The sequence below is a fragment of the Nicotiana tomentosiformis genome, chromosome 12, assembly GCF_000390325.3.
Source record: "Nicotiana tomentosiformis chromosome 12, ASM39032v3, whole genome shotgun sequence".
NCBI lineage: Eukaryota > Viridiplantae > Streptophyta > Magnoliopsida > Solanales > Solanaceae > Nicotiana > Nicotiana tomentosiformis.
The window spans coordinates 20,198,259-20,270,347 of NC_090823.1; the positions used below are offsets into that span (position 1 = coordinate 20,198,259).

Consider the following 72,089-nt stretch of genomic DNA (forward strand, 5'->3'; position numbering starts at 1 on the left):
TGATAAATTCATTTTCTAATAGTTAGACCTCACGGGACGGTGATCGGAAGCCGTGAGTTCGAGTTATTTGACTTGTAGTGGACTGTTTTGTGGGCTGTTTCGTGTTGCTTTTGGGCTGTCTATTGTGCTGCTGATTTATGAAGTTTGGAAGGATAAAAAGGGCATGGATAAATGCCACATGTGGTAAGGTAGTAGGTTGGTCGCTCATCGTTGTAGTTGCAGGCTAATTGATAACTTGTTGATTGTGTGTATTATGGTATATTTGGGGGTTTTGTTGTATTGAAGGTCCCGAATTGTAATTAGGTTGGTTTTGAGTTGCTGATTGTATTATGTTTGTATCTCACCTCTAGTAGGCTTGAGGGAGCAGTAAAATCAGGGGAAATGCTGTCCTTTTTATTTTAGAATTTAGTTATCGTTTGAGATACGTAATATACTACCGCCATCTAAATTGTACACTATTTCTTTGTTATAGGGTTGGCCCGCTCGTTGTCATAAGCTTGTTGTTAAGTTGCATTGACGACTTGAGGTATGTTAAGGTTATCTCTTCTTTCTTTTTGGCATGATCCAAATGATACAAATGAAACGAGCAAAATACGCAACTTTCATAAATCACTCTATTCATAGAAATACTAGGGGTGTCTATATTCTTGATTCCCCATGTGAATTATTATTATATCCTTTGTTCATGGGTCTCAGAAAAATACGTATTTGATAAAGTGTGTCCGAAAGGCATATTAATTTTATGATATTCGAGAAACCTTATTAACGTATTTCTTATGCATTTCATGCATTTATACATGTACATTGACCCATGATTAGAAGGTGTTATATAAGCATATATTATATGTATATGGGACATGGGAAAAGGTTACAGCGTTATATACGCACCACCACCTGATCAGCTGGTATACGTTGATGATTTGCCCACAGCGGCCGAGATGATATAATGGGATGTCCTCAGAGGCTTGATGATGTTATGTACACCTATACCTATGCGTGATATGACATATACATGCAAGTGCATGACATTATAAATGTTTCAGGACTCACAAAGTTATTTAGACTCACAGGTGGAACTCTTTACTCCATGTTTCATCTATGTCTTTTATGTACTGATTTTCATGCCTTACATACTCAGTACATTATTCGTACTGACATCACTTTTTGCCTGGGGACGCTGTGTTTCATGCCCGCAGGTGCAGGTAAACAGGCTGACAGTCCCCCTTCTTAGGATCATTGATCAGCGAGAGTTGGTGTGCTCCATTTGATCTGGAGCTATTTTGAGTTTTGGTACGATGTGTTTGCATACATATATGGGTACGACGGGGCCTAGTCCTATCCTTTATACAGTTTTATACTCTATTAGAGGTCTGTAGACAGTCATGTATAGTGGCCCAGTCCCATCCTTTATATAGTTTTATACTCTATTAGAGGTCTGTAGACAGTCATGTATCGTTGTATAGTATGTGGCCTTGTCGACTCGCCCTACCGTATTCCGTATATATATATATATATATATATATATATATATATATATATGTCTTTTGGGCATGTTTTCTCACGTAGGTTGTTCATTTGAATTAGTAGTTTATTTCTAGATGTTATGCATGACCTAAACTTATTTCATGTTTATATCTTAGATGAATGCTTAGGGGTGTTCGATAGGTAGAACTCGGGCACTCGTCACGGCCCATCGGTTTGGGTCGTGACAAAAGTGGTATCAGAGCAGTTCGGTCATAGGGTTGTCTACAGACCGTGTCTAGTAGAGTCTTTTTTATGGGTGTGTTGTGCACCACACTTATAGATAGGAGGCTACAAGATATTTAGGATGGTTACTTTGCTTTCTTATCTTATATCGTGCGATATAAGAATTCATTTTCCTAACAACATGTTATGTTTTTAGCGATGCCCAAGAAGGCTATAGCCGCCTAGAAGGGCAAGTCCATGGATGATGAGACTACAAGTAGAGCGCCACAAGTTACCAGGTCTCAGGGAGAGTCACATAATGAGACTCCATCTCAGACTTCACATACCCTACCCTCTCCAGAAGAGATCCTAGGGGCACCAGCTCCAGCACCCACTCCAGTACCCCCAACTCCTCATCTAGATGCACCGGGTCAGGAGATGAGAGATGCTATTTAGCTATTGACTCTATTAGTGGCCGCATAGGCTCGACTCCAGGAGGTAGGTATCGGTCATGCAGATAGGGCCATCAGTGCGATGGTTCACGATTTCATTAATTTGGACCCTCCTGTATTCACTAGAGCAGATCCAAATGAGGACCCTCATGTATTTATCGATAGGATGCATAGGACATTGAGGGTAATGAAGGCCACTACGACTGAGTTAGTTGAGCTAGCTTCCTGTAGACTTCGGGATGTTGCAATTAATTGGTACTAGTCTTGGGAGTTGTCCAGAGGTGATGATGCTCTTCAAGCAGTATGGCAGGAGTTTACAGAGGTTTTTCTTCGTAATTATTTGCCACCAGAGCTTAGACGGGCCAGAGTTGATAGGTTCTTGACCCTTCGACAGGGTAATATGAGTGTTCGGGAGTACATCCTTCAGTTTGATTCTTTGGCTAGGTATGCTCCCACTATTGTAGCTAAGATGGAGGATCGGGTTCACTGGTTCATGATGGGGTTGGAGCCACACCTGCTCAATGACTGTATGCTGGTCTCAGTTCATCCAGGCACTGATATTTCTCATATTCAAGCATACGCTCAGGGTGTAGAGGAGCGTAAGCAGAAGCAGAGGGCCGATCGTGAGAATGATAGGGGCTAGAGTAAGAGAGCGAGATCTCCAGGTCCTTCTGGTGAGTTTCAAGGTGGTCAGAGACAGCAGTACCCGAGGTATTCAGCTCAGCCATCAGCTAGTGCACCCCCGCAGTTTGCCGGTAGGAGATTTGATCGTTCCCCATATTCAGGGCCCAGTCAGAGTTTCGGGGCCTTTAGTTCTCAATATAGGGGTGAGTCAAGTCAGATGAGGCCACCCTTGCCACGATGTGCTCAGTGTGGTAAGCAGCATGTCGGGCAGTGCCTTGTAGGGTTGGGTATTTGTTATACTTATGGTTATCCAAGCCATGTTATGAGAGATTGTCCGACGAGAGGTGGTGCATGTATAGTTCAGCCAGCGAGATCTATAACCAGTTCGTCATCATCAGTACACCCCCCTAGGCAAGGTTCACAGGCACTAGCTGGTCGTGGTAGAGGCAGAAGTGGAGCATCTAGCTCGAGCGGTCCTCAGAACCGTATCTATGCCTTAGCGGGTCGACATGATCATGAGTCATCACTTGATGTTGTTACAGGTATCTTATCAGTCTCCTCATATGATGTATATGCATTGATTGATCCAGGTTCCACCTTATCGTACGTCACTCCGTTTGGGATAGAACTTGAGTTGATTGAACCTTTTGAGTTATCTACGCCTATTGGGGATCCAGTAATAGCTATACGGGTATATAAAAACCATATAGTAGTAGTTCATAGTCGTTCTATAGTAGCAGACCTGATTGAGTTAGATATGGTGGAATTTGATGTTAAAATGGGTATGGATTGGTTGGCTTCTTGTTATGCTAACGTTGATTGTAGATCAAAGATGGTTCGGTTCCAGTATCCAGGGGAACCAATTCTAGAGTGGAAAGGTAATACTGCATCGCCGAGAGGTAGGTTTATTTCCTATCTCAAGGCAAGGAAGATGATCAGAAAAGGCTATATTTATCACTTAGTTCGGGTACAGGATGTGAAAGCAGAGTCACCGACCCCTCAATCTATGCCAGTGGTTAATAAGTTTCCCGATATTTTTCCCGATGAGCTTCCAGGCCTTCCGCCAGAGCGAGAGATTGAGTTTGCTATTGACACATTACCAGATACTCAACCGATATCTATTCCTCCTTATAGAATGACACCTGCAGAGCTGAGAGAGTTGAAAGAAAAACTGGGGGATTTGCTTGAAAAAGGCTTTATCAGACCCAGTACATCACCGTGGGGAGCACCTGTGTTATTTGTGAGAAAGAAAGATGGTTCCTTATGGATATGTATTGATTACAAACAATTGAATAAGGCGACGATCAAGAATGAGTACCCGCTCTCGAGGATTGATGATTTATTTAATCAGTTGTAGGGTGCCAGGTGTTTCTCGAAGATAGACTTGAGGTCGGGGTGCCATCAGGTAAGGGTTAGAGAGAAAGATATTCCGAAGACAGCATTCAAGATCAGATACGGGCACTTTGAGTTTCGTGTTATGTCGTTCGGCTTGACCAATGCCCCAGCGGTATTCATGAACTTGATGAACCGTGTGTTCAGGCCCTTTCTAGATCTGTTCGTGATTGTATTTATAGATGATATTTTGGTTTATTCTCGTTCAAAGGTTGAGCATGCAGATCATTTGCGTACTGTGCTTAGAGATCTACAAGAAAGGACGTTATATGCAAGATTCTCTAAATGTGAATTCTGGTTGAATTCTATAGCCTTCCTTGGTCATATTATTTTGAGTGAGAGTATACGGGTCGATACACAGAAGATTGAGGCAGTGAAGACTTGGCCTAGACACACAACACCGACAGAGGTTCGTAGCTTCCTAGGTTTGGCAGGTTATTATAGGAGGTTTGTAGAGGGGTTTTCTTCCCTTCAGCACCATTGACAAAGTTGACTCAGAAGGAAACCAAGTTTCCGTAGACTGATGCTTGTGAGCGGAGTTTCCAGGCATTGAAGGATAGATTCACTTCAACACTGGTTCTGACACTTCCAAAAGGGACCGATGGTTATGCTATCTATTATGACGCTTCGGGCATTGGATTGGGTTGTGTATTGGTGCATCATTGTAAGGTTATCACTTATGCTTCTAGACAACTAAGAAACCACGAGAAGAATTGCCCGACCCACGATTTAGAGTTAGCCGCGGTGATTCGTGCACTAAAGATGTGGAGGAACTATTTGTATAGCATTCATGTTGATATCTATATGGACCATAAGAGCCTTCAGTATATATTCAAGATAAAGGAATTGAATTTACGTCAGAGGCGATGGTTGGAGCTACTAAAAGACTATGATGTTGATATTTTATACCATCCAGGAAAGGCGAATGTAGTAGCCGACGCCCTCAGCCGTAGATCTATGGGTAGATTATCATATTTACAACCAGAGAAGACTGAGATAGTTTGTGAGATTCATCAGCTAGCTAATCTTGGAGTTCGATTATTAGATTCAGGTGGTACCAGAGTTACTATTCAGGACACGACAACATCCTCTCTAGTAACTGAAGTGAAGGAACGCCAGTATGAAGATTCTGTGCTAGCTCACTATAGATATACAACCCCTCAAAAGGATAAGACATCATTGGAGATTACAGGAGATGGAGTCCTCAAATATCGAGGTTGATTATGTGTTCCTAATGTAGTAGGGTTGCGCTAGCAGGTTATGGGAGAAGCTCACTATTCTCATTATTCTATTCATCCAGGAGCGACGAAGATGTATCATGATATCAGGGGAATATACTGGTGGGACGAAATAAAGAAGGATATAGCAGAGTTTATTGTTAAGTGCCCTAATTGTCAGCAGGTTAAGATTGAGCATCAGAAACCCGGTGGATTATTGCAGGCTATAGAGATTCCGACTTAGAAATGGGAAGTGATTAACATGGATTTCATCATAGGCTTACCTCGTACCCAGCATAAGTTCGATTCTATATGGGTAATTATTGATAGACTTACAAAACCAGCCCATTTTCTGCCTGTCAGGACTACGTATTCAGCAAAGGATTATGTAAGGATTTACATTAAGGAGATAGTACGACTTCATGGTGTCCCTATATTTATTATCTCAGATAGAGGTGCTCAGTTTACAGCTAATTTTTGGAGGTCCTTCCAAAAAGTATTGGGGACTCAGGTGAGTCTTAGTACAACATTTCATCCCCAAACAGACGGTCAGGCTGAGCGTACTATTCATACACTATAAGATATGTTACGGGCTTGTGTGATGGACTTCAGGGGTAGCTGGGATGATCATCTTCCACTTATTGAGTTCGCATATAATAATAGTTATCATTCCAGCATTCAGATGGCTTCATACAAAGCTCTTTACGGATGAAAGTGTAGGTCACCTATCAGATGGTTCGAGGTTGGAGAAACTAAGTTAGTAGGACCAGAGTTGGTACAACAGGCAATTGAGAAGATTAATCTTATACGGGAAAGGCTATTAGCAGCTCATAGTCGTCAGAAGTCATATGCAAATAATCGACGATAAGACTTGGAGTTTCAGGTAGATGACTGGGTATTCCTAAAGGTATCACCGATGAAAGGCGTTATGAGATTCGGTAAGAAAGGAAAGCTTAGCCCTCGGTACATTGGACCTTATAAGATCATACGCCGAGTAGGCCAAGTAGCATATGAGTTAGACTTGCCTTCCAACTTAGAGTCAGTACATCTAGTTTTTCACGTGTCTATGCTCCGCAAGTGTATTGGAGATCCTTATAGAGTCATTCCAGTTGACGATGTTCAGGTCACATAGAAGCTACCATATGAGGAAGCTCCCATTGCTATACTAGATAGACAAGTTCGGAGATTGAGAACTAAGGACATAACTTCAGTTAAAGTACTTTGGAGGAACAATAATGTGGAGGAGATGACTTGGAAAGCTGAAGAAGACATGAAGTCTAGGTATCCTCACTTTTTTCCGCTTCCAGAGGAGGATCGTACTGAGACATCACAGCCTTAGGTACATATATGGTACTTGATTCTTATGTTAGTCATTGTCATTGATCGTGTGAGACCATTGGTGTTATTGTTGATTGTAGCCCCGTGTGGATTTGTATTATTGGGTTTTCTATCTGACGGTTGATAGTGGCACCATTACATAGGAGACTCTGCCAAAATTTCTATAAATATCTGGGAGTTTAACATTCGAGGACAAATGTTTCTAAGGGGGAAAGACTGTTACATCTTGTGCGTCCCAAGCTGATGTATAATGAATATGAGACTTGTTAATTATGATTTAAATGAGTTTAAATTCATAATATGACTATATATGATGTTTGGATAAAACATATAAAGTTTGGGAAAAATCGGATTAAAGTTGCGGAAAAACCAACTAAGGATTTGCCCTGTAACGGAGCTTTTTGAGAAATAAATTTTGTGTGCTATATGAGGTCTTTTTGGGACATATTATATACCATATTGAAGGTGTTGGAATGTAGTTTCCAACACTCTTAATCATTTTTTTATACAATATCCGAATAAAAAGATATAAGCATCGGAAGATGGGCGAATGAGAGGGTGCCAAGCTAGCACCTTTTGACTTTTCAAAAGTTGATAAATATGTCTTAACTCGTCTCTCTATTCATTTCTACATAGAAACTGACCAGAGAACACCATACAAATAGTCCTTGAGCTCTCTAATAGTGCTTCAAATAATACTAACATCCCGGGTACGAAATCGAGAAGTGATAACATCAGAACGATCCCTACGACGTAAGTATCGCTATATCGCCTTTCTTTCTCTTTGTAGTTTAAGTTTTGGAATATATTTAATAGTTAATAAAAATTCCTAATTTCTGTATTTAAGCTTTAAAATATCAAGAAAAGTTGATAAATTCGTTTCCTAATAGTTAGACCTCACGGGACGGTGATCGAAAGCCGTGAGTTCGGGTTATTTGACTTGTAGTGGACTATTTTGTGGGATTTTTCGTGTTGCTTTTGGGCTGTCTATTGTGTTGCTGATTTATGGAGTTTGGAAGGATAAAAAGGGCGTGGAGAAACTCCACATGTGGTAGGGTAGTAGGTTGGTCGCTCGTCATTGTAGTTGCAGACTAATTGATAACTTGTTGATTGGGTGTATTATGATATATTTGGGGTTTTGTTGTATTGAAGGTCCCGAATTGTAATTAGGTTGGTTTTGAGTTTCTGATTGTATTATATTTGTATCTCGCCTATAGTAGGCTTGAAGGAGCAGTAAAATCAGGGAAAATGCTATCCGTTTTATTTTAGAATCGAGTTATCGTTTGAGATACGTAATATACTACCGACATCTAAATTGTACACGTATTTCTTTGTTATAGGGTTGGCGCGCTAATTTTCATAAGCTTGTTGTTGAGTTGCATTGACGACTTGAGGTATGTTAAGGTTATTTCTTCTTTCTTTTTGGCATTATCCAAATGATATAAACGAAACGAGCAAAGTACGCAACTTTCATAAATGACTTTATTCATAGAAATACTAGGGGTGTCTATATTTTTGATTCCCTATGTGAATTATTATTATATCCTTTGTTCATGGGTCTTAGAAAAATACGTATTTGATAAAGTGTGTCCGAAAGGCATATTGATTTTATGATATTCGAGAAATCTTATTAACGTATTTCTTATGCATTTCATGCATTTATACATCTACATTGACCCGTGATCAGAAGGCATTATATACATGTATATTATATGTGTATGGGATATGGGAAAAGGTTACGGTGTTATATACGCACCACCACCTGATCAGCTGGTATACATTGATGATTTTCCCACAGTGGCCGAGATGATATGATGGGATGCCCTCAGAGGCTTGATTATGTTATGTACACCTATACCTATGCATGATATGACATTTACACACACGTGCATGACATTATAAATGTTTCAGGATTCACAAAGTTATTTAGACTCACAGGTGGAATTCTTTACTCCATGTTTCATCTATGTCTTTTATGTACTGATTTTCATGCCTTACATAGTACATTATTCGTACTGATGTCCCTTTTTGCTTGGGGACGCTGCGTTACATGCCAGTAGCTGCAGGTAGACAGGGTGGCGGTCCCCCTTCTTAGGATCCTTGATCAGTGAGGGTTGGTGTGCTCCATTTGATCCGGAGCTATTTTGAGTTTTTGTACGATGTGTTTGCATACATATATGGGTATGAAGGGGCCCAGTCCCATCTTTTATACAGTTTTATACTCTATTAGAGGTCTGTAGACAGTCATGTATAGTTGTATAGTATGTGGCCTTGTCGACTCACCTTATAGTATGGGTATGTCTTTTTGGGCGTATTTTCTCACGTAGGTTGTTCATATGAATTAGTAGTTTATTTCCAGATGTTATGCAAGACCTACACTTATTTCATGTTTATATCTTAGACAAATGCTTAGGGGTGTTCGATAGGTAGAACTCGGGCACTCGTCACGGCCCATCGGTTTGGGTCGTGACACCCGAGGTCCGAACTCCTTGGAACGGAGGCGCAATGGGGATTGGAAAGTACGTATCGTCATTGTCCACCAAGTCCATACCGCTTCATCACTGGCTTCCCCATCCTCTACAACGGCTACTATGTCCGGCTCGGTCATTGCTTTCTTTAGTTTCTGATTCTGAGCCCCAACCGAGGAAGAATGTCGCCTTTTGGTTGCTTGTTCTTTGGTTGGGGACTCCGAGATGAAGCACCTTCACTAGAAGCAGGTCTGCGTACACTGCTTCGAGCAAGGGAACTTTGTAGCACCCACCGGGCTACCTCGGGGTTGATTAAAATGTAGACCTCGGGCCAAGTGACAGAGCTCTGTGGAAGTCCTGAATCAAGAAAAAACAGGGTTAGCAACTTTTCTGTAAAAGTTACCTATGTTCTTGCAAAGATAAAAGGGAGAAGGACTCGGTTTACCATGATTTTGGCCTTCCATCCATATTTAAGAGCCATTTCCTTCCACCCGCGGGATTCTGGTGTTGTAATTTCTAGAATATTCTGGACCCACTGGTCCAAACCATGAACCTGTGGTGGTTTCCACTGGGTAGCTGAAATAAAAGAAACGAAGAGGTCAACAATAACGGAAAATAATCTTTTCACGAAGGAAGGAAATGAATCAAAAACTTACAAAAACAGTTCCACGACTCAGGAAAAGGTGGAGTTGTTTCCCGGATGATGTCCCTAGTAGCGATGATGATGAATTTCTCCATCCACCTGCGGTCAGTATCCTCATCCACACTGGTGATAATAGTATGATGGCCGCATTTGCTGAAGTTTATTACTCCCCCATGGAAATTTTAGGGGAGTAGAGATTCATCATGTATGTAAGGTTTAGGGTTTCCCCAGTCTCCGCGCACAGCTGGTGTAGGCAAGCCACTGTTCGCCATATGGATGGGTCTCCTTGTGCCAAGAAGACCTGGTGCCAGTGGAAAAACTCCAAAATTACGGGGTCGAGCCCTTTGTTCGGTCCCAAGAAAAATGGACCCAAGGTAAAGGGATACGTATAGATGATCCACTCCCAATCCACACTCAACAATGAGTGAAACAGGTCATTGGAAGAATAGTACCCAACTATAAGTCGACGTCGATTTCTACAGGGAGCTAAGAATGGGTGTTAGAGTGTACACTTGATGCGTGTAGAAGAAATAGCTTAAATGCACTTCCAAACAAGTTTGTGTTGCAAATTACTTCTATGAACTACACTATTAATGATTAACTAAAGAGTTGAAATTAGAAATTGACTAATTGTTTTTGGTTGTTTTCAAATAGGTAAAAAACCTAGGGATGTAACATTCGCCTAGGTGTTATCCTAATGGGTTAAATATGTTAACACTTGTTTTAGTGATTGGGGTGTATTATAGCTCTCAACTCTAAACTACCCACTCAATACCTCTCGTTCATAGAGTGATTTTGCCCAATTTGGCTTTCTCAAGTCAAAATGTGTATCAAACCAAATAGTTGATATGAGTTTAAGTCGGGTTTTCTCTATCTCTAGTTCAAACCTTTTAATTAGGCTAATCTAAAGCTTAACTAGCCCAACTTCTTGTTAGCTAAGTTTTCCTAGACCAAGTCTCTATTTCTCAAGCAAAGACCTGGTCAAAAAGACATGAATCAATATTTGTAACCATTAATTCTACAATTAAAGCATGAACAAGGCTAAATAACAAACACCCAATCATAAACAAGCACTAGATTAATTACCCATAAGGTTTACACATTAGGGTTGGGTCACAACCCTAATAAAGAAGAAACACTAATTAAAGTTATAATATAAAATTAAAATGATAAACTATGGTATTTTTATCCCAAAATGACCACAAATTACCCAAAATGGTAAACTATAACGGATACAGCTAAAAAGACTTCAAAACTTAACCTAAAAATGTGATTCCCGACTATTTATAGCGGCCAAAATTCGCTGACAAAAATGCTATTCGGGAGATTCTGCGGCCGTACAATTCCATGTGCGGTCTGCACTTTCCTTGAGCTTGCAAGTTGAGGGATTCTGTAGCTGCACAATTTGATCTGCGGTTGCACTTCAGCTTCTGCAGCCGCACAATTCATGTGTGGTCTGCACTTCAGGAAAGGCTTCAGTCTTTGTTATTTTGCACTCTCTAAACTTTTTGAACTCTTGTCAGTGCGACCAGGTTCTGTGGCCGCACAAATTGGGTGCGGTCTGCACTTCTTTTTGTTCCACCCCTGAGCTTCAACAATAGATCTGCAGCCACAAGGAGAATTCTACGGTCCGTGCTTTCTTTTGCGGACCACACTTTTGGTCGGATGCACCCCTTCTTGCCTTGTAAGCCGGAACATTCCTTTTTGAGTCAGATTTCTTTATTTGAGTCCAAATCTCCAATATTCCTGCAATTTGCACACTTTCATTAGTATTGGGAACATAAATCAATACTTTCGGACTAAAATAAAAGTAAAAAAGTACTAATAAGTGGTCAAAATCCACACTTATCAACTCTCTCAAACTTAATTCTTTGCTTGTCCTCAAGAAAATAGATTAGTTCTCACCTCCACAGAGTGAAAGGTTATTACAGTGAGTCAATGGTGAGCCATTCACACTCAGTTAGCACCAACAATTACCTACACTACTCATGCATTATCAACAAGGTGACAAATCACATATCATGCATATATAGTTCTAATGTGACATTTGAGCTTCAAGATTTGACTTTACTCATCAAGGACTCTTGCTCTATCATGTATATCATAGTGGACTTCAAACTCTTCCTCCTCTACCCTCCATTTTTCAAGCTCACTTCATAAGTTAGCACTCAATCTTAAGATTCATGAAAGGCTCACTCTTCTCTCACAAGAGAATGTCACAAGTACCATAGGCTTTCCCCTCATATAGATCACCACTCATGTAAGCTCACTCGGTTCGAAATCAAGTAGGACTTCTTTCGGATTGTAATGAAGGCTTCTGAATTGGAGTAGGATACCATATGGGTAAGTGGTTACACCTTTCCTTAAGCACTCCACATTTTAATTTCTTGGCTCACATTTACCAATTCTTAGAGGCATTCTCTTTTTTTTTCTTTTTCTTTTGGGGTTAGGGAGACTTGACATCACTCTTTCTTGTTCATTTAATTCTTTTTCTCCATTGATGCTCATGTTAGGGATAATTACCTCTTTTTGATTCCATCAACCCTTCCTTTTATTCTCCTTTTGCATTTTTCTTTTTGTTCTTTTGCTTTTCTTGCCTTCTCTTTTCATAGAGATAATTTCTTTTCTCTTTTTGGTGCCTTAATACCTCTTTCAAATTCCTCAACTCTCCCTCAAAAATTATGCCTTATTTCACAAGAGTGTTAAGGAAGGTCCGGGTGCCAAGAGAGGATCACGACAAAACGGTTAAAGGCTTATATCATGATTATCAAATGAGAAAGGCCAGAGGCTCAAAGGGGGTTGACTAGGGATAATGACATTGGTTGGAAATAGAAAGCTCAAATAGACCAAGGAAATCCTACAATCATTTCCCAAACCAAGAAAAACTTAGGATTTCGCCTTGAAGCACATTCGGGGCAAGTTCTAGACCATTCGCACGGGTACTTGGACTAGCAACAAATTGACCCAAAAACCACTCGATGATTACCAAAGTAAACTCAAGAGTCTTAAAGTCACTAACTAGAGCTATTTTTCTTTCAAAAACCTTATTTCAAACCATAAGCACGTAATTAAGTATGTTGGTACCAAATGAAGCATGAATAACTCTTTTTCAAGATTGACTTGATTAGGCCTTTTATTCATTACTACTACTATTATTATTATCTATACAAAACAACAGTCACATTCCCTTAAGAAGGTTGTCACGCCATCCATCGTTGAGACGAGTCACCCAGTTCACACAAAACTAACTTTGGAAAGAACAGTGGCATTAAGAAAATCGAAGTCTTATTATCCAACTACTACAAAAAACATAAAAAGAAAATACTAACAAAACAAAACTAAAGTGGAAAAATAAAGAAGCTAATGAATAATAACTACTAAAGATAGATAAACTACAAATAAGAAAAAGAACAGAATCATCCAATTATTACATTCCAAATGTATCCAAAATGTCAAATAAACTCCAACCCCCCTCCCCCCCCAGAATAAAAGTAAGCATTGTCCCTAATACTTAACAAAATAAGGGTAAAAAGAGAGAAGGTGAAGAAAACTCTCTAAGGATCCTTGGTCATCTCAGTGTCCCCAGCAACATCATCTCCCGTTGGGTGAGCCAGCTGTATCTCATCATCATCATATCTGGGAGTGGCGGGAATGGAAAACATCGCACGCACTACCTCAACAATGTCGGCAACAACGCATGGCTCATAAAACTGGCCAGCTGGCACAACTAGTGCAGATGATGCAGATGGATCTAGGGCGGACTGGTCTGGGTCAAGAACATATCAAAAGGTAGATCCCCAGCCGTCGCGAGTATGGTCACCTCCTTCCTCAGCTTATCCACTGATCTATTGCTTGCCTGAGACTTCCTCATCTTCTTCACTTCCTTGGCCAACTCCTCAATAAGTGACCTGTGTTGTACAAGAGTGTCCATGATCATCTTCTGGTTGTCCAGAATCTTTTTCTACTTCTCACCTGGATCAGAGGGGACCTTTGGTGCCTGTGTAGATGACTGCACTACAACAATACTAGATATGTAAAACAACTTTAAAGTAGCTATCTGCATCCGGTTGTTGAGACTCGCCAATGTCTGGGAGACTCGCGGAGCAGATAATAAAGTTGTAGGCATGGGCACTGGCCTCGGAACTGGAGCAGGGGCTGCCCTAGGGGCTGTGGTAGGACCTGAAAATGGTGGCGGAGGCATAGCAGCAGCACTAGAAGAGGGATCAGTAGAGGTAGATGGAATTATATTTGTCTTAGTAACTACCGTTGCCGGCTCATCAGATTGTCCTGTGGTAGTAGAAGGCCGAGCTATCTTCTATGGGTTAGTTGCATCCATCAATGAATACTAGTCAAATGCCTTCTTCGGCTTCAACTTGGTGTCATATGATCTTGGCTCTACCTTTGCATCAGTGAGGTACTCTGTGATAGTGTTGGGATAAGGGTAGGCCGTGTTGGTCTGTTGTGCTACCAATGAAATATTGGCCGACATCACGGCACCCACATTAATTGGGTAACCGGCCATGATAGAAGCCACAAGGACAGCATGTGGAAGAGGCAAGATAGTCTCATTTTGGAAAGGATCAAGTCGGTACACACAAACATCTGCCATCCCTTAGTATCAAAGCTCAATATGTTCCGTTGAATGGGAACCCCAATAGTGATCCATGGTGGTGGTGGCCCTGGTGGTGCTAAGATCCCAGCTAGCCATGGTCGAACTTCTTCTTTCATGGCATGTTTCTCTAGATACTCTTTCGGCTTCAAGTCCTCAAACCCCAAGTACGAGTTTAGTATGTGCTGATCAAACCTTACCTTGAGATTGCATACTTTAGTCACCTTCGTCCCTTTCTTGATGTAAGAAACAATAGTGAAGAACTCTCGGACAAGATACTCCGTGATATCTTCAACTCTCTCGGTAAACCACATTCAACTCCTTTTTGCTCTGAACTACCTCAACACTGCTGGGTTGTATATATCCAAATCCTTCAAGAGAAATTGTCGCTCAAGTGTCAAGGATCTTACCGGCCACCACATACGGAAGTTAGTGAAGGCAGCCAAGCTAACTAACCTATCCTCCCATATCTCTCTTTTCTTAGATCTCTCCACACCCATGGATGTACCATCTCCCAATCTACTATCATCAGGGATATCCTGTACAGTCTATGCATCTGCGTCTGGGGCAACTGCTGGCTCAGAGGTCAGGCTAGAACTTTCCAACCCCTCGTAACTGTTATGAGATGTAGAGGCCCCATCCATGGGCTGAAATCGCCCATGTGGTGTCGCTGCCTGCTCCTCCTGAATAGAGGTTGAGTTGCCCTTGGAAGCTTCCCTAGACCGGACATAGAACTGTACTCGGAGAGGTCTGTGCCCCTCCCTCTGCCTGTTGTGGTCTTCTTCCTGATAGTTTTGGGCTGGCCAAGAGGTATGGTACCTCTACCTCAACCGCTAGAAGATTCACCTTGTCCTTTTGTAGTTTCGCCATGGCCGCACGATCGAACCACTGTCTATATCAAAGCAAAGAGGATTGTTAGTTCCAAGTCATTATTCAACACATTCAAGACTTATGTAGGCAATGTAGAACAATGTGCACACAGTGAGGTTACGAAAAAAACAACAGGCTGCTAGAACTGTGATCTGCGATCTGCATATTTTTTATGTGTGGCCGCAGAGAGAAAGTGCGGCTGCACTTCTGTCACAAAACATCAGAGGCTCAAAATCTGCTCTCTGAAGACAATGCGGAGGCTATTTTGCGACCGTAGATTACATCAGAAGCTTCATCCATGAGCTAAAATTGCCCTGTGGCCTAGACTGTGTGGCTGCCTGCTCCTTCTGAATAGAGGCTGAGTTGCCTTTGGAAGCTTCCCAGACCAAATATAGGAACTATACTCGGAGAGGTCTGAACCCTTCCCTATGCCTGTTGGGGTCTTCTTCCTGATAGGTTTGGGCTAGCCAAGGGGTAAGGTACCTCTACCTCTACCCCTAGAAGATTCACCTCGTCCTTTTGTAGTTTTACCATAGCCGCGCGATCAAACCATTATCTATATCAAAGCAAAGAGTATTGTTAGTTGCAAGTCATCATTCAATACATTCAAGACTCATGTAGGCAATGTAGAACATTGTGGACACAGTGAGCTTACGGCAAAAACAACAGGCTTCTGGAACTAGGATCTGCGGTCTGGACATTTTTTATATGTGGCCGTAGAGAGGAAGTGCGGACCGCACAATGGCAAGTGTGGCTGCACTTCTGTCACAAAACATCACAGGCTCAGAATCCCCTCTATGAAGACAGTGCAGAGGCTATTTTGTGGCTGCAGATTACATCTGCGGTCCGCATATTTTTTAGTGCGGCCTCTCTCAGATTTCTGTAATCCACACAGTTAGAGCGCGGCCGCAATAGCACTTGCTTCACCGGGTTTCCCAAAACACCAAACTATAGACTGCACAAATTCAAGCGCGGCAGCAGATTTCAAAAATTACGAACATTCATACTATTTGCACCCGGGTCCACACTCTTGCACCCGGGCCTTCCCACTCTGAACCTTATATGCGGTCCACACTTCAGGCAAGGCTTCAGTCTTGGTCATTTTGCACACTCTCTGAACTTTTTGAATTCTTGTCAGTGCTACCATGTTCTGTGGCCACACAAATTGTATGCGGTCCGCACTTTACTTCATTCCACCTAAGAGCTTCAACAACAGATATGCAGCCACAAAGAGAATTCTGCGGTCTGTGCTTTCTTTTGCGGACCGCACTTTTGGTCTGTTGCGCCCTTTCTTGCCTTGTGAGCCAGAACACTCCTTTTTGAGTTGGATTTCTTCATTTGAGTCCAAATCTCCAACATTCATACTATTTGCACACTTTCATTAGTTTTAAGAATATAAATAAATACTTTCAGACTAAAACAAAAGTAAAAAGGTACTAATAAGTGGTCAAAATCCACACTTACCAATAGACATACGTAAAACCCTCCTTGGTAAAGGTAACTCATTATATCATATCCGGAGCGAGGATATTGAGGTTAGGGGAGTTGTTATCCTCCTTCACTGCAGAGATACAAGAAGAGAGAATGGAGGAGGGGCACCTAGTAACGGCCCAAGTCCGTGAAGACGCGGATGGAGCCTTCTCTTGAAAGTCATTAACGGTACTCAGGTTTTGGGTATGATGGTGCTTACAGTGGAAGGCTCAAAATCAACGTCAGTTTCTTTGTCTTTATTTCTCTTAGGGCATCCACAGAAGAGAAGACCAGGGTTTCCAAAACAGGGAATGAAAGAAGCCATGGTAATAGTGTATCGATAAGATGTTTTACTAAAGAAGATGGAAAACTTTATAAGCAAATGCAGAGTGAAAGCAGGGAAGAAGAAGAGTTTGTGAGAACTAAAACTTTGGAAGTAAAAAGGTAAGTGATGAGTACAAGTAATGATATAAATGGAAAAAATCGTGGTCATGATTACCTAGAAAAACATATTTGTTGAATTATGGGACAACACGTGTTCGGGGTATTAAATGTGAGAAGACATGCGTCCTTTTAAGCGTCAGAAACTGTTCAGGGACTTTCCCGCCAAGAAAGGGATCTTCACCAACCTTCCAGTGACACAAAGATGTGTCGCCGAAAAGCAGGGGGCTATCTGTATGGGGTAAAATTAGTTTATAATAAATGGTCGAATGATAACGTGACACGTGGAACCGAAGATAGACAAAAGGCAAGTCAAAAAACGATCAGTAACGGCCACGATTGTCACGGCCCAAAACCCACTATATGCCGTGATGGTGCCCAACGTCGTTGTTAGGCAGGCCAACGGTGAACCATCTAAATAATTATTTATTTTATTACTTTTGAAATCATAAGTTTTATTAAATAAGTAATTTAATGCATTTAAAATCATGGATACATACAATATTAGTAAGATATAAAATAAAAAGGTGGCATTATTAGAGCAAAACCATTAACATCAACTAGAATAACCCAAAACCTGGTGTCACAAGTGCATGTGCATTTATTAAGGAGTACAATAATAGTACAACATCTATATGGAATATAAATTAGACAAGATAAAGTAAATAATACGGTGGAGACTCTGTAGGTTGCGATACGTAGCCTGGAATGTAGCTCAACATAAAGTCACCTCAGCAGTTGCGCCTACGCGCCAAGATGACCACCAAATAAACTTGTTAGATCCTACACATTTTGTGCAGAAGTGTAGCATGAGTACGTAAGTCAACGTGTACCCAGTAAGTATCTAGCCTAACCCCAGAGAAGTAGTGACGAGGGGTCGATATCGACACTTACTAGTGGTCCAATAAATCAGTATGATAAATCATAAACAGAAATGAAGCACAAAAGTAATAATGAAGTAAAACGGTAACTAACATAATCCTCCAACATTTCTTTTGACGATATAAATCTCTCAAATCTCCTATGCTATCTCAACAGATTAGAAATATCAAACGCAATCTCAAACGAATAAGGAATACCAAATAAATGCCAGGCCTCAATAAAAGGGAATCTCATTAATATTCGGACTGCTAGCAGTATCACGCACGATTATGCCGAGGTCGTACGACCCGATCCAGAGTGGTGTGTACACTGCCGAGGGTCGACCAGCGCAAACCAGAGATGCATCTCAATATACCGTCGAGGCGTTCGGCCCGATCCACAGAAAAGGAAGAAACTTATCAAATTGCGAGCTACGTGCTTACAACACACACGAGCACAAAGTAAACACGACTTTTAGCGTTTATGAAATATCTCGCCAAACAACTCAAGGTGATAAGGCTCGGTCTAATATATTAACAAATCAATTTCAATTATAAATTTACTTAATTAAGCTAACAAAATGAGTTCAAATAATTTAAATATTACATGATAAATTCTAAAGTCTACCACGATATAAACATGCTTTTAGCTACGTATAGAGGGCAGATTCCCCCACACAAAGTTAGACAGGAGACTTACCTTGCTCCAAAGTTTCATAACCGGCTTCAACGCCTCTCTAACACCTCAAACCAATGCCCATCGATCTGAAACTAGTCAAACAACGTGCAAACAAATAAAAATATACTCTCATACTCATAATTAATCAATTTATAATGATTTTCAACTCTGCTCAAAAAGTAAACAAAGTCAACACTCGAACCCACGTGCCCGGATTCCGAAAATTTTCAAAGATAAATATTACCCATAATACCACGAACTCAAATATATAATTTATTCCTAATTCCATGTCCAATTTTGTGGTCAAAATCCAAAAATACCATTTCTAGGTTTTCTCCAAAAATTCCATAAACTTCTATCAAATTTCCATATTAAAATCCATATACAACCCATATATTTAACTCCAAACAAGTAGAAATAACTTACCTCATGATATATGGCAAAAATGATCTTCAAGAATCACCCCAAATCGCCCCACGTGAGCTCCAAGAACTTAGAAGTGATGAAACGGGCCCAAAATCCCGAAATTAGATATTTAATACACCTCCAGACCTCCTTCTTCGCTATCGCGGTCATTATACATGCGATCGCGATTAACAAAAGTTCAAGCATCATTTCCTTCATCGCGATCGCGACCAAAACCTCGCGATCGCGATGTACAAATTTTGTTTCCCCTTTACAGACGCCCTTCGGTATAATGTCAATAACATTTTGTACAAAATTCCAAATGACAAATGGTTTGATTTTCTAAAAACTAGATTCAAAAACTATAACTTTCATTTTTGGATCATCCCTAAATTCCTTATAGATTGCAAGATATAAGCTCCCGAAGTCACACCACTGTCAGAAGAAATTCCCTCTACACGATCGTGACCTTTCTTCCATGATCGCGATTCACAAGGTCTGGAACAACACTTTGCTCTTCACGATTGCAACCCTTTCTTCGCAATCGCGAAAAATGACGCACCCGATCTCAGAACCAGCAGTCCAGTCATATCAACCATTCCTAAAACATGATGCAAACTTGCTCGAGGTCTCAAATCACACCAAACAACATCCAAACTACGAATCGACTATCAAAACCCTTCTTTTAACTTTTAAACTTTCAAACGTCGCCGAACACGTCCGAATTACACTTAAACATTCTGGAATGACTCCAAACTTTACGTGCAAGTCACAAATCACGATACGAACCTATTCCACGACTCGGAATCCCAAACGGACATCAATAACATCAAAGTTCACTTCAAATAAATCTTAGAAAATCCTAAAACCTTAAAAACGTCAACTTTCCACAATAAGCGCCTAAACACTTTCGAACCATCCGATACTCAACCCGAACATATACCCAAGTACAAAAATATCATACAAACCTATTGGAACCTTCAAATCCCGTTTCTGAGGTCGTTTACTCCAAAGTCAAACTTGGTCAATTCTTCCAATTTAAAGCTTTCGAATTGAGAATTTTCCATCCGAATCAACTCCGAACTTCTCGAAATTGCGATTCCGACTACGTGTACAAGTCATAAAATATTAAGTGAAGCTACTCAAGGCCTCAAACTGCCGAGCGACGCACTAGAGCTCAAAAATGACCGGTCAGGTAGTTACAACGGCAACTGTGATTGACGTCGAAGAAATCCCGAAGGAAGCATAGTAAATGGAAGCAGATCGAGTATTTGCCATCGGATGACATTCGGTGAGGGAATATTCTCTCGTATTAAATGAGCTACTGTTATAGGAAATATTTGCATTCATGGTATGCCGTTACATATTTATCAATGTATCCTTTATTATCATTTAAGTGGGGCTTAATCATAGGATTTTGTTTCCCTAGATATAGCTATGAATAGCAGGTTCAGCAGCCATTTTAAGGCACGTAATTCTTGGCGAAACATATGTTTTATTACATTTTCGCTCTCAATTTAACAACTTTATTTGTTCTTTTTTATTGCTTTCATTTCTGTCCTCGGAGATATTGCGTTCTGATCCGGGCTTGTCATCTTCTTCTATTTCAATTGCTAAGTCTTATTTTTAATATTATTTCTCTATCACTTTTGGATCAAATCAGTGTGCTTGCCTATAAACTACGTAACAAATTTAACTGTATCGTTTTACGGGTAAACAGACTTTCTGCCAATATTTAACATCCTTGCTTTTTAAAAATGTGATCGCTCATTTTTTTTTTGCATCCTTTTTTCTATGATAGGTATAAAATAAATTTTGAAAACATAAATTGAAATTAATATGATTTATGCTGGGAAAAAAAGTCATATTAAACTTAATGGGACTAAGTTTTCCCAAATTTAACAAACTAGAGGGGTGAATTAATTGAGTTGTCGCAATATTCGCACTAATTCAAACTTGTTTAATTTTGTTTACCCAACTTACAGAACTAACAGATGAAACCGGTTTTTAAGGGTAACTCAAGTTCCTTTTCAATGGATTATTTAAAGGAAATTTTACCTCCTATAGCAAATTACTACCCCTATTTATTATAAATCAAAACTATTTTAAAATATTATTATTTATAGCTACATTTTATATTTTATAGATAAATAGGTATTTATTTATACCTACCATTGAGACATAAAATACACCAATTATATTCTTTATCTCTCTCTTCCTTCTCTCTCTCCGACCAAAAAGGAACTAATCTGGCCAGTATCATCGTCCAGCAAAGAGAATGAGAGATCTATTATCAAGTTTCTACTCTCTAGATCCTAATTCTATTATAAAGTTTCTGGCCATGGCTATGCAGGAGAAGATTTGAGGGCCGAATTTATGTTCATCTCCATTTTAATTTTAATATAATGTATACAATATTTTGCTTGGCCGGAAAATGCCATCTCCGGTGAACTTTCTTCTCTTCTTTGATATTTAGTCACATACAATGATACAAATACATTGTATTATGTACAAATACACTCAAATACAATGTACACACTCAAATACATTGTCTGTATTTTTTGTGTGTTGTGATTTTTTATTATTTGAACACATTGAAATTGGTGAATTGAATACAATGTATAATTATATTTTTAAGCGGATTACCTCATTGTATTTATAAATACATTCGTGCGAATACGTTGAATATATGATTAAACATATGTAATACCTATTTTTTACATTATTGTATTTATAAATACAATCGCGCGAATACATGAAATACAACACAATAGCAGCAAAATTTATGTAGAATTAATTTTGTTGAGTTAAATTACGAGTGATACACGCTAATTGATTCTCTTTCCGTTATTAAACAGCTATACTCCCTTATTTGTTAGGCGAAATCCGATACTGTATTCATGAATACAGTAGCACGAATACAACGAATGCAGTCGCACAGCTGGATGCCCCTATTGTTTAGGCAAATTCTGCTATTGCATTCATGAATACAGTAACGCGAATACAGCGAATATAATCGAGTAACAACTAAATAATAGTTATAGAAATTATATATATATATATATATATATATATATATATATATATATATATATGATAGCTATAGGAAGTTACTATCCACTAAACAATAATGGTGTCACGGCCCAAATCTCCCAATGTAAGATGTCGTGACGGCACCTAGTCTCTACGACTAGGTAAGCCTAACAAATTACGGAATAACAGAAATGAAAACAAAAATTTCACAACTAGACTACAACAGACAACTACAAAATGATAAAGTGTCGCTCGGCATGTACAAGCAACCTAGTACTAGAGTATACACAGCGTTCCCAAAACTCAGTAATCATAAGTCACAAGCTACAAAAGAAAACTAGTATACCTATACACCAAAGTCTAAGAAAGTACGGAAAGAAGGGAATAGAAGGGGACTCCGATGTCTGCGGACGCGGAAGATGTACCTTGAAGTCTATGTATAACAGCAAGCACTCTCAGCTAATAGAGGGGATGATAGGAAGTACCTGGATCTGTACACAAAATATGTACAGAAGAGCAGCATGAGCAAACCACAACGGTACCCAGTAAGTGCCAAGCCTAACCTCGGTAGAGTAGTGACGAGGTCAGATCCGGACCCTACTAAGATATAATAATAAGACAAATGATATAATAAAATGAAGAAGGAGAATTTAACAAAAAGAATTCACAGAGAAATAACAACACAGCACAAGAAGAAAAATAACAAGGGCGCTCCCGAGATATCGTCTCGTACTCCCAAAAGTAAATACTCAATAGAGGATCTCCCGAGATACCGTCTCGTAGTCTCAAAAGTAAATGTGCATGGGGATCTCCCGAGGTACCGCCTCGTAGTCCCAAAAGTAAATCTGTAGGGGGATCTCCCAAGGTACCGCCTCGTAGTCCCAAAAATAAATGTGAATGGGGATCTCCTGAGGTACCATCTCGGAGTCCCAAAAGTAAACACACAGCTCATATCGGTGAAAAAGCAATTAACAGCAAGAATTCTACAGCTGAGGTTGATACAAATCAAGTAAGGCAGGAATTCAACTAAACATGCTGCACATATTTCAAATAAGCATTTAAGACACGTAGACATGCGAAATTAGACTAAACAGGATAACTACACATGCCGGTATAACTCAATTAAGGTCTAATAGGCTACTACTCAGTGAAAAACCTGATTTTACAACAATTAGCTTGTGTACGCACTCGTCTCCTCGCGTACACGGCGCCCACATATCACAGAAATATCACAACGGTATAAATCCTAAGGGGATTTCCCCCACACAAGGTTAGACAAGCCACTTACCTTGAACCAAGCTCAATCAGTCAATAAGAATGCCCTTTCCTCGATTATTCAACTCTGAATGGCCCAAATCTAGCCAAATACATATACACACCATAAATACAACTATAATAGACTAATCTAATTAATAAAATCAAGACATTAACAAGAATTTCGAAACACAAAAAGTCGACATGTGCCCATATCTCGAAATCGGGTAAAAGTCACAAAATACAAATACTCATTCACCCACAAGCTCACTCATAACAAAATTACTCAAATACGACGTCAAAATCCCAATCAAAACTCAAAAATTTGGTTGAAGAACTTTTTCCAATTTTCTCAACCCAAATCTGAAATTAAAGGGTGAAATTAATGATAGATTAGGGGATATAACCAAAAATATATGAAGCATCATTACCCAATCGATGCCTCTAAAACTCCTTCAAAATTTCATCCAAATCCGAGCTCTCTATCTCAAGTTATGTTAAAAATGGCTAAACCCTCGATTTTAAAATGTTATACTCCGCCCAGTGATCCCTTATACGCGAACGCGGAAGAACTCTCGCGTTCGCGAAGCACAAAATTGCTTCAGTCCAAAATTCTTCATCGCGAACACGATGGCCTAATCACGAACGCGAAGCTTACTCATCTAAAACCTACGCGAACACGGGACCATCATCGCGAACGTGTAGGCAAATTGCCTGGAGACTCAGTTGACCAGCTATCTCTACGCGAACGCGGGACCCTTATCGCGAACGCGTAGACTTGTTACCTCAGAGCTTCGCGAACCTGGGACCTTCATCGCGGACGAAGCATAAATCCCCTCCTATCTCCAGTTCCTCTTCACGAATGCGGAACTCCCCTCGCGAATGCGAAGAAGGAAACCAGCAACTGGAAACACCAAGAATTTCTTCAACTTCAACAAGTCCTAAAATCGATCTGTTAACCACCCGAGGCCCCCGAGACTTCAATCAAACATACCAATATGTCCTATAACACCATACGAACTTAGTTGAGCCCCCAAATCAATCAAACAACGCCAAAAATACGAATCACCCTCCAATTCAAACTTAATCAATTTTGAAACTTCAAACTTATACAACTGATCCCGAGACCTATCAAATCACGTCCGATTGACCCCATATTTTGCACACAAGTCATAATTGACATTACGGACCTACGTCAACTTCCGGAAACGGAATCCGACTCCAATATCAAAAAGTCCCCTTCCGGTCAAACTTCCCAAAATTTTAACTTTCATCATTTCAAGTCTAATTCAGCTACAGGCCTCCAAAACACAATCCGGACACGCTCCTAAGTCCAAAATAACCCAGTGGAGCTAACGGAACTGACGAAACTCCATTTTGAAGTCGTCTTCACACAGTTCCAACTACAATCAAAATGTTAGAACTTAAGCTTCCGTTTTAGGGACTAAGTATCCCGAATCACTCCGAAACCACAAACAGAACCTCCCAGCAAGTCATATAAGCAGAAAAAGATACGGGGGAAGCAGTAAATAGGAAATCGGGGGTAATACTCTCAAACGACAGGCCGGGTCGTTACATTTCCCCCTCTTAAAATAATTGGTCGTCCTCAAACGAGTATAGAGACACACCTGAAGTGGTAAAAAGATGAGGATAACAGTTGTGCATATCATGCTCAGTCTCCCAAGTCGCCTACTCGACCGGCTGACACCTCCATTGAACCTTTATTGAAGCAATATTGTTTGACCTCAGCTTCCGCACGTGCCTGTCCAAAATAGGCATTAGCCCCTCAACATAAGATAAATTCTTGTCCAACTGGAGTGAGCTGAAATCCAACACATGAGACGGATCGTTTTGATACTTCCGGAGCATAGAAACATGGAATATTGTATGAACTTCTGCTAGGCTGGGAGGCAAGGCAAGCTCATAAGCAACCTCCCCAGCACGTCGCAACACCTCGAATGGGCCAATAAACCTTGGGCTCAGCTTGCCCTTTTTTCTGAACCTCATAACACCCTTCATGGGTGACACCTCGAGCAGGACCCACTCTCCAACCATCAATGCAACATCGAGAACCTTCCGATCCGCATAACTCTTCTGTCTGCACTGGGTTGTGCGAAGTCGATCCTGAATCACCTTAACCTTCTCAAGAGCATCCTGAACCAAGTCTGTACCCAATAACCTAGCCTCGTCCGGCTCGAACCAACCCACTGGAGACCAATACCATATGCACGTAGCATATCCTCTAATATTTGAATAGTGCGCTCGGACTGTCCGTCCATCTGAGGGTGAAATGTTATGCTCAACTCCACTAGAGTATCCAACTAATATTGTACAGTCCTCCAGAACCATGATGTAAACTGAGTACCCCGGTTAGAGATGATAGATACCGGTATGCCAGGAAGCCTGACGATCTCGCGGATATAAACTCGAACCAGCTGCTCGGAAGAATAGGTAGTTATCACAGGAATGAAATGAGTTGACTTGGTCAGCCTATCCATAATCACCCAAACTGTATCAAACTTCCGGTGAGTCCGTGGAAGCCCAACAACGGGAGAATAGGTAGTGATCCGCTCCTATTTCCACTCCGGGATCTCTAGTTTCTGATGCAATCCACCTGGCCGTTGATGCTCATACTTTACCTGCTGGCAATTTAGGCACCAAACTATATATTCCACTATGTCCTTCTTCATTCTTCTCCACCAATAATGTTACCTCAAGTCCTGATACATCTTCGCGGCACCCGAATGAATGAGGTACCGCAAACTGTGAGCCTCCTGGAAAATCAACTCACGCAATCCGTCTACATTGGGCACACATAGCCTGCCCTGCATCCTCAATGCACCATATCTCTAATAGTGACCTCCTTAGCATCACCGTGCTACACTGTGTCCCTAAGGATAAGCAAATTGGGGGCATCATACTGACGCTCCCTGATACGATAATAAAGAGAAGACCGAGAGACCACACAAGCCAACACTCGACTCAGCTTAAAAATATCCAATCAAACAAACTAGTTGGATAAGGCCTGGACATCCAATGCCAATGGCCTCTCTGCTATTGGTAGATATGCTAAGCTCCCCAAACTCTCCGCCCGGCAACTGAAGGTAACGGCTACCATATTGGCCTTCCCGAGATGGTACAAAATAGTGATATCATAATCCTTAAGTAGCTCCAACCACCTCTGGTGACGCAAGTTAAGATCCTTCTATTTGAACAGATGCTGCAAATTCCGGTGATCGGTGTAGATCTCACAAGGGACACCATACAAATAGTGCCGCCAAATCTTCAAGGCATGAATAATAGCTGTTAACTCAAGGTCGTGGAGTGGATAGTTCTTTTCATGCACCTTCAGCTTCCTGGACGCGTAGGCAATCACCATACTATCCTACATCAACACCGCGCTGAGGCCAGTCCGCGACGCATCACAATATACAGTATATGATCATGAACCTGTAGGTAGTACCAACATTGGGGTTGTAGTCAAAGCTCTCTTGAGCTTCTGAAAGCTCTCCTCACACTCCTTTGTCCACCTGAACGGAGCACCCTTCTGGGTCAGCCTGGTCATAGTTACTGCAATAGATGAGAAACCCTCTACAAATCGACGGTAATACCACGCTAAACAAAGAAAACTCTGGATCTCTGTAGCTGAGGATGGTCTAGGCCAACTCTGCACTGCTTCTACCTTCTTCGGATCCACCTTGATCCCATCACTCGACACCACATGTCCCAAGAATGCCACTGAGTCTAGCCAAAACTCACACTTTGAAAATTTTGCATATACCTTCTTTTCTCTCAAGGTCTGAAGCACAGTCCTCATGTGCTGCTCATGATCCTCCGAAGTCCGAGAGTACATCAAAATGTCGTCAATAAACACAATGACGGATGAGCCAAGATAGGACCTAAATACACTGTGCATCAAATGCATAAATGTTGTTGGGGCATTGGTCAGCCCAAATGACATCACATGGAACTCGTAGTGACCATACCGCATCCTGAAAGCAGTCTTCGGGATATCTGGCTCCCGAATCTTCAACTGATGATAGCCTGAACGTTAGTCAATCTTGGAAAACACTCTGGAACCCTGTAACTGATCTAATAGGTCATCAATACGAGCCAATGGATACTTGTTCTTCACTGTAACTTTGTTCAACTGGAGATAATCAATGCACATACGCATAGAACCATCTTTTATCTTCATAAACAAGATCGGAGCACTCCAAGATGACACACCGGGTTGAATGAAGCCCTTATCAAGAAACTCTTGTAACTGATCCTTCAACTCAGGACGAGCCATACAATATGGAGGAATAGAGATCGGCTGAGTGCCCGGCAATAAATCAATGCCAAAGTCAATATCTCTGTCGGGCGGCATGCCCAGAAGATCTACTGGAAATACATCTAGAAAATCCCTCACTATTGAGACTGACTCAACTGTAGGGGTATCAATGCTGACATCTCTCACATAAGCTAGATACGCTTCACACCCCTTCTCCACCATTCGTTGAGCTTTAAAAAATGAAATAACTCTGTTGGGAGTATACTCTAAGGTATCTCTCTACTCTAATCGCAGTAATCCTGGCATAGTCAGCGTCACGGTCTTGGCGTGACAATCAAGAATTGCATAATGGGGCGACGACCAGTCCATGCCCAAAATAATATCAAAATCTAACATACTGAGAAATAATAAGTCGGCCCTGGTCTCAAAACCATTAAGAAGAACCAAACATTACCGATACACACTGTCAACAACAATAAAATCTCCCACAGGTGTTTGTAGCAGCTTGTGCGGGTGCTCTAGCTGCACCATGTGGACGTTCTCGGCCACTACCCTGGTCCTGGCCTCTCGCGGCTCTAGAAGGGGACGGGTGCCTGGTCATCAGATCCGCCCGTACGTGTCCTCACCATTTGTGAGAGAATAGAAGACTGAAGTTTTGAATTTCGAAGTCAACAATTTTGCACGACAAGGAATCAAAGAAGCGTAATTTTCCTAACAGTTCCATAGCCTCCCGAATATAAGTACAGATGCCTCTCTACCGATCCGCGAGACTCTACTAAACTTACTTGTGAGTCACGACACATATGAACCTAGACCCTCATCGTGAACGCGTAGACTTGTTACCTCAGAGCCCCGCTAACGTGAGACCTCCACCGCGAACGCGAAGCACAAATTCCCTCCTGTCTCTAGTTTCTCTTCGCGAACGCGGAACTCCCCTCGTGAACGCGAAGAAGGAAACCAGCAACTGGAAACACCAGGAGTTTCTGCAACTTCAACAAGTCCTAAAATTGATCCGTTAACCACCCGGAATCCACTCGAGGCCCCCGAGACATAAACCAAACATACCAACATGTCCTATAACACCATAAGAACTTAGTTGAACCCCTAAATCAATCAAACAATGCCAAAAACACGAATCACCCTCTAATTCAAACTTAATGAACTTTGAAACTCAAGGCATAGGCCACCACATTGGCCTTCCCAAGATGGTACAAAATGGTGATATCATAATCCTTAAGCAGCTCCAACCACCTCCGCTGGCGCAAGTTAAGATCCTTCTGTTTGAACAGATGTTGCAAACTCCGATGATCGGTTTAGATCTCACAAGGGACACCGTACAAATAGTGCCGCCGAATCTTCAAGGCATGAACAATAGCTGCTAACTCAAGGTCGTGGACATGATAGTTCTTTTCATGCACCTTTAGTTTCCTGGACACGTAGCCAATCACCCTACTGTCCTGCATCAACATCGCGTCGAGGACAGTCCGCGACACATCATAATATACAGTATATAATCCTGAACTTGTAGGTTGTACCAATACTGGGGTTGTAGTTAAAGATGTATTGAGCTTCTGAAAGCACTCCTCACACTCCTCTGTCCACCTGAACGGAGCACCCTTTTGGGTCAGCCTGGTCATAGGTGCTGCAATAGATGAGAAACCCTCTACAAATAAATTGTAATAACCCGCCAAACCAAAAAAACTCCGGATCTCCGTAGCTGAGGACGGTCTAGGCCAACTCTGCACTACTTTCACCTTCTTCGGATCCACCTTGATCCCATCACTTGACACCTCATGACCCAAGAATGCCACTGAGTCTAGCCAAAAAATCACGCTTTGAAAATTTTGCATATAACTTCTTTTCTCTCAAGGTCTGAAGCACAGTCCTCATGTGCTGCTCATGATCCTCCCGAGTCCGGGAGTACACCAAAATGTCGTCAATAAACACAATGATGAATAAGTCAATATAGGACCGAAATACACTGTGCATCAAATGCATAAATGTTGTTGGGGCGTTAGTCAGCCCAAATGACATCACACGGAACTCGTAGTTGACTATACCGAGTGCTGAAAGCAGTCTTCGGGATATCTGGCTCCCGAATCTTTAACTGATGATAGCCTGAACATTAGTCAATCTTGGAAAACACTCTGGCACCCTGTAACTGATCAAATAAGTCATCAATACGAGGCAATGGATACATATTCTTCACTGTAACTTTATTCAACTGGCGATAATCAATGCACATACACATAGAACCATCATTTTTCTTCATAAACAATACCGGAGCACCCCAAGGTGACACACTGGGCCAAATGAAGCCCTTATCAAGCAACTCCTATAACTGCTCCTTCAACTCAGGAGGAGCCATACGATATGGAGGGATAGAGATGGGCTGAGTGCCTGGCAACAAATCATTGCCAAAGTCATTATCTTTGTCGGGCGGCATGCCCAGAAGATCAGCTGGAAATACATCTAGAAAATCCCTCACTACTAGGACTGACTCAATTATAGGGGTATCAATAATGACATCTCTCACATAAGCTAGATATATGTCATACCCCTTTTCAACCATTCGTTGAGCTTTAAGAAATGAAATAACTCTACTAAGAGTATACTCTAAGGTACCTCTCCACTCTAATCGCGGTAATCCTGGCATAGCCAGCATCACGGTCTTGGCGTGACAATCAAGAATAGCATAATGGGGAGACAACCAGTCCATACCCAAATTAATATCAAAATCTACCATACTGAGAAATAATAAGTCGGATCTTGTCTCAAAACCACTAAGAACAACCAAACACTACCAATACACACGGTCAACAAAAATAAAATCTCCCACAAGTGTAGATACATAAATAGGATAACTCAAAGAATCACGAGATACACCCAAATACGGGACAAAATAAGAGGACACATAAGAATAAGTGGGAGCCTGGATCAAATAAAACTGACGCATCTCTATGACAGACCAGAACAATACATGTAATGACAGAGTCGGAAGCAACTGCCTTTGTACCAGTAGGAAGAGCATAATATCTGGCCTAGCCTCGCCCTCTGGGCGACCTCTACCTCCCCAACCTCCACCTCGAGCTGGTTGAGCAAGTGGGGCGGTAGCTGGTGCTGTAATCATAGCCTGAGGACCCGGTAGAGCACACGGTGCCTGAGAGGTCTATGGAGGTGCACCCCTCCAAAGTCTGGGGAAATCCCTCACCATATGGCAAGTGTCGCCACACTCAAAACAAGCTCTCGGAGGCGTGGTTGTTGTAGCTGGCTCGGGCCAGGTCTGCTGGACTGACCGCTAAAAGCACCCCGTACAGGAGGTGCACTAGATATTGGTGGTGCATAATAAGGCTCTTAGGCCTAGAAGGAGTCGGAATAGCACTGGCGGCTGGAAGTGCTGAATGAACGGGGCTACTCACATAGCCCCTACCATGTCGAACTGCAGTTGGGACACGAGTACCACTATAAGTGCCAGACTCTCGAGACCTCTTGGACTCCCTCTCCTCTCTCTCCCAAGCAAGCATACCCTCCAATCTCCTAGCAATACTCATAACTTGCTGGTACGAAATCTCCATCTCCAACTCCTGGGCCATGTTAAGCCTGATACTGGGGTGGAGTCCCTTGATAAACCGACGGACCCTCTCTCGAACTATAGCAACCAAGGCTGGTGCATGTTGGGCCAAATCACTGAAGCGAACTGCATACTTTGACACAGTCATAGAACCCTGGCGTAACTGCTCAAACTCCGCACTCCATGCGTCTCTGAGACTCTGGGGAACATACTCCCTCAAGAACATGTCCGACAACTGAGTCCATGTAAGTGAAGCTGCCTCAGCCGGACTACCCAACTCATAAGCACGCCACCACTGATAGGCTGCTCCTCCAAGATGGAATGTAGTAAAAGAAACCCCACTCGACTCTGCTACACCCATAGTACGGAGAATACACTCCTCCAAAAAAACCTGGGCATCCTGTGACTCCAATCCATTGAAGGTAGGAGGGTGGTACTTCTTGTACCTCTCAAGTCTGAGCTACTCCGCCTCAGAAACTGCTGCCCTAACCTCGGGCTGAACTGGAGCTAGCAGCTGTATCGGTATGATCTTTGGAACCTGGTCGACCTGAACCCGCTGCTCTGGGATACGGGCGGCGGGAGTCTGTGCTCCTCCCCCGACCTGAGATGTGGCAGGAGCAAGTGGACTCAATCCAGCCTGAGCCAAGGAGTTGAACATGCTTAGAAATTAGACTAGAGTATACTGGATGGCTGGTGCAGCAACAGATACCTCAAGTGACTGCCCTCTAGCTGGAGCTACTGGGGGCTCCTCTGTAGCAGATCGTGCGGGTCCTCTAGCTGCACCACGTGGACGTTCTCGGCCACTACCCTGGCCCCGGCCTCTCGCGGCTCTAGCGGGGGCGCGGGTGCCTGGTCATCAGATCCGCCCGTACGTGTCCTCACCATCTATGAGAGAATAAAAGAGAAAAGTTTAGAATTTCAAAGTCAACAATTTCGCATGACAAGGAATCAAAGAAGCGTAATTTTCGTAATAGTTCCATAGCCTCTCGAAGATAAGTACAGACGTCTCTGTACCGATCCGCGAGACTCTACTAAACTTGCTTGTGAGTCACAACACCTACGAACCTAGAGATCTGATACCAACTTCTCACGACCCAAATCTCCTTCCGTAAGATATCGTGATGGCACCTAGTCTCTACGACTAATTAAGCCTAACAAATTGCGGAATAACAGAAATAAATACAAAAATTTAAAAACTAGACTGCAACAGATAACTATAAAATGATAGAGTGCCATTCGGCATATACAAGCGACCTAGTACTAGAGTATACACAGCATTCCCAAAATCCGATAATCATGAGTCACAAGCTACAGAAGAAAACTAGTATCTCTATACACCAGAGTCTAAGAAAGTATGGAAAGGAGGGAATAGAAGGGGACTCCGAGGTCTGCGGACCCAGAAAATGTACCTTGAAATCTTTGTGCAACAGCAAGCACTCTCAGCTAATAGCGGGGTTGATAGGAAGTACTTGGATCTGCACACAAACATGTGCATAAGAGTAGCATGAGTACACCAAAATGGTACCCAGTAAGTGCCAAGCCTAACCTCGGTAGAGTAGTGACGAGGTTAGGCCCGGGCCCTACTGGGATATAATAATAAGAAAAATGATATAATAAAATGAAGAAAGATGGAGGATTTAACAAAAAGAATTCACAGAGAAATAATAACACATCACAAGAAGATAAACAACAGAGGCGCTCCCGAGATACCGTCTCGTAGTCCCAAAAGTAAATACTCAATAAGGGATCTCCCGAGATACCGTCTCATAGTCCCAAAAGTAAATATGCAAGGAGATCTCCCGAGGTACTGCCTCGTAGTCTCAAAAGTAAATGTATATGGGGATCTCCCGAGGTACCGCCTCGTAGTCCCAAAAGTAAATACACAGCTCAAATCGGTGGAAAAAGCAATTAACAGCAAGAATTCTACATTTAAGGTTGATACAAATCAAGGCAGGAATTCATCTAAACATGCTGCACAAATTTCAAATAAGCAGTTAAGACACGTAGACATGCAAAATTAGACTAAACAGGACAACTACACATGCTGGTATAACTCAATTAAGGTCTAATAGGCTACTACTTAGTGAAAAACCGGATTTTACAATAATTAGCTTGTGTACGCACTCGTCTCCTCGCGTACACGGCGCCCACATATCACAGAAATATCACAACGGTATAAATCCTAAGGGGATTTCCCCCACACAAGGTTAGGCAAGCCGCTTACCTTGAACCAAGCTCAATCAGTCAATAAGAATGCCCTTTCCTCAATTATCCGACTCTAAATGGCCCAAATCTAGCCAATAATAATTACATACCATAAATACAACTATAATATACTAATATCAATACTTTAACAAGAATTTTGAAAATCGCCCCAAAGTCGACCCGGGCCCACGTCTCGGAATCGGGTAAAAGTCACAAAATACGAACACCCATTCACCCACGAGTTCACTCGTACCAAAATTACTCAAATCTGACGTCAAAATCCCAATCCAAACTCAAATTTTGGTTGAAGAACTTATCCCATTTTCCCAATTTTCTCAACCCAAATCCGAAATTAAAGGGTAGAATTAATGATAGATTAGTGGGATATAACCAAAAATAAATGAAGAATCATTACTCAATCGATGCCTCTGAAAATCCTTAAAAATTTCGTCCGCTCTCTACCTCAAGTTATGTTACAAATGGCTAAACCCTTGATTTTGAAATGTTATATTCTGCCAAGTGATCCCTTTTGCGCGAACGCGGAAAAACCCTCGCGTTCGTGAAGCACAAAATTGCTTCAGTCCAAAATTCTTCATCGCGAACGCGATGGCCTAATCGCGAATGCAAAGCTTACTCAGCTCATACCTACGCGAACGCGGGACCATCATCGCGAACGTGCAGGCAAATTGCCTGGAGACTCAGTTGACCAGCTATCTCTATGCGAACGCGGGACCCTCATCACGAACGCATAGACTTGTTACCTCAGAGGTTCGCGAACGCGGGACCTCATCGCGAACGCGAAGCACAAATTTCCTCCTGTCTCCAGTTCCTCTTCGCGAACGCGGAACTCCCCTCGCGAACGCGAAGAAGGAAACCATCAATTGGAAACACCAGAAATTTCTGCAACTTCAACAAGTCCAAAATCGATCCGCTAACCATCCGGAATCCACCCGAGCCCTCGGGACTTCAATCAAACATACCAACAAGTCCTATAACACCATACGAATTTAGTCGAGCCCCCAAATCACATCAAACAATGCCAAAAATACGAATCACCCTCCAATTCAAACTTAATGAACTTTGAAACTTCAAACTTCTATAACCGGTGTCGAAACCTATCAAATCACGTCCGATTGACCCTAAATTTTGCACACACGTCATAATTGACATTACGGACCTACCCCAACTTCTGAAATCGTAATCCGACCCTGATATCAAAAAGTCCACTTCCGGTCAAACTTCCCAAAAATTCAACTTTCGTCATTTCAAGCCTAATTCAGCTACAGACCTCCAAAACACAATCCGGACACGCTCCTAAATCCAAAATACCCAATGGAGCTAACGGAACTGACGAAACTCCATTTCGGGGTCGTCTTCACACAGTTTCAACTGCTGTCAAAATTCTAGAACTTAAGCTTCTGTTTTAGGGACTGAGTGCCCCAAATCACTCTGAAACCACAAACACAACATCCCGGCAAGTCACATAAGTAGAAAAAGATACAGGGGAAGTAGTAAATAGGGGATCGAGGCTAATACTCTCAAACGACAGGCCGGGTCGTTACAAGTAATTTATGAAAATTCCTCTTTTTAAAATTATTATTATTGCAGTTCCCACACCATAGTGGTTCATATGTTAAAATGTGAAGATTTTAAGGCTAGTTTAAAACCACAAATTTATGAACCAAATTATCAATATTGAAAAATGATAGATCAGAGAACCTTTTGGTGTGAAGCGTCTTAGCTTTTTTAGTGGTCTATTTGGCACGAATCTGAATTAGTCAGATTAGTGAGGCTCACGTACTGGATAAACAAACAAAAAGTGATAGACAAATAAAATTAAATTATAAGAAAATTGACGCATGCAATTGCTTTTTAGGGGTGACTACTATGGATCTTTTTTTTCCTTTGGCAATGCGATGTAAGATGCCTAGACATGACGTGCCTCGGCCTGATGGCTTCAAGTTCAACTTTGCGTTCAAAAAATTCGATGGGTCACGGAATTAAGAAACAGTGAAATAATTTGAAATAATATCCCTAACTGAAAAATGGATTTGGTCTTTGATAAAAAGAATTTAAAAATGTAGAAAATTACACTCACACTTCTTTAGTATCTTGTATTTCGGAATACTTATTAATCGTAGTCACCAAAAAGTTAATGATCTTAGTAACATAATAATCCGCTAAAAATCAAACAAAACAAAAAAGACTACATATTTACAATGGAAAAATCCCTGTCATTGAATGAACACAATAGAAATTCTATTATTGCACTAAAAGGGTCAGTCTATAAATTAGTGCCTTATAAATTCTCCTTACGTTGGATACTTTGCACAAGTTCCACAACTCGTCAACAAAAACTAAGAGCCCCTTTGTACATAAGATTCTTTTCACTTTTTTTCAAAAAAAAATATTTTTTTTCAAAATCAGTGTTTGGCCATAAAATTTCCAATTTTCACTTGAAGATGAATTTTGAAATTTTTCAAAAATTTGAAAAACTCCAACAAACTGTTTTTCAAAATTTTCACTCACAAAACTTCAAAAACAACCCAAAATTATATTCATATCCAAACACAACTCTAATTTTCAAATACTATTTTCACTTGAAAAGTTTTTTCACTTTTTTTTGGAATTTTATATTTCTTATGTCCAAACACCCACTAAATGAGTTAAATTATCTGCTATGACAAGTTAAATTATATTGATTGCGTGGAAAAAAGTTACATTGTCAACATATATAATTTAAGTTTATTTTTATTATATATTTATATCTTTTTTCTTGGTTAAATCTTTGTATGTTTAAGAATAGTTAAGCTGTTATGAAATGATATTGGTAAAGAAAAACATTAATCCCCCCCATTTGTTTCTCTTTTTTGCGTCCCTTAATAAACTATTTTACAGAAAGGATTTTTTACTACAATACCCTTATTTATATCTTTAATCATTCAACATATTAATCTCTCTTCAATTAATATCTACTCTTCCATTAAGATTTTCTATGCTAGTTTTTTACTTTCAAAATATTTAATACTAAGGGCAAAATAGGGAAAAAATGATAAATTACACCTTGATTTTCAAAAATGACATTTATTTTGGACTAGATATATTTAGCAGCAGGACAACTAATATGGACCGGAGTGAGTATATTACTTGGATAGAATCATATTTTCTTTCTTCTTTATTTTTTTTATTGAAATTAGATTTGAGAGTAGCTAGTAAGATTCAACTTCCCTTCTAGGAGTTTGCCTTTTGACCAATGACCAAATGGGAGTTTGTTAATTCAAGTAGTGGTTACTATTACTGAAAGTAACTAAATATCCACAAAAGGTGGAGCTCCCCACAAATTCCCTAATGTTTTAATGACTAAAAAATCATCTTTATTCTTTATGGAAAGAGAGAATTCACTAAAAGATTTTTGTTATCATTATAATTTTCAAGAACCTAAAATGGGTTGAAGATAAAGCTAGAATTTTCTTGAATTTGACAATAATATGTTAGAATTGGAATTGTTGGGAGTATTTGGAATAGGAATTTGTTCTTGAAACATATGAATTTTTGGGGGTAGAATTGAAAGAGAGAAATGTGGCATCCACCACAAGGTGTGCATGGAGAAAGAATGCATCCACCAAATAAATTAATAGCAGTGGCAATAGATAAAGATAGAGGAAGTCAAATTGCTCTAAAATGGACAGTTGATCATCTTTTAGCCAGAGGCCAAACAGTTCTTTTGATCCATGTCAAACTTAAACAATCTGCTACTTCCACTGGTCAATCCACTCCTACAAGTAATTCTTCTTCTCTTTCCCTCTCTACATTATATGTATTTGTTTGTGCATGTTTGTTTTTTTTAATAACCAGTGGTGTCCGACCAGCTTGCTTGGACCTCGACTGTCCCATGGATTACTTGCTATCTGATCTCACCGAGACATGTGACACAGGTACCGGGTGACTCTGGTATTTGTTTGTGCGTGTTGATGTAGTAGAATGACCACTTGTACAAATTAGAACAAAAATATTAAATAGAATGTGTATACCTGGGCTTATTATTTCACGAATATCTGTTACCTTCCACTAGCACATATATCGAATAATCGAGTATTTGCTTATATATGTTGATTTTGTAGAATGACCGCATGTATAGTAAAATGTGTATACCTCGGATCCCATGAAATCTATCATAAATAGAGGTAGGAATCAACTTGAAATTGTGCTGGAAATGCTGTTGATGATGGGTAGATTTTCGATGTTCTCACGAAAAAGGTGCAAAAGTTTAAGCATGATGACCGAATTACATTTCCATGTTTAGAAAGAGAGGAATCATTTTAACATTAGTGGTCAAAGCAAGCAACTTTTGCAACGTCAAACACTGGCAAATCATGATTGCACGCATAACTCTGTTCACCGAGTCTTTGGCAGATGGAACGAAATCACCTAGTATTTTTTGTCTTTCCTAGGATCTGAACCCTTATCTCCCATGCTTTTCATTATCATTGACCAGTAGGCCACATCCATGGATGCTTCGCGTGTTGAAATCTCATTGACGTATATCAATCGTTTTATGTTTGATTAGCTTGTGTTTTAGAGATAAAAGTTCAAACAATGGGTGGAAAAAAGTAAGAGTTAAATGTTAGTAACATATGGCCCTTCTTTCCTTTTCCATATATAACAGAGAAATTTTAAGTAAAAGCAGCCAGATTTCAAGCCTATAAAGAGCTCATGGACTTCATAGATTGATCAGCTATAATCCCCCCTATATTGGATTCTCTAATACTTGCAAGGAAGTAAGTTATAAGAACGAGTGAAAATGTAACTAGCCTCATACTTACTGATTCTTTTTCTACGTCATACTTGACTAATCATATTAGTTTATTGAAATTTGAGCTAGTTATTTGCTTGTTTACAATCAGATTGACTGTTGTGCTTAAATTGTTAATACAAATTTTCCTTTTACAAAATACTCTTCCCGTTCACATGCATTTGTCAGTCGATGATAGTATTATTTCCCTGTCTAACATTCCGTTTGAAGTTACTATCTCGGATTTCTTTTCTTCCAAATCTGATTGTTGTGTGATTTAGTTATTTCTTCATCATGTTGCTCTGATTAATATCCTTTGAGCGGCTTCTCCCTTTAGGTTCTACTAATAATTTCATCTTTAACACAACCAAATGAACGTCTCTTAGTCCCTTGGCTTTACTTGTTGTCAATGGTCTGTGATTAAGACAAACTTTGCCACTTAGCATTATACTTAAAAGTCATGTTATACTCACATCTTTACATGTCCTCGAGGAAAAGGAAAAAGGAAAACCCAAAAAAAAAAACATATAACTCTAAAACAAACGAAACATGTATAATTGGTTAAGTAACTTATCTGTGCTGCTTAAGGCTGCTCCAAGTTCCATTTCATGAGGATAAATGGGAAAGTGACGAGTATATTGAGTCTGGATTTGTTTTCTTTTATCGTTTAGTTGCAGAAATAACTGTGTACTTCTACATTTCAGAGTCAAACCAGATTTCTGATGAAGCTGGATCGGGAAATAGTGAATTGGATCCGCAGACAAAGGAACTGTTTCTTCCTTTCCGAGTATTTTGTACACGGAAAGATGTTAGTAACTCGAAACCTTAGATGAATTCCCATAACCTAGGAGAAGATTAACAAACATTCGTAAAATTTGTCAAGTCTTACTCATTATTTCCTTCAGCTTTCACATTTCTAATTTTGTTTCTTCTTATCCTAAAAATAACCAGGTACAATGTCATGATGTTGTGTTAGACGACACGGATGTGGTCAAAGCAATTGTTGAGTATGTGAATCGGACAGGAATAGAGGTATTGATTCTTGGTGCTACAACAAGAGGCGGTCTTCTCAGGTATGACTCTGTCTATGCACGGAGTGTTGAGCTTACGATGGAAATAATTTCTGATCATAATATCCTGAACAGTTAATATGTTATCTAAATTCCATTCTCAGTCACCTAATAGCAAAATTTTATAAACTGAAATAACAAACAAAAAGTAAGAGCTTTATGTCAAAAAATTTGGCCGCCTTCCTTTTACTGTATGTGCCCAAATTTGTGTCCTTGATCCATGTATGGAGTGACATTCTCATTTTTCTCTCGCTTAGTGCATAAGCATGCTACAAACTTTGCTTAAAATATACTTTCAAAAGTTCCTGTGAAGAAGTAAAGGAAACTGGTGTTTGTATATACTTAAGTGTGTGCATGTCTTTCGCCTATTATTGAGGTTTCATTAGATCAGTTATATTTGAATAAAAGAACGTCTTCAGATTATCTAAGTTCAGTAGCCTTTTCTGCATAGCAGATTTAAAGCGAAAGACATTCCAGGAGGCATTTTAAAAGGGGTTCCTGATTTCTGTACTGTACATGTCATCTCCAAATCTGCAAAGATCGCATCTACACGTGCTGCTTCTCGCCCTGCGCCTTTTGTCCATCCACTACGTCACCAGTTAATGCAGCCGGCCAGCACCAAATTTGCTCCTTTTGAAGGTTCAACACCCTCTGCTGCTAGTTCAAGAGGTGAGCCAACCACTATTAGCAAGTTCTTCTATTAAGTACTCGTTGCATCATGTCGTAATTCTGTAACTCTGTTGTATAGGTCCTTTTTCAGGAGGTCCGAAGCCTGTTTGTGATCCGCCACCATCTACCCTTCAAAGTGACACAATGAATATCAAGTAAGTCGGAAAAATTATCTTGATATCCGCATAAACTGTACTCCCTCCGTCCCAATTTATTTGTCGCACTTTCCTTTTTGGTCTATCCAAAAAGAATGTCACATTTCCTTATTTAGAAATAATTTATCTTCAAAATTTCTCTTTTACCCTTAATGTGATGATTTACCGTCACAAAAATGTCTAGTGCTTGTTTTAGACCAAAAGTTTCAAAAGTCTTTCTTTCTTTCTTAAACCTTGTGCCTAGTCAAACAGTGCACACAAATTGGGACGGAGGGAGTACCGTGTTTTGATAACAGTAATTTGTTGCATACAAAATGAGAATGTCAAAGTCAGCGATGCAAATTCTTTGGAAGATTTTGAAATTTACGGATTTTGTTCTTCAGAGCACTATAGTTTTGCATAGTTTTCTCATTCCTAATTTGAATGTTACTATTTTAAACAGGTCGCCGTTCACCCACAGGAAAGGTCCTAATGGAAAACCATATGAAATCTCTTTGCCAGATACTGACATATCATATGTCAGTTCTGGTAGGCCAAGCATCGACAACATTTATTCTTCATTTTCCGATGGCTATGATGGTGGTGGACCGACTCCTCCTCGGCTTTCAGGCTTTTCAGATTTTGAGACCCAAAGTTTTGATTCCACACAGTTTGGGCGGAGATCAGTGGACACCCTGACTCCACCTGAACTATCACATTCATCGATCGAGAGTGATAGACCATCAGTCTCCCAAGGACCAGTAGTAAGCATTTGAAAATATAACCTTTTTTTTTTTTTAAACATTAAAATCTGACTCAATATTTCTAGACCATTTATCTTTCTCAATGAATCGATGAATATCCTTAGTTCATGTAGACTACGCTAAAAGCATGTGTGCAACATATATTTTGTCTGATTGAACTTTCTTATTCAATGAACGGATATAAAGCAAATTAGTTTCTATTAGAGTATGTTAAAGCGTGGTGATAGGATCTAAAATCTATAGTCAGTTATAGCTTCTGCTTGATGAGACAGAGAAATTTGGCTTCCTGCACTGTAGTTATTTGCTTGTGATGTAACTGACATTTAGTCATCTGGTGTTCTTTTAAAGTCTATCTTGAACTTATGTTTTCGCCATTCTCAAACAAAGAGTAAGGATGTAATATTAAGGAATGTCATAATTATAAGGAGTGACGTGGTTTTTGGATTCTAAAATCCAGAAGTATATGTAAGAAACTCTTTTGATACTTTAGATATTGTCAAAACTTGAGAAAACATTATGGTAGATATTCTGCTGAGGCTCTTCACTTTGCAGAAATGCAGGGTTAGACTGCGTACCCTTGTGGTCCAGGCCTTCCCCGGACCCTGCGCATAGCGGGCGCTTAGTGCACTGAACTCTTCACTTCATGCCTTTAAGCATTATTTGTTCTATATTTACACCTCTACTTTGGCTTACAGGATGATATGGAAGCAGAAATGAGAAGGCTAAAGCAGGAGCTTAAGCAGACAATGGAACTATATAGCACGGCTTGCAGGGAAGCGCTTACAGCAAAACAAAAGGCACGATAAACTAATACTCCTGTGCACTCTAATGATTCTATTGGATGTACTAACATGTTGTTCGTTGCAGGCGATGGAACTGCAGCGTTGGAAACAGGAAGAACAACGACGATTAGAAGAGGCACGTTTAGCGGAGGAAGCTGCGTTGGCACTTGCCGAGAAGGAAAAAGCAAAGTCTAGAGCAGCAATTGAGCATGCAGAGGCAGCTCAGCGGCTTGCAGAACTAGAAGCTCAAAAGAGAATCAGCGCAGAAATGAAAGCTCTAAAAGAAGCAGAAGAGAAGAATAAGATACTGAATAAGCTTACGAACTCTGATTTCAGGTACAGAAAATATACAATTGAGGAGATTGAATCTGCAACAGACTACTTTGCCCAAACTCGTAAAATTGGAGAAGGAGGCTATGGGCCAGTGTATAAGTGCTACCTCGATCATACGCCTGTTGCAGTTAAGGTCCTTCGTCCTGATGCTGCTCATGGAAGACAACAGTTTCAGCAAGAGGTAATTCAGTGAAAGATGCAAAATACTGTTGGATAAGTATTTGAAAGAACGATATCCGAATTCAATGATTTTAGAGAAAATTGCTTACCACCCACTGTTATGTGTTACCTCCCTATGTTTATCACAGGCTTCAGGCATGTTTGTTTCATGACCTGAGAGTCTAATTTGACCGGGGAGGGGTGGGCGATAAGTCTAATTTAAACGGACTGTAAACTTTAAGTATCAGCAGATAAATAAGCAAGGGGAAATCTTCAAAGTAGAATGAATAGCATCTGATCAAAATTAAGGCAAGCGGCTATATAATCTCTAGACAAATTGTTATCAGTGCTGATCTAAGTATAATGAAGGGGGTTCAACCCTTTGTCGGAAAAGTTACACTGTGCAAATAGAGTAAATATGATCCTTTTTGGTTATATGTGAGCTGTTGAATACCCTTGACATGAAAAAACATTCAAGTTGGGCATTCAAAATTGCTTTAAGTCTCATAGGTTCAAATTCCAACTGTGACATCCTAGAGTTTTTTGAATCCCCTTGTAATAATTTCTGGTTCCGCCACTAATTATGATAATGCCCCACAAATGAATGTTGGTATGTTATATTGACCAAATTATATTTAGCAGTGGAGGACAATAAATATAGTTAGTATTCTTTACTAGTCAATAATTATATTCTTCTATTGCAGGTTGAAGTCCTGAGCTGCATAAGACATCCTAATATGGTGCTTCTTTTAGGAGCCTGTCCGGAATATGGATGTTTGGTTTACGAGTATATGTCCAATGGAAGTTTAGAAGACCGTTTATTCCACCGAGGAAAGACGCCACCGCTCTCTTGGCAGCAGAGGTTTCGAATTGCTGCTGAAATAGCGACTGGTCTGCTTTTCCTACACCAGAGCAAACCTGAGCCACTAGTGCACCGTGACTTAAAGCCAGGGAATATTTTGCTGGATCGCAACTTTGTGAGTAAGATTAGTGATGTCGGCTTAGCCCGTCTTGTCCCTCCATCAGTAGCAGATACTGTCACTCAATATAGAATGACATCAACGGCTGGAACTTTCTGCTATATAGACCCTGAATATCAGCAAACCGGCATGCTTGGTGTAAAATCGGATGTATACTCCTTAGGGATCATATTCTTGCAGATTTTAACAGCTAAGCCGCCAATGGGATTGACTCATTATGTTGATAGGGCAATTGAGAAAGGGACTTTCAATGAAATGCTTGATCCAGCTATTCCTGATTGGCCAGTCAATGAGGCTTTGAGTCTTGCCAAGTTATCGCTACAATGCTCTGAGCTAAGGCGAAAAGACAGACCGGATCTTGGCAAGGTCGTTTTGCCACAATTAGAAAGATTGAGAGCACTTGCAGAAGATAACACATGCCCATCACTTATGTACAATTCCAATTTTTCACCCAATCACAGCCAAGTTTCCCTCTCCCGGGTAAGTCAAGATGCATAAATTAAGAGTTTAACTTTAATGCACTGTCAGTTTACCGAGACGGTAACTACAGGTATCTCGTCCATAAAAAGTGAGATTAGTAGCCTGGACAATAAACCAAGTTACCTACTACAGCATGTTACAATATACTGACCGCAGAGGTGGATCCTGAATATGAACTTTATGGGTTTAGATTCAAAAATCTACCACATCACATCTAATATTATTTGTACATATTTAATGAATTTTTGACAAATATATAGGATCTAACCCATAGATTCTATTCTAGATACGCTACTGATTGAGCGTGTAAACCTTCTTTAGACTGTCAGTGTATATATGTTAAATCCATAAACTAAACTTCGTTAGATATTTGATGAAATATCACATAGTTATTACTTTTGTATATGTAATGCAGTCATCAAAACTTATTCGTGCTGGAAATTTTCTTTTCTTTTCTTTTCTTTTCTTGACACAGTTTTTGTCGTGATTTATGCAGGACAACTTAAGTTACCCAAATACAATGCCGTCAAGCTACGAGAGCTCGAGGAGCCAATAAAGCACAGGGTCCTAATGGATGAGAATTTTGTTCTGAAGTTTTTTCTTTTAAGAAAATATCAAAAACTAAATGTTCTGTTAGTATGGGACTGTTTTTTTTTTTGGTTTCCCGCCCGGTGTCCGGTACCCACATAGGGGCCTGACTAAATCCGGATTCGCTCCGGGAAGTCTCACATTGGGGGTAAAGTGCTCCCTAACAAAGGCGACTCCATACTCAGGAAACCCGAGACCTCTGTTAGAATGGGACATGCCTTCCTCTTTGGTCCAATTATTTGTTAAAACATTTTCTTCCTCTTTTTTACACCATGTAAATGCTTTAAGTAGCCCCTATTTTCAGTTTGTACAGATTTGGGGCTAAGATAAGAAGAAATTTTTTGTTTGAACATTACTATAATTCTATTTCTTTCATCTTATAGCTTTGGGGTAAAAAGAAGATTTTCTTTTTTTGTTTTGTTTGTACACGCCTTAATTATATTTCTCTCAGCTTGCACTGTTGAATTTTTTGCCAACTCCAGTAAACTCTACATTGAAAATTTGCAATGTGAGCCAAAAATGAAATTGTGAAAAGAAAAGATATAAAAATCTAAGCTACTAAGAAATTATTTTTAGTTTCATTATCATAGTTTTTGCTCATTTTGGTAGCCAAGCTGATTGAAGCAATAGTTGGTAAAAATGTAAACAGCATTTACTTTTGATTTACATTTAAGTAAAACTTTAAAAGTAAGATGAAGGAATATCTATAAAGGACAATTTTAAGAAAAGATAAATAGAGGTTGATTGTTCAAAGTTTTAGCACCTTTCACGTGCATGAGCAAAATTTGTTGTTTCAGTTAATGTGGCGGTATTTGAATGTATCTATACGCAATTTAAGAAAGAATAAAGGACTTTTAAACTTTAATCTTAAACATGTCATAAATTTTTTTGTGGCTATAAAAAAATATCATTAAAAATAAATATAAATTTAAAGTTAAATTATTTATAAATATAAAAATATAATATTTTTTTTAAGACGGACTAATAAGTAACTAGCGTTGTCCATAAAATGGGAACAACCAGAGGAATACCAATAATAATTGGACGACGTTATCTAAGAAGCTGTGGCTCATGTTCATTGTCCTAATGCAAAAGTTGATCTTGAAAAAAGGCACGAGTAGGCTAGTTCCTCGTCTCTTGCACAGATAAAGGAGTGACAAATGAAATGGCTGGACTAAATTTAAGTAGACCAAATCAGGTCAAACAAAAAGTCTGGCATGACCTATCTTAACAAGTCAAGAGTCAAGATAAGAGATCGTGTCACGGCCTAATTTGTCAAAGTTCTGCGATTATTTAAGTTAATTACTCAAGTTTTAATTGAGTTAGAAGAGTTGGGCGGATTGGGATTATAGAAGCACAAGTTAGATATTTGGCCGGTCGATAAAAACTAATTATATTCGCTAACCAAATATTATATAAAAAATACATACATTAGACATTAATATATTAAAAAAACATTTTAGTGGCTATGATTTCTGTATTTTATCATTTGATTAACAACCAAATAATGCTTAGTTTGTCTTTCTTTATAAGGAGAATAAATGATGGCACTTAGTCTCTAAAACTAGGTAAGCCGATTACTATTTCAATTCAAGCTATTTTTTTTTTTGAAATAGAATTTAATACAAGTATCGAAACCAAAAGCGGAAACAATTATAAAAACCTCCCGAGACTGGTAATACTGAGTCACGAACTCTAACTGAATATATAAAATGATCTCAAGGATCGAATATACAATATTGTTCGAATAAGAGTTGACAGTACAATAAAATGAAAAGACCCCAAGGGACTGCGACGACCAAGCTGCTCTACCTTGAATCCTTGCGATCAACACACTAACTATGTCCGAGTCTGATATCTCCAATACCTAACTCTGCATAAAAACGTGCAGAAGTGTAGTATGAGTACACCACGATCGGCACCCAGTAAGTATCAAGACTAACTTCGGTGGAGTAGTGGCGAGGTACAATCAAGACACTCACTAGTCAAATAACATGTGCAATATAACAGTATACAATAGTACTAGAAAATAACTAGCCGTGATAACAACAAAATTCAACCAGTGATATAAACAGCAAGTCAACAAGAATACCATAATTATTGCTCAAACGAATAAGGAACACAAGTAAAAATAATTAATCAAGTCCTTCAAATATAAATCTTTCACATATAATTCTTTCAGATAAATATCTTTCGAATATACTTCTTTCAAATAAATATCTTTCGAATATAATTCTTTCAAATAAAAGTCACTCTGTGACACCTCATTTCATAATCATAAAATACGAATCTCAGTCCACTTTCATATTTTTGGAATACGGGTCTTAGCCCACTTTCATATTTTTACGGCACCTCGTGCCCATATTTCTATCACAACCCACATGCCAAAATATCAATATATAAGATCTGCACGGACAACTCACGTGCCAAAAATAAAATCATCATTTACTCACGGCAAGTTGTGCTCACATCTCATTTCACAACTGCATGGACAACTCACGTGCCAATATCATAATCATTATATACCCACGGCACCTCGAGCCTATATTTCATATCACAACCGCACGGACAATTCACGTGCCAAAATATCAATATATAAGATCTGCACGGACAACTCACGTGCCAATAATAAAATCATCATTTACTCACGGCAACTCGTGCCCAAATCTAATTTCACAATTGCATGGACAACTCACGTGCCAATATCATAATCATTATACACCCACGGCACCTCGAGCCTACCTTTCATATCACAACCGCACGGATAACTCACATGCCAATAACATATTCCGCTCGGCAATAGCTACAGGCTCATAATTTCAACATATATCAGACTATTATCAAATTTACTGAATTAACAAAACAAGTTGCACATGATATAAAAGTAATCACAAGAAAATCACAACATCACGTGAAAATCACCAGCACAATAACCCCACATCATAACATAATATCCCTGACAATAGCCACCCGTATCTCTCATATAGCCACCCTTATCACTCCTATAATAGCCTCCATTATCCCTCCGCCCTCACAATATCAATAGCCACCCTTATCGCTCTCATAGCCACCTGTATCGCTCTTATAATAGCATCCCTTATCGCTCCGTTTAATAGCCTCCCTTATCACTCCACCCAGACAATATCCAACACACATAACAACAGTGAAATGCCACCCTTATGCCCACATAATATTAACAGTGGGATGCCACCCTTATACGTTGTATAAGAGTAACCCAAATCACACAAAATATTATCACAACGACACAACATAATTAACTCGTATTGAAAAATTACCCGTAGAACCTTCCCAAAGATACAACGAAATCAATAAATATCACAACATATAGCCCACGGCTCAACACAATATATATAAAATCTCAAAAACAATAACAAGGATGGAAAAGTAACTCAGCAAGAACAACTCCTTCTTTAATCCAAATTTTTGACAAATATATTAATGCCTCTTTTTAAACTTATTTAATTAATTATTTGCATATGAAAAATCCATAATGTAATTATTTTCAGGCAATGTCAACTCAACAAGCATACGAAATTTACATAAAAATCAAAGTAGCAATCACACCAAATTATCATATAAAACAAATTCAACAAACAAAGAACGAGGCATGACAAATAAGGATTAATAAGTGCCAGCAATTTCCAATTTAATACTTTAAAATGCCTACGACTTTAAACCAATAAAATTTGTACATATAAGCCCGAGTACGTACTCGTCACCTCGTGTACATGGATTTTCACATTTCACAAATGGCACATACGACTCAATGCCTAAGAGGTATTTTCCCCACTCAAGATTAGGCAAGATACTTACCTTTTTGGAGCTATGCCGATATTTTAAATTAGTCTTCTCGCTTGAAATGACCTCCGGACGGCTCAAATCTAGCCAAATAAATTATATAACTTCATTAAAATTTATCGAAAACTATTTCGTATAATAAAACATCGACTTAAAATTTCACATTAAAAGGTCAACCCGAAAGTCAATGCGGGACCCGCATCTCGGAACCTGATAAACTTTTTACGAAATCCGAACACACATTCTGATACAAATTCAATCATACCAATCTTGTCAAATTTCGATAAGAAATCGACCTCCAAATCTTAAATTTTCGTTTTTGAAGAGTTTTACAAAAAATCTCAATTTCTTATACTAAAACTCGAATTAAAACGATGAATATAACCATGGATTTATGAAATATAATCACTTTCAGATATATAACACTTACCCAAGTCGAAGTCGTGAATAAATCCTCAAAATCGCCCAAGAACCGAGCTCTAAAAATTCCAATCGAAAATGACGAAATAACCATTTTTTTATCCTTATGATTCTGCCCAGTTCAGCTTCTGCGGATAAATTTTCCGCTCATGTGAGCTCGCTTCTGCGAGCACTATCGCCGCACTTGCAATGTCGAAGGTGCGAAATAAATTCCGCTTCTGCGAGAAACCACCAAGATGCCAGCTTCCGCTCCTGCGTGTTGGAATGCGCTTAAGTGCACAAGTTACCGCTTTTGCGGCCTGCTCCATCAGTCTCTGCCCAGCTTCCCTTCAGTCGCTTTTGCAAGGAACACCTCGCTTTTGCGATCAAGCTTCCGCAGAAGCGATTGCACCAGCAAGTCCAAAATTTCAGCATTTCCTTAAGTCCAAAAATCGATCTGTTAACCATCCAAAATCCACCCGAGGCCCTCGGGACCTTAACCAAATATACCAACACGTCCCAAAAAAAAATACGAACTTAGTTGAGGCCTCAAACCACATTAAACAACGTCAAAACTATGAATCACACCTCGAATCGAATTATGAGTTTTTAAATTTTCCAACTTCTATAATTTATGCCGAAACGTATCTAATCAATCCGGAATGACATCAAATTTTTCACACAAGTCATAAATGACGTAATGGACCAGTTCCAATTTCCGGAATCGAAATCCGACCTCGTTATCAATAATTCAACCTTCGACCAAACTTATAAATATTTTAAAACTTCAACTTTTATAATTTTTGCCAAAATGCGCCGAATTGTCCTACGGACATCCAAATCCAAATTCGGACATATGCCTAAGTCCGAAATCATCATACGGAGCTACTGGAATCATCAAAACTTCATTCCGAAGTCATTTTCTCAAAAGTCAAACTCCGGTCAGTTCTTTTCATTTATGTTTCAAAACAAAAATTGTTCTTTCAATTTAATTCTGAATCTTCCGAAAACCAAACCCGACCATACATGCAAGTCATAATACATATTAAAAAGCTGCTCGGGACCTTAAGCTACTGAATGAGATGTTAATTCTCAAAATGACAAGTCGGGTCGTTACATTCTCCCCCTCTTAAACAAGCGTTCGTCCTCGAACGTGCCAAGAATCTTTCTAAGGACATTAAATGACTGAGTGTATCATTGCACACATACTCGCGGTTTATTCTACTTCACCGCAATTTAACATGGGTCCGATAACACCATTTTAGTTGAGATTATTTCTCATGTTTACACTTACAAGCCTTAAAACCAAATTTCTTACACTTCAATCATTTTAAAAAAGACCTGATTTTTTTCACATTGACACACGGTGTTAGACTCAACCGGCTGTAGAAACTCGTGCCTACACTCACACGGCATATTCACATAGAATGACACATCATACATAGGCCCATAATAATAACTCTAGCCACAATGGCTCCCCATAATCAACTTCAGCACCGACAATTAAATTTCATCTCAGTTCAGGCCTTGTTTCAAACCTTCACAATACTGATAACAATGCAGGGAACATGAAAACCTCGTAATTATTTACCCTAATCATCGAATCACATTTAACGCCATCTGGGCACATAATTCGTAGGCTAAAGCACAATAAGCACGACACAACTATGACTAACATGCACAGATAAACACATAAAAAAATTATCAAATAAGTCCAATAGGCATAACCCCTTATCTGTACTATAATGCAAATCAACATCACAAGGGAGAATTTACAATACATGAATTTAACCACAAAGATCTTATCTCGATATAACTTCCACCGCGACACGTAGCCGGTTTAAACATATCAATTCACATTAAAATGCAAGGATCCCATCCTCAGCTCTGAATCACAAGTATTATGCACATCGTGCTAGCTGAAACTTTCCATTTCTTTTCTTTCTTCTTTTTAATAAATTCCGTGAAATGATTTCACAACACATAATGAACCCTCATACCAGTAGGGCATATAATTCATAAAATTGTAATCAATTATCCCTAAATTATATCAAAACCCATTGTAGTGAGTAACAGAAAGTCACTCTTAGCCTCACAGCTCTCATCAGTTACTAAAATAGAATGATAGACATGGTTATCGCCATAGAATCTCCCAACAAGAGTAAACACATAAGTAGATTACAAAATTATGAAACTCGCCCATAAGTGGAGCATGATAGGAGGACTCGCCTCGATACTCAGAACCGAATCAATTTAAGAAAAAATATTCCTTTATAACAAATTGGGGTCATAACTGTAATGACACCATCTGGTGTAGCGGCCCCAGCCATACCATAGCAATTATATCAACGAGCTGGGCCTCCCCTTCTAGGGCGCCCTCTACCCACCTATTCTCTACCCCCTAACTAGCTTTACATGTGGGGTAGTAACTAGAATAGAGCCTGTAGCCTGAGTGTTCTGATGAAATCCACCTCTCCTAAGTCTAGGACAATCTCTTATGATGTGCCTAGTATCACCACACTCATAACAACCCCTCTGCAGGCGCGACTGCTCATACTGAGATTGTGCTGGATAACTGGAATAATCACTGTAAGAACCTCGTGCCGGTGCACTAAAAGTACTAACTAGAGCACTACAAGTATTCTAAATTGCAGACTGGGCTGACCGACTGCCCGAACCTCCGCCATGATAAGTCATAGATATAGAGTAGAACCCACTGAATCCTCTAGAATTCTGAGACCTTTTGGCCTCCTTACACTCATTTTCTTTATTTCGAACACGTTCTAACATCCTCGCAATCTCTACTACTTGCTGAAATGGGATATCAGTCTACAACTCTCGAGCGATGCATATTTTAATATCATAATCGAGCTCATCAATAAATTTGCGGACTCGCTCTCTAACTGTAGGAACCAAGATAGGTGCATGATGGGCTAACTCACTAAACTTGATAGCATATTCTGACACTGTCATGGTGCCCTGACGCAACCGTTCAAACTCTGTGCGACACGCATCCCATAGAGTCTGGGGAACAAACTTTTTCAAAAATATTTCTGCAAATTGAGCCCAAGTTGGTGGTACTACATCGGCTGGTCTACCCTCTTCATAAACTTGCCACTATTGATACGCTGCTCCTGACAGTTGAAATATAGTAAAGGCAACTCTGCTCACTTCCACAATGCCATGGTGCGGAGAATACAATAACATTTTTCTAGAAATCCCTAGGCATCCTCCTAGCCGTGCCACTTAAGGTAGGTGGACTATACCTCTTAAATCCCTCAAGTCTCTTTTGTTCTTCTTCTGATGCCTCTGGATTGACCTCACGCTAAACAGGAATAACATGTTGTACCGGCACCACACCCGAAACCTGACCAATGCAAACCCGCAGCTCTAGAGTACGGGCGGTAGGAGTCTGAGCTCCTCTCCCGATCTGTGACATATTTGGTGAAATGGAGATCAATCCCGCCTGAGTTAATGTACCAAATATGTTCAGGAACTATGCTAAGGTCTCCTGAAGTCCGAGGGTAACAACAGGTGTCTCGGGTATCTATCCCCCAACCGGAGCTACTGTCGGCTCCTCGACTAATGTTCTGACAGGTGTTCTAGTTGCCAGGGGCGGATCTATGTACACGGTTCGGGGTGGTACGCCACCCGCAAGTTTTGGCAAAAACCTTATGTATAAATATATATATGTATAAGAAATAGGATATATATTTAAAGTGCCACCCGTAGAACAAAAGTGGCAAAGGTGCCAATGGCAAAGGTCTGCCTTTTCGTTCAGCAGGGCAAGAGTTCGAATCCAGGCGGGAGCAAATAAATTTTTGGCTTACATTCAGTTGCAATTTAAGGAAATTAAGTACACTACATAGCACACTCTTCTATATTTTATAGTAAATATTTTACTTTTCTATTTGTTTGTTTAAGGAAATTAAGTACACTACACAACACACTCTTCTATATTTTATAGTAAATGTTTTACTTTTCTGTTTGTTTGTTTGTTTAGGTATAAACAAATAAGATAAAATAATAATAAAAGTACTCTTTATAGAATATTCTCTTATAATTAAAGGTAAAACAATGCCCCAATTCCCCAAGTCCACTTTCCTCTTTCCCTTTCTCCAATTCTCGTTGTTTCAGCCTTTATTCACGCCACTGCTTCTGCTTCTTGCTTCTTTGTTAGACTGTTACTGTAAGCATTTATTTTTCTTTACCTTTGTGGATGCTTGATGCTTCACATATTCATTGCTCACTAGTCATTGCACTACGCCCACCATTGTAAAGTTTCCTCAATCCTCACCTCCTTGTGTTTATTTCTTAACCCTATGTGGCTATTTTTTTCGCATCAAATATATGTTCTTGCTATGTTTTTGTTTTGTATTTAGTTGGATATTATTGTTCTTGCTAAACTTTATTGTCACTATTTTGATTTTTTTTGTTATGTATTTCTTTGGTTGTATTTGAAAATCAAATGCCTCTTAAATGGTTTCAGTGTAGAATTTAAAATAACTAAACTTATTGATGGTATGACCTGGTAGAAATTATTCTTTATTTCTCACTAGAATGAACTTCTATTTTATAGGAATTGATTGAGATGGATAAATTTGTCACGAGGTTGGACCATTCTCAACCAAGTCCTAGTTGTCAATCCTTGATCCAAGCGAATGCCAATCATTCCTATCTTATAAATGAACTCGATTTGGGGTCACTTAAAGGCGATCCAGGAGAAAGAATACCTATTGCTGACTATAACCCTATAATACGAGATGAAGTAAGAAAATATTACATTCAACAAGGTCCTTGTCAACCTTCCAAGCATCAATTTCCCAAAACTCAAATGGGAGGAAGAATGCGTCAATTTGTTCCAAGTTGGTTCAATGGTCAATTTTCTAAATGGTTGGAGTATAGTGTGAAGAAAGATGCGGCATTTTACTTATGTTGTTATTTGTTCAAAAATGAATTTATTCATGGAAGTGTGGGTGAATTTTATACAAAAAATGGTTTTAGGGCTTGGAATAAGGGTCTTGAAAGATTGCGTTTACATGTTGGTGATGTTAATAGTGTCCATGATAAATGTTTCAAGAAGATGCTAGATTTATCAAATCATCATCAATCAATTCAAGTTGTTTTTGATAAGCACTCTGAGAAGTTGAAAAGTGAGTATCGAATGCGTTTAGAAGCATCAATTGATGTGGCAAGACTTCTATTGTTGTATGGATTGCCTTTTAGGGGCCATGATGAAAGTGAATCTTCAACAAATCAAGGCCTCTTTCTAGGATTCTTACGATTGTATGGGGACAAGCATACAGATGTGGGAAAAGTAATATTAGAAAATGCTCCACAAAATGATACTTTGACTTGCCCTATGATCCAAAAGGATATTATCAATGCTTGTGCAAAAGAAACATTAAAGGCTATAATTGGAGACTTGAATGGAGATTATTTTGGTATATTAGTTGATGAGTCCAAAGATATCTCACACAATGAACAAATGGCTCTTGTTTTGCGTTATGTTGATAAAAATGGTGAAGTGGTAGAGCGATTTGTTGATCTTGTCCATGTTAGTGATACATCAGCATGCTCATTGAAGGAAGAAATCTACTCTTTACTTTCGGACCACTTACTAAGTCAGTCTCAAATACGTGGACAAGGTTATGATGGAACTAGTAACATGAGGGGAGAGATAAGTGGTCTTAAGACTTTGATTATGAAAGACAGCTCATCGGCATATTACATTCATTGCTTTGCTCATCAATTGCAACTAACACTTGTAGCTATGTCTAAGAAGCATTTGGATGTCGAAGACTTCTTTTGTCATGTTACTAATGTGTTGAATGTCATTGGAGTATCTTTTAAGCGCAGAAATTTGCTTCGCCATCTTCAAGCTGAAAAACTAGAGCAATTACTTGAGTGCGGTAAAATTCATATCGAGCGAGGACTAAATAAAAAATGCGGGCTTCAAAGACCAGGTGATACTCGTTGGGGATCACATTTCAAAACATTAGATAAATTTATTGTTATTTTCTCATCTATTATTCGTGCGCTTAAAGTGATTGAACATGAAGGTTCTACCTCAAATAAGAGAAATTAAGCAAAATATCTTTTGAGTGAGATAATAACATTCAAATTTGTTTTTATGCTTCACTTGATGTTGAAAGTTTTGGCAATGTCAAATGAATTGAACAAGATCCTACAAAAGAGAGATCAAGATATTGTTAATGCCATGGAGTTTCTTAATATTACAAAGAAAAGATTGCAAGATATGAGGGAAACTGGATGAGAATCTTTGCTAGATGATGTTTCCTCATTTTGTCATATGCATGATATTATGATTCCCAAGATGGATGAATCCTATTTTCTTGGAAAGTCGAAGCGTAAGTCTTCTGGTATTTGTTATTCACACCACTTGCGTGTTGATATCTTTTATGTTGTAAGTGATGTGCAACTTCAAGAGCTTAATGACCGTTTTGATGTAGTGAGTAGTGATTTTTTTCTTGGGATGGCTAGTTTGAATCCAGCCAATTCTTTTGCTAATTTTGATAAAGGTAGAATAATGACTTTAGCAAAATGTTACCCAAATGAGTTTGATGAAGTACACATTCGAGACTTGAGTTATCAACTAGATACTTTCATATTTCATATGCGAGTTGGCAATACCAAGTTCTCCAACTTGCAAGGAATTAGTGATTTGGCAAAAGCATTGGTTGAGACAAATCTTGTGGAGACTTATTCGTATGTTTATTTACTTGTGAAGTTAACTCTGATTTTACCTGTTGCTACCGCAACTGTGGAGAGAGCATTCTCATCCATGAAGTAGATAAAGAATGAAAAGAGGAACAACATGGGTGATCAATATTTAAATAATTGTTTAATTTGTTACATAGAGCGTGATGTATTTACAAATGTAAGTAATGATGTCATTATTGATCGTTTTCAAAATATGAAAGCTCGTTGAGGACAATTGTAAATAGATTGTATATGATATTAAAATATTGTTGGAAGTTTTATGCTTTGCGTCAATTAGTTATAGTTATTATATTTTCTTTCGTTTGATCTATTTGTCTATATACCCCGAAGTCCCGAATCGATGCTCGAGTTTATCACATCGATTAGGGTTGGCACCCGTAACCCCTAAATCCTGGATCCGCCTCTGCTAGTTGCGACATGTGTCCTTCCACGGCCTCTTACAGCCTTAGCAGAATGCGCGAGTGCCTGCTCAGCTGACCCGGTAGCACGTGTCCTCACCATTTGTAAGAGAATAGAGATACAAAGGCTCAAACTCCAAAATTAACAAATTCCGCACGATAGAAATGAAAGAAGTGGAAATTTCTTAACAGTTTTGTAGCCTCTCGAAGATAAGTACAAACGTCTCTATACCGATCCGCAAGACTCTATTAGACTCGTTCGTGACTCGTAGAACCTATAAACCTAGAGCTCTGATACCAAATTATCACAACCCAAAATCCCACCACAGGCGTCGTGATGGCACTTAGTCTCTAAGACTAGGTAAGCCGATCACAATTTCAATTCAAATCGGTTTTTTTTTTGCAATAGAATTTAATAGAAGTGTCGAAACCAAAAGCGGAAACAATTATAAAAACCTCCCAAGACTGGTAATACTGAGTCACAAACTCTAACCGAATACATACCATGATCTCAAGAATGGAATACATAATACTGTTCGAATAAGATTTGATAGTACAATACATTGTAAAGACTCCAAGGGACTGCGACAACCAAGTAGCTCTACCTTGAATCCTTGTGATCAACACACTAACTCTGTCTGAGTCTGATATCTCCAATACCTGGCTCTGCACAAAAATGTACAGAAGTGTAGTATGAGTACACCACGGTCGGCACCTAGTAAGTATCAAGACTAACCTCGGTGGAGTAGTGACGAGGTACAATCAAGACACTCACTAGTCAAATAACTTGTGCAATATAGTAATATATAATAGTACTGAAAAATAACTAGCCATGATAGCAACAAAATTCAACCAGTGATATAAGCAGCAAGTCAACAAGAACACCATAATTATTGCTCAAACGAATAAGGAACACAAGTACAAACAATTAATCAAGTCCTTCAAATATAAATCTTTCACATATAATTCTTTCAGATAAATATCTTTCGAATATACTTCTTTCAAATAAATATCTTTCGAATATAATTCTTTCAAATAAAAGTCACTTTGTGACACCTCATTTCATAATCATAAAACATGGGTCTCATCCCACTTTCATATTTTCGCAACACAGGTCTCAATCCACTTTCATATTTCTACGGCACCTCATGCCCATATTTATATCACAATCGCACGGACAAATCGCGTGCCAAAATATCAATATATAAGATCCGCACTGACAACTAACATGCCAATAATAAAATCATCATTTACTCACAGCAACTCGTATCCACATCTCATTTCACAACTACACGGATAACTCACTTGCCAATATCATAAGCATTATATACACATGGCACCTCGAGCCTACATTTCGCATCACAATTGTACGAACAACTCACGTGCCAATAACATATTCCGCCCGGCAATAGCCACATGCTCATAATTTCAATATGTATCAGACTATTATCAAATTTATTGAATTAACAAAAAAAGTTGCACAAGATATAAAAGTAATCACAAAAAAATCACAACATCACGTGAAAATCACGAGAATAATAACCCCACATCATCACATAACATCCCAGACAATAACCACATTTATCTCTCCTATAGCCACCCTTATCACTCCTATAATATCCTCCCTTATCCCTCCGCCCTGGAAATATCAAATAGCCACCCTTATCACTCTTATAATAGCCTCACTTATCTCTCTGTTTAATAGCCTCCCTTATCACTCCGCCCAAACAATATCCCAACACACATAACAACAGTGAAATGCCACCCTTATGCCCGCATAATATCAACAGTGTGATGCCACTCTTATACGCCGTATAATAGTAACCCAAATCATACAATAATTCACACAGAATATTATCACAACAACGCGACATAATCAACTCGTATTTAAAAATTGCCCATAGGCCACAACCTTCCCAAAGATACAACGAAATTAATAAATATCACAGCAGATAGTCCACGGCTCAACACCATATATATAAAATATCGAAAATAACAACAAAGATGGAAAAGTAACTCAGCAAGTACAAAGCCTTCTTTAATCCAAATATTTTATAAATATATTAATGCCTCTTATTAAACTTATTTAATTAATTAATTGTGGATGGAAAATTCATAATATAATTATTTTTAGAAAATGTCAACTCAACAAGCACGCAGAATTCACATAAAAATCAAAGTAGCAATTACACCAAATTATTATATAAAACAATTTCGACAAACAAAGAACGAGGCATGACAAATAAGGATTAATAAGTGCCAGTAAATTTCCAATTTGATACTTAAAGATGGCTATGACTTTAAACCAATAAAATTTGCACATATAAACCTGAGTAGGTACTCGTCACCTCGCGTACACGGCTTTTCACATTTCACAAATGGCACATACGACTTAATGCCTAAGGAGTATTTCCCCCACTCAAGGTTAGGCAAGATACTTACCTTTTTGGAGCTATGCTCATATTCCAAATTAGCCTTCTCGCTTGAAATGACCTCCGGACGGCTCAAATCTAGCCAAATAAATTATATAACTTCATTAAAATTTTAAAAATCATTCCGGATAATAAAACGCCGACTTAAAATTTCACATTAAAAAGTCAACGCGGGGCGCGCATCTCAGAACCCGACAAAATTTTTACGAAATCAGAACACACATTCCAATACGAGTTCAACCATACCAATCTTGTGAAATTCCGATAACAAATCGACCTCCAAATCTTAAATTTTTGTTTTTGAAGAGTTTTATAAAAATTCCAATTTCTTCCATTAAGACTCGAATTAAACGATGAATATAACCATGGATTTATGAAATATAATTACTTTTAGATATATAACATTTACCCAATTTGAAGTCGTGAAGAAATCCTCAAAATCACCCAAGAACCAAGCTTCAAAAATTCCAATCGAAAATGATGAAATGACCATTTTTTGGTCCTTATGATTCTGCTCAGTTTCGCTTCTGCGGACAAATTTGTCACGCCTGTGAGCTCGCTTCTAAGAGAAAAATCACGCTTCTGCGCTTTCGACGCTTCTGCGAGCACTGTCGTCGCACCTGCAATGTCGCAGGTGCGAAAGAAATTCCGCTTCTGCGAGAAACCACCAAGCTGCCAACTTCCACTTCTTCGTGCTGGAATGCGCTTTTGTTGCACAAGTTACTGCTTCTGTGGCCTGCTTGATCAGCCTCTACCAAGCTTCCCTTCAATCATTTCTGAGAGGCGCAACTTGCTTTTGTGAGATCACTTCTGCGATCAAGCTTCCGCAGAAGCGATTGCACCAACAAGTCCAAAATTCTAGCATTTCCTTATGTCCAAAAATCAATATGTTAACCATCCGAATCCACCCGATGCCGTCGGGACCTTGACCAAATATACCAACACATCCCAAAATATAATACGAACTTAGCCGAGGCCTCAAACCACATTAAACAACGTCGAGACTATGAATCGCACCTCAAATCGAATTATAAGTGTTCAAATCTTCCAACTTCTATGATTCACGCCGAAACGTATCAAATCAATCCGGAATAACTTTAAATTTTGCACACAAGTCATAAATGACGTAATGGACATGTTCCAATTTTTGGAATCGAAATCTGGCCCCGTTATCAACAATTCAACCTTCGGCCAAACTTATAAATATTTTAAAACTTCAACTTTTCCAATTTTCGCCAAAATGCGCCTAATTGTCCTACGGACTTCCAAATCCAAATCTGGACATACGCCTAAGTGAGAAATCATCATAAGAAGCTATTGGAATCATCAAAACTTCTGTAGTCATTTTCTCAAAAGTCAAACTCCGGTTAACTTTTTTCATTTAATTTTCAAAACAAGAATTGTTCTTTTAATTTAATTCTGAATCTTCCGAAAATCAAACCCGACCATACACGCAAGTTATAATGCACATTAAAAAGCTTCCCGGGACCTTAAGCTGCTGAACAAGACGTTATTTCTTAAAATGACAAGTCGGTCATTACATTCTCCCCCTTTTAAACAAATGTTCATCCTCAAACGTGCCAAGAATTTTTCTAAGGACATTAAATGACTGAGTGTATCATTGCACACATACTCGCGGTTTATTCTACTTCACCGCAATTTAACATGGGTCCGATAACACCATTTTAGTTGAGATTATTTCTCATGTTTACACTTACAAGCCTTAAAACCAAATTTCTTACACTTCAATCATTTTAAAAAAGACCTGATTTTTTTCACATTGACACACGGTGTTAGACTCAACCGCCTGTAGAAACTCGTGCCTACACTCACACGGCATATTCACATAGAATGACACATCATACATAGGCCCATAATAATAACTCTAGCCACAATGGCTCCCCATAATCAACTTCAGCACCGACAATTAAATTTCATCTCAGTTCAGGCCTTGTTTCAAACCTTCACAATACTGATAACAATGCAGGGAACATGAAAACCTCGTAATTATTTACCCTAATCATCGAATCACATTTAACGCCATCTGGGCACATAATTCGTAGGCTAAAGCACAATAAGCACGACACAACTATGACTAACATGCACAGATAAACACATAAAAAAATTATCAAATAAGTCCAATAGGCATAACCCCTTATCTGTACTATAATGCAAATCAACATCACAAGGGAGAATTTACAATACATGAATTTAACCACAAAGATCTTATCTCGATATAACTTCCACCGCGACACGTAGCCGGTTTAAACATATCAATTCACATTAAAATGCAAGGATCCCATCCTCAGCTCTGAATCACAAGTATTATGCACATCGTGCTAGCTGAAACTTTCCATTTCTTTTCTTTCTTCTTTTTAATAAATTCCGTGAAATGATTTCACAACACATAATGAACCCTCATACCAGTAGGGCATATAATTCATAAAATTGTAATCAATTATCCCTAAATTATATCAAAACCCATTGTAGTGAGTAACAGAAAGTCACTCTTAGCCTCACAGCTCTCATCAGTTACTAAAATAGAATGATAGACATGGTTATCGCCATAGAATCTCCCAACAAGAGTAAACACATAAGTAGATTACAAAATTATGAAACTCGCCCATAAGTGGAGCATGATAGGAGGACTCGCCTCGATACTCAGAACCGAATCAATTTAAGGAAAAATATTCCTTTATAACAAATTGGGGTCATAACTGTAATGACACCATCTGGTGTAGCGGCCCCAGCCATACCATAGCAATTATATCAACGAGCTGGGCCTCCCCTTCTAGGGCGCCCTCTACCCACCTATTCTCTACCCCCTAACTAGCTTTACATGTGGGGTAGTAACTAGAATAGAGCCTGTAGCCTGAGTGTTCTGATGAAATCCACCTCTCCTAAGTCTAGGACAATCTCTTATGATGTGCCTAGTATCACCACACTCATAACAACCCCTCTGCAGGCGCGACTGCTCATACTGAGATTGTGCCGGATAACTGGAATAACCACTGTAAGAACCTCGTGCCGGTGGTGCACTAAAAGTACTAACTAGAGCACTACGAGTATTCTGAATTGAGGATGGGCTGACCGACTGCCCGAGCCTCCGCCATGATGAGTCATAGCTGCAGAGTAGAACCCACTAAATCCTTCAGAATTCTGAGACCTTTTGGCCTCCTTAGACTCATTTTCTTCATTTCGAACATGTTCTAACATCCTGACAAACTCTACTACTTGATGAAATAGGATATCAGTCTACAACTCTCGAGCCATGAATATTTTAAGATCATAATCGAACCCCTCAATGAATTTGCGAACTCACTCTCTAACTATAGGAACCAAGATAGGTGCATGACGGGCTAGCTCACTGAACCTGATAGCATATTCTAACACCGTCATGGTGCCCTAATGCAACCGTTCAAACTCTGTGTGCCACGCATCCCGGAGAGTCTAGGAACAAACTCTTTAAAAAATATCTCTACAAATTGAGCCCAAGTTAGTGGTACTGCATCGGCTGGTCTACCATCTTCATAAACTCGTCACCATTGATACACTGCTCCTGCTAATTGAAATGTAGTAAAGGAAACTCCGCTCACTTCCACAATGCCCATGGTGCGGAGAATACAATAACATTTTTTCTAGAAATCCCTAGGCATACTTGGTAGTTGTTTCACTGAAGGTAGGTGCACTATACCTCTTAAATCTCTCAAGTCTCTTTTGTTCTTCTTTTGATGCCTCTGACCTGACCTCAGGATGAACCGGAATAACAGGCTATACCGGAACCTGACCACCCGCTACTCTGGAGTATGGGCAGTAAGAGTCTGAACTCTTCCCCCAATCTGTCAAATATTGGTCAAACAAAGATCAATCCCGCATGAGTTAATGTACCAAACATGTTCAGGAACTGTGCTAAGGTTTCCTGCAGTCCGGAGGTAACAACATATGTCTATGGTGCCTGTGCTCCAACTGGAGCTACTGCACCTCCTCGAATGCTATTTTGACTAGGGTTCTATTTGTAGTACGTGTCCTTCCTCAGCCCTGGCCTCTTGCGGTCCTAGCAAAATGTGCACGTGTCTGCTCAGCTAACCCGGTAGCACGTGTCCTCATCATCTGTGAGAGAAAAGAGATACAAAGGCTCAAACTCCAAAATCAACAAATTCCGCACGACAAGAATGAAAGAAGTGGAAATTTCCTAACAGTTCTGCATCCTCTCGAACATAAGTACAAACGTCTCCGTACCGATCCGCAAGACTCTAATAGACTCGTTCGTGACTCGTAGAACCTATGAACCTAGAGCTCTGATACCAACTTGTCACGATCCAAAATACCACCACAGGCGTCGTGATGGTACTTAGTTTCTAAGACTAGGTAACCCGATTACAATTTCAATTCAAGTTATTTTTTTAAATAGAACTTAATACAACTGTCAAAACCAAAAGCGAAAATAATTATAAAAGCCTTCCAAGACTGGTAATACTAAGTCACGAACTCTAACTGAATACACACAAAGATCTCAAGGGTCGAATATACAATATTGTTCGAATAAGATTTGACAGTACAATAACATGGAAAGACTCCAAGGGACTATGACGACCAAGCAACTCTACCTTGAATCCTTGCGATCAACACACTAACTCTGTCCGAGTCTGATATCTCCAATACCTGGCTCTGCACAAAAATATGTAGAAGTGTAGTATGAGTACACCACTATCGGCACCCAATAAGTATCAAGACTAACCTCGGTGGAGTAGTGACGAGATACAGTTAAGACACTCACTAGTCAAATAACCTGTGCAATATAGCAATATACAATAGTGCTAGAAAACAACTAGCCATGATAGCAACAAATTCAACCAGTGATATAAATAACAAGTGAACAAGAACATCATAATTATTGCTCAAACGAATAAGGAGCACAAGTACATACAATTAATCAAGTCCTTCAAATATAAATCTTTCACATATAATTCTTTCAGATAAATATCTTTCAAATATATTTCTTTCAAATAAATATCTTGCGAATATAATTCTTTCAAATAAAAGTCACCTCGTGACACCTCATTTTATAATTATAAAATATGGGTCTCGGCCCACTTTCATATTTTTGTAACACGGGTCTCAGCCCACTTTCATATTTCGACGACACCTCGTACCCATATTTCTATCATAACCATATGGACAACTCACGTGCCAAAATATCAATATATAAGATCTGCATGGACAACTCACGTACCAATAATAAAATCATCATTTACTCATGGCAACTCGTGCCCACATCTCATTTTACAACTGCACGGATAACTCACGTGCCAATATCATAATCATTATATACCCACGGCACCTCGAGCCTACATTTCATATCACAACCGAACGGACAACTCACGTGCCAATAACATATTTCCGACAATAGCCACATGCTCACAATTTCAACATGTATAAGACTATTATCAAATTTACTGAATTAATAAAATAAGTTGCACAAGATATAAAAGTAATCACAAGAAAATCACAACATCATGTGAAAATCACTAGCACAATAACCCCACATAATCACATAACATCCATGATAATAGCCACTCGTATCTCTCTTATAGCCACCCTTATCACTCCTATTATAGCCTCTCTTATCCCTCCACCCTGACAATATCAATAGCCATCCTTATCGCTCTTATAACCACCCTTATCACTCCTATAATAGCCTCCCTTATCGCTCCATTTAATAGCCTCTCTTATCACTCCGCCTAGACAATATCCCAACTGTAATGACTGGGCCGGTCATTTTGAGAGAATTAGCCTTGAACCCCTAATTATTGCTCCCTATACTTCATTTTTGGGTTTGTGACTTGCCGGGAGGATTTGTATTTGGTTTCGGAGTGAAATGGGACATATAGTCCTTAAAGGGGGAAGTTTAAGTCATAAGATTTGACCGTAGTTCAAACTATATGAAAAAGACTCCAGAATAAAGTTTTGACAGTTCCAATAGCTTTGTAGGGTGATTTTGGACTTAAGAGTGCGTTTGGATATCTAATTGGAGGTCCGTAGGTCATTTTAGCGTCAATTGGCGAAAGTTGGAAAGGTTGATGATTTTTTGGAAGTTTGACAGGGAGTGGACATTTTTTTGATATCGGGATCGGATTCTGATTATAGAAGTTGAAGTAGGTCCGTAATGCCAATTATGACTTTGTGTGAAAATTTTGAGGTCAATCGGACTTGATCTGATAGGTTTCGGCGTCGGATGTAGAAGTTTAAAGTTTTAAAGTTCAAGAGGCTTGAATCGATGTGCAATTCGTATTTTTAGGGTTGTTTTATGTGATCTAAAGGCTCGACTAAGTCCGTATGATATTTTAGGAGTTGTTGGTAAGTTTGGTTGAGGTCCCGGAGGCCTTGGGTAGATTTCGGATGGTTAACGGACCAAATTTGGATTTGTGGGAATGGCTGAAGGCACCAGTTCTGGTGTAATCGCACCTGCGCAAGATTGACCGCAGGTGCGATCCCGCAGAAGCTATGGATCACCTCACTTCTGCGAGATCGCTTCTGCGATCAAGCTTCCGCAGAAGTGATTGCACAAAAAAGTCCAAAATTCCTGCATTTCCTTAAGTCTAAAAATCGATCCGTTAACCATCTGAAATCCACCAAAGGCCCTCGGGACCATAACCAAATATAAAAATACGTGCCAAAATATAATACGAACTTAGTCGAGGCCTCAAACCATATTAAACAACGTCGAAACTATGGATCGCACCTAGAATCGAATTATGAGTTTTCAAATCTTTCAACTTTTATAATTTGTGCCAAAACGTAACAATTCAATACATAATGACTTCAAATTTTGCACACAAGTCATAAATGACGTAATAGAAATGTTCCAATCTTCGGAATCAAAATCTGACCCCGTTATCAATAATTCAATCTTCGGCCAAACTTATAAATATTTTAAAACTTCAACCTTTCCAATTTTTGCCAAAATACGCCGAATTGTCCTACACACTTCTAAATCCAAATCCGGACATACGCCTAAGTTAGAAATCATCATACAAAACTATTGGAATCATTAAAATTTTATTCTGGGGTCGTTTGTTCAAAAGTCAAACTCCGATCAATTGTTTTCATTTAAGTTTCAAAACAAGAATTGTTCTTTCAATTCAATTCTGAATCTTCTGAAAACCAAACCCAACCATACACGTAACTCATAATGTACATTAAAAAGCTGCTCGAAAAAATAAAAAAATAGTTACATTTTTATTAAATAACTTCGACCATGTTTCAGACAATAGTGGTCACATAGCTTGGTGCTAAAATCCGCGAACCAAATTTCCGACCGAATCTGCCTCTATTTAAAAGTTAAAATTTTACCGTTGACTGTATTTGCGACTGAATCAGTCGTAAACATTTTTAAAAAATTAAAGTTTTAATTTGCGACAAATTTGGTCAGAAAATAAAAATAATTATTAGTGTTCCGACCAAAACGGTCGAAAATCTATTTTAAAAACCCTATATCCAACCCCTTTCTTTCTTTCTCTTCTTTTCTCTTTCTCTTTTTCCCCCTTCTTTACCCACCCCAGCAACCCCCGTTCCCCCGTCCCTCATGCCTCCGCCGGTCCCTCAGGTACGTCTCTCTCTCTCTCTCTTTCTCTTTCTCTCCTCCCTCTATGGAGTCAATATTTTAATCTTGATTTTACGATTTTGCATTAGTTATTATTTTTTTCTTGTTTAATTTGATTTGACGTATATTACAAGTGTAGATGATGAGTGCACTTATTGTTTTGGTTACACCAAATGTATATAAGTAATTTTTCATGTCTACTTTTTTATTAGATGGCCATTTTAATTCTTTATTAGAAGGTATTCACATATATTAATTGAATGGCTCAATCTTTGTTGTCAAACTTAATTACTTCTTGACATGTTTGAAAATAATCGTGATTACCTCAATTTTATAAGAACAAAGTGACAATCTTTCTTAAAATCCATTAGTACTTGTAAATGCAAAGAGCTAGCTTGTGGAGCAATAAAAATAATAGATTGGTAGCTTAAGTCAATAGAAATTCAAATGCATCTTATACTAGTGCTAGAAGCGCCACACTTTAGTCTTTTTGTTTTCATTTCTTAAAAAACATTAGCGATGTGTACATGGACTTTATGAATATATAACAAGCTATTCAAATTTAATTGGTATAGTCAAAGACTTATATTTTAGATTAGGGATTAATGTGAGAGTTCGAGTGTTAGATGATTTTAATTTAGAAGAATATAACGTATTAATTAAAATACTTTGGGATAATGATAAGTATATTTTAAAAAGGAACGTTTGAAAGAATATAACTTCTTAATTAGTTTAAATAAAATAAATCATTTCAAATATCTCAATTCTAATTTTCTCTTTGTGTTAGAGAATTGTAATTTAGATATAATATATTAATTAAAGTATGTTGGCAAATAATAGGTAAATTTAAAAAAGGAACCTTCGAATTGGCGTAACCTATTAATTACTTTAAATAAACTAAATAATTTTATATATCTTATAAATTTTAAGTTTTTTTATTTGTGTAGATGGAATTTGAGCATCGTAGATGGATGTATAATAGGAATTATCCGAATCGTACGGGGTTGCGGGATAAATTTATAGAAGGGGTTGCTAGCTTTCTTGCTAAGGTAAAACACTTGATGATTTCCTTATTGAAGAGACGATTAGGTGCCCCTGTGTGAAATGCAAGTATCTTAAGTTATTGGGGGCCGATATTGTTACTGTTCATTTGTATAATAAAGGGTTGGAAAATTATTATGTGTGGACTCTGCATGGGGAGAGTCATACAAGTGTAGATGATGTTCATTTTCAAAACTCATCTGGTGGTGAAGAAAGTAGTCCCATAGCGGAGAATATTAGTGTTGAAAATTCTAGATTTAATGAAATGATGAGGCATGCTTTTGAGATGTTCTCTGGGGCTCAATTTGAACCAAATGATGAGACTAAGAGCTTCTTCAAATAGTTAGAGGAAGCTAGTTGTCCGTTTTATGAAGGCGCAACGCATTCCAAGTTGTCTGTTGTAGTTAGATTACTAAGTATTAAATTGGATAATTCTATTTCTCAAGCGGGCATGGATTCTATCATTGGCCTTATGAATAAACTTAATCCGACCAAGAATGACTTGCCCAAAGATTTTTACACGGCAAAAAAATTGGTTTCCAAGTTGGGTCTTTCATCAGAAGGATTGATTGTATTGAGAAATGTTGCATGTTATTCTATAAGGATGATGCAGTTTTAGAAAATTACAAAATTTGTAACCAGCCGCGTTACAAAGAAGTCACAAATGCTAAACAAAAGAAGGTTCCAGTAAAGGTGATGCACTTCTTACCCCTTATACCAAGGTTAAAGAGGTTGTATGCATCAATGAGTTTTGCTCCTCATATGAGATGGCATTAAGAACATAGAAGGCCAAATGGTGTGCTATGTCATCCATCAGATGGAGAAGCATGGAAGTATTTTGATAGGGTGTTCCCAGACTTTGCCGGTGAACTGAGAAATATTAGGCTGGCATTATGTGTTGATGGATTCACTCTATTTGCAGTGTCTGTTGCACCATATTTATGTTGGCCAGTGTTTGTTTCTAACTTGTATTATTCTAAGTCCACACAATCCAAAAGATTGATGTATACATGCAACCCTTAATTGATGAGTTGAAGTTTATTGTGGCATGAAAGTGTGTAAATATATGATGTATCAACTAAGCAAAACTTCAAACTCCGTGTTGCTTTGATGTGGACTATAAATAATTTTTCTGTTTATGGAATAATGTCCGGGTAGTCAACTGCCGGAAAGTTAGCTTGACCGACTTCTATGGAAGATACAAAGGCATTCACTTTGAAACATAGATGCAAGAACACATGGTTTGACTGTCATCGCTGCTTCTTGTTAATGGATCATGAGTTTAGGAGAAATATTAGTGCATTTATAAAGAACAAAACTGATTATGAGGAGCCACCGTATGTCCTGTCACCTGAAGAGATTTGGAACAGAGTTAGGGATCTACCTAAGGTAACCGAGTATCCATTTCCTAATAAGATACCTGGGTATGGTGTAACATACAACTGGACAAAACAGAGTATTTTTTGGGAGCTACCTTATTGGAAGCACAATTTTCTTTGGCATAATCTTGATGTCATGCATATCGAGAAGAACTTTTTTGATAACTTCTTTAATACTGTGATGTATGTAAGCAACAAGACAAAAGATAACTTGAAATCCATGATGGATTTGAAAGAATATTGTAGGCGGGCTAAGTTGTACTTGACATACTTGAACAACAAGATTCAGAAGCCTAAGGCTAGTTACACATTCACTTTGGATGAAAGAAAAGAGATTTATGATTGGGTTAATAATTTGAGGATGCCTGATCGGTATGCATCAAACTTATCTAGATGTGTTGACATGAAAGAAGGGAAGTTGACGTCTATGAAAAGCCATGATTGTCACATTTTCATGAAATCTTTGATGCTTGTTACATTCAATGCTTTGCCTAATAGAATATGGAAGCCCATCACAAAGAATGCTTATTTTTTAAGGAGTTGTGCTCTAGCATATTAAGGGCGGAGAACCTAGCTTACATGGACAGTAACATTCTCTTAAAGTTGGCAAAAAAAATTCCGCTTGGTTTTTTCGATGTGATGGAACATTTCCAATTCACCTTGCGCAAGAGGCACAATTAGGAGGGTTAGTTCAATGTAGATGGATGTATCCCTTCTAAGGGTAATTATCTTTAATCATTAATCCTTATGTGTTTCATTTTAATATTATTTCATCTCAAAATCGTGTTATGCGGGATGATTGGCAAATGTAAGTGGGCCGTAAAAAATAGATCAAGGGTTGTGGGATCGATATGTGAGGAATATCTGGCTAGAGAAACAACTTACTTATGTTCATATTATTTTGAACACGATGTGCCATATTTAAAAAATAGACCTGATCAGCATGATGATGGTGGCAATACCGATCCATTGGCACCACCCTTTTCCATATCCAATCAACCTGGAAAAGGCAATCCAAAACGTAGTCCAACACGATTTTTGACTGAGATAGAGCTAAAGTCAGCTACAACACATGTTCTACTAAATTGTCCCGAAGTCCAACCTTATAATACGTAAGTGTACATTTATATTACCGACTTATATTCAATATCAATTATCAATCATTTTAACTAATGAAAAGTTTCAAATATGTCAGACAGTTGTTTTGTGTGTACATATGGGCATGAGCATGTTTATCCTAAGTTTGCGGAATGATTTAAACACTTTGTAAGTATTAGCGAAGTTTCTTCCAATGCAAATTATTATCAGGTGTACGTACTTTTTAATTTCTAATTAACTGTTATATATTGGGTTCGATTTAGGTTCATAATCCAGATATAAAATATTTTAGTAATTGTTTTTATCTATGACTTCGTTTTAATATTATTTTGCACAAGCTGTATGTTTCTTCTCTTGCTCATTTAAATATATATATTTTTTATTTCTCATGAAAAGAAACAAAGGTATAGCCTATGGACTTAGAGCGCATCCGTCGTCCAGTCGCATTATTTAGTGGTGTTTTTGCTTCACCCGAAGAAATTGAGAAAATGCGGACGCAAATTGATGAACTGTCCCAACAATGGAATAATGCTAAAGAAACAATAAGTATGATAAGGACATTCATGGCAAACCATGGAAAACAACGTTCAATGGTAGAATCTAACAATGAGGAGACTGAAACCGATGATGATCGGTAGTACTAATTTTGAATGTAATATGAGTTTAGACTTTATTGGTTTCGGCTTGGTTGGTTTTACATTTGAATTATGTGTTTAAGACTTGAATATCATTTGGTTTAAGTTTTTTTACTTTAATGTGCTTTAATAGATGTGTTTACACTTATTTGAAAGTGTACGTTGTATAGTTTGGTAGTTTCATATTTGATGTTTTGTTTGTTGGTTGAATGATTGGTTTAATATTTGAATGATTAAGTTGGTTGAATGATTGGTTTTGAATTACAGGTGGTGTAGCTTAAAATGCAGCAGAATTCTGCTGAAAAAATTCAGATTTTCCGACTGATTTTCAACTACTTTGGTAGAAAAACTTAATTGGGAATTCCCAGATTTATGATTGAAGTGATCGAAAAAATTAATTATTTTTTAATTTTTTCGATCGATTTTGTCGAAAATTATGAATTTAATTAAAATTAATTATTAAAATTACTGACAAAACGATCGGAACTGTCAAGAAATTATTAATAATTTATTTTAAATGTGTGACAGATTCGGTTGCAAAATTACCGTCTGTTTCGAACGCAAAAGTCAAATTTAGTCGGTCTCCCAGTTTGTTTCCTCTTTGTGGCTATTTTGATCACAAATTTCCGACCGTTTTGTAAAAATAAGTGATTTCCGACCGAAATGATGGTCGAAAAATTGACATTCTAGTAGTGCAAGTTGTTGGATGAGTTAATTTGGGTTGTCTCCAAATTGACGTATTAATAAACATATGCAAGCATAGCCTAAAAGAGGGGAAGATCAATTATGAAAATTAGAACCCTTCATTTTGGGGAAGTACACAAACAATCATTTTTAGGGGTGCTATTTAGAAATTAATCGATACTTATTTTGTCTGAAAATTTGAACTACAATCAAATTCAGGACATTTGTCTCTCGAAAAATTGAACAGAAAAACTGAAACCCAGAACACATTAGTTAATTCTTAAATACCAGCCCTTTAAAACGATTTATTGTGCTGCAACTCTAATTCCTATGAGTGTTTTTTAATTTTTTTTATTTTCTATTTCCTTTTTTCCCTTCACAGTTGTCTAGGTTCAATGAATTTAGTAGGTTAAACACTACGTTAAGTACTTTTATGACTAAGATTAGCAAAATATCTATATTTCCATCTTTTGAAGCATACAAATTTCGTGGTCCAATGCATCCACATTAAAATACGGTTTTGCAAAAATGAATTTACGCAAGAAACCGTCTAGGTTCAATTGAAAACTTTCCATACAAAAGTTAGTACTACTATGTGCCATGTACATATCGAACATCAACATAATGCATATATACATACATCAATATATTCCTATAAAATTAGGGGTAAAAAGGACAGCTGGCGTATAAGATATCCGCGTTCACGTAGATTTGATGCTTTATCCTTTTAAATAATATTTACACAATTAGTTCACTTATTAGGTAATAACCAATAAATTTCTTAAGAAATATTAATTGATAATCTAGTAACCAACATCGGAGGCGGATCTAACATTTTTATAACGTAGGTGGAAGAAAGGAGAAAAAAAGAAGTATCAAGTGGGAATTGATCCATATTCCTTTAAATAAATAACTCAACATTCAATTAAGTGCACCATATAGCCTATTTGGAGCATGAATGCCAGCAAATAATATTAGATTGGAAAATATGTACATAAAATACCTAGTTTGGCGAAGAGACCATGTGTTCACGTGCCTCGTATACTGAGCTATAAATCGCCCCCTAACCTATTATTATAAATTAAATTCAGCTAGTAGATCCACTAAACATAGTCTATTCAAGCAGTGGCCGTCTATTTATGGTCCTTTTGATGGTTGGTGCGAGCCCAAAATTGAAATACATTAATTTTTGTACAAGTTATACATTTAATCGATCTGCCAAAAATAATTGCATTCGCTAGTCAAATATATAAAAAAATTATATATTAATTACGAATAAAATATGTATATTATATATTAATACACAAAAAATTTATATTTTGCTGATATTATTTTTGAAAGCAATTATACAATGTAGTTTCCCCTTAATATTGTTTGATAGAGAATCCCAACTGCTGAGGTAAAATAACAACAAAAGCATCGGCATAAAAAATCGATCACTTTAAGTACTCTTAAGTATAGATTTCAACATATAATCGAAAAATAACGACAGCAAGTGATTGAGTTTAATATATTTTAGATGTCACGGTATATAACTTAAATTTTTTTACGAATTTGGAAAAATTCACTTTACTTAATTAGAAAATTACTCGTGAAGAAAGAGCCGAGGGAAA

The 72,089-nt window shown here is 38.8% G+C and overlaps 5 protein-coding genes across 8 annotated transcripts; 4 read left to right on the top strand and 1 right to left on the bottom strand.

Moving 5' to 3' along the window:
- Positions 1–2,220: 2,220 nt before the first annotated feature.
- On the top strand, positions 2,221–5,375 carry LOC138902328 (uncharacterized). Its single transcript, XM_070190178.1, has 4 exons — positions 2,221–2,393; positions 2,583–2,737; positions 2,825–3,661; positions 5,071–5,375. Exons 1-4 carry the CDS (start codon positions 2,221–2,223, stop codon positions 5,373–5,375), a joined length of 1,470 nt encoding a protein of 489 aa, XP_070046279.1.
- A 24,677-nt stretch (positions 5,376–30,052) lies between these two features.
- LOC138902329 (uncharacterized) lies at positions 30,053–31,514 on the bottom strand. Its single transcript, XM_070190179.1, has 2 exons — positions 31,014–31,514; positions 30,053–30,277 (listed from the first exon to the last, which is right to left on the bottom strand). The coding sequence occupies exons 1-2, from the start codon at positions 31,512–31,514 to the stop codon at positions 30,053–30,055; spliced, it is 726 nt and encodes a 241-aa protein (XP_070046280.1).
- Positions 31,515–37,070: 5,556 nt separating this feature from the next.
- Positions 37,071–44,624, top strand: LOC104108934 (U-box domain-containing protein 52-like). 4 transcript variants are annotated; one of them, XM_009618088.4, is made up of 11 exons: positions 37,071–37,275; positions 37,363–37,428; positions 38,990–39,093; positions 39,237–39,358; positions 39,810–40,024; positions 40,104–40,179; positions 40,622–40,922; positions 41,618–41,719; positions 41,790–42,218; positions 42,901–43,656; positions 44,153–44,624. In XM_009618088.4, exons 1-11 carry the CDS (start codon positions 37,071–37,073, stop codon positions 44,210–44,212), a joined length of 2,436 nt encoding a protein of 811 aa, XP_009616383.1. In that variant the 3' UTR covers positions 44,213–44,624. The 4 variants fall into 4 exon arrangements, with proteins under 4 accessions (XP_009616383.1, XP_070047930.1, XP_009616384.1 ...); XM_070191829.1 differs by having other exon boundaries at positions 37,071–37,269; positions 37,360–37,428; XM_009618089.4 differs by lacking the exon at positions 37,363–37,428.
- Positions 44,625–53,053: 8,429 nt separating this feature from the next.
- LOC104095882 (uncharacterized) lies at positions 53,054–54,739 on the top strand. Its single transcript, XM_009602123.2, has 2 exons — positions 53,054–54,524; positions 54,618–54,739. The coding sequence occupies exons 1-2, from the start codon at positions 53,054–53,056 to the stop codon at positions 54,737–54,739; spliced, it is 1,593 nt and encodes a 530-aa protein (XP_009600418.2).
- A 60-nt stretch (positions 54,740–54,799) lies between these two features.
- Positions 54,800–55,276, top strand: LOC138902330 (uncharacterized). Its single transcript, XM_070190181.1, has one exon. It carries the CDS (start codon positions 54,800–54,802, stop codon positions 55,274–55,276), a length of 477 nt encoding a protein of 158 aa, XP_070046282.1.
- Positions 55,277–72,089: the final 16,813 nt, after the last annotated feature.

Excerpts from the sequence above, each read along its gene's own strand:
- LOC138902328 (XM_070190178.1), top strand. The coding sequence starts at position 2,221 with ATGGTTCACGATTTCATTAATTTGGACCCTCCTGTATTCACTAGAGCA. Across the intron at positions 2,738-2,824 it reads CGCTCAGGGTGTAGAGGAGC|GTGGTCAGAGACAGCAGTAC; the intron begins GTAAGCAGAAGC and ends GTGAGTTTCAAG. Across the intron at positions 3,662-5,070 it reads TAATACTGCATCGCCGAGAG|GAAAGGCGAATGTAGTAGCC; the intron begins GTAGGTTTATTT and ends TATACCATCCAG.
- LOC138902329 (XM_070190179.1), bottom strand. The coding sequence starts at position 31,514 with ATGTTCTTGAGGGAGTATGTTCCCCAGAGTCTCAGAGACGCATGGAGT. Across the intron at positions 30,278-31,013 it reads TGTACGGGGTGCTTTTAGCG|GGGTATGACATATATCTAGC; the intron begins GTCAGTCCAGCA and ends ATGGTTGAAAAG.
- LOC104108934 (XM_009618088.4), top strand. The coding sequence starts at position 37,071 with ATGTGGCATCCACCACAAGGTGTGCATGGAGAAAGAATGCATCCACCA. Across the intron at positions 39,359-39,809 it reads ACAAGAGGCGGTCTTCTCAG|ATTTAAAGCGAAAGACATTC; the intron begins GTATGACTCTGT and ends TCTGCATAGCAG. Across the intron at positions 41,720-41,789 it reads CGCTTACAGCAAAACAAAAG|GCGATGGAACTGCAGCGTTG; the intron begins GCACGATAAACT and ends TGTTCGTTGCAG.
- LOC104095882 (XM_009602123.2), top strand. The coding sequence starts at position 53,054 with ATGGATAAATTTGTCACGAGGTTGGACCATTCTCAACCAAGTCCTAGT. Across the intron at positions 54,525-54,617 it reads TAAAGTGATTGAACATGAAG|TTTTGGCAATGTCAAATGAA; the intron begins GTTCTACCTCAA and ends TGATGTTGAAAG.
- LOC138902330 (XM_070190181.1), top strand. The coding sequence starts at position 54,800 with ATGGATGAATCCTATTTTCTTGGAAAGTCGAAGCGTAAGTCTTCTGGT.